The sequence below is a fragment of the Polyodon spathula genome, chromosome 5, assembly GCF_017654505.1.
Source record: "Polyodon spathula isolate WHYD16114869_AA chromosome 5, ASM1765450v1, whole genome shotgun sequence".
Taxonomy (NCBI): domain Eukaryota; kingdom Metazoa; phylum Chordata; class Actinopteri; order Acipenseriformes; family Polyodontidae; genus Polyodon; species Polyodon spathula.
Window position 1 is genome coordinate 14,162,306 of NC_054538.1, and position 72,089 is coordinate 14,234,394.

The 72,089-nt window shown below is 36.6% G+C and overlaps 2 protein-coding genes and 1 long non-coding RNA gene across 3 annotated transcripts; 2 read left to right on the top strand and 1 right to left on the bottom strand.

Annotated features, from left to right (window-relative positions):
- Positions 1-3,383: 3,383 nt before the first annotated feature.
- Positions 3,384-4,974, top strand: LOC121315594. Its single transcript, XR_005950285.1, has 3 exons — positions 3,384-3,549; positions 3,983-4,055; positions 4,919-4,974. It is a non-coding gene; the product is annotated as an uncharacterized LOC121315594 (long non-coding RNA).
- A 3,129-nt stretch (positions 4,975-8,103) lies between these two features.
- si:dkey-119f1.1 (uncharacterized protein LOC557127 homolog) lies at positions 8,104-34,276 on the bottom strand. The gene is made up of 27 exons (XM_041249822.1): positions 34,004-34,276; positions 30,403-30,546; positions 26,589-26,706; positions 26,327-26,432; positions 25,802-25,938; positions 25,211-25,272; positions 24,979-25,059; positions 24,625-24,726; positions 23,913-24,032; positions 22,876-22,974; positions 19,942-20,088; positions 19,608-19,696; positions 19,296-19,460; positions 19,027-19,205; positions 18,486-18,687; positions 17,894-18,008; positions 17,003-17,163; positions 16,560-16,695; positions 14,841-14,921; positions 14,410-14,580; positions 14,191-14,328; positions 12,886-13,031; positions 10,438-10,563; positions 9,825-9,930; positions 9,472-9,624; positions 9,033-9,130; positions 8,104-8,379 (listed from the first exon to the last, which is right to left on the bottom strand). The coding sequence occupies exons 2-27, from the start codon at positions 30,532-30,534 to the stop codon at positions 8,268-8,270; spliced, it is 3,282 nt and encodes a 1,093-aa protein (XP_041105756.1). The 5' UTR covers positions 30,535-30,546; positions 34,004-34,276; the 3' UTR covers positions 8,104-8,267.
- Positions 34,277-34,902: 626 nt separating this feature from the next.
- Positions 34,903-47,714, top strand: LOC121315596 (flap endonuclease GEN homolog 1). Its single transcript, XM_041249824.1, has 13 exons — positions 34,903-35,224; positions 35,556-35,748; positions 36,038-36,214; positions 36,658-36,768; positions 37,170-37,243; positions 37,576-37,667; positions 38,015-38,165; positions 38,257-38,293; positions 38,391-38,471; positions 38,557-38,687; positions 41,654-41,715; positions 42,737-42,886; positions 45,005-47,714. The coding sequence occupies exons 1-13, from the start codon at positions 35,064-35,066 to the stop codon at positions 46,561-46,563; spliced, it is 2,979 nt and encodes a 992-aa protein (XP_041105758.1). The 5' UTR covers positions 34,903-35,063; the 3' UTR covers positions 46,564-47,714.
- The last annotated feature ends 24,375 nt before the right edge of the window (positions 47,715-72,089 follow it).

Sequence of the window (72,089 nt, forward strand, 5' to 3'; positions counted from 1 at the left end):
TGTTAATTTTGTATTGTACGTGGTTATACAGTGTGGGTAAATCAATTTGTGCAAGAGAAGTGTGACGTGAAGCAACACAAATGGTTCCAATGGATTTTTCTTTTATCAATCTGCAGAGCTACTGTATCTTTTTTTAGGTATTTTCTTATGACATTTTTTTTAGCCAGTCCAGTCCTTGTCATCCAGCTGTTATCCAGACACGGTGGTGTTCACCACCACAAGTGTTTAGAAGTGCCTTATTTTACCATAAATCCTCCTGGCGTATTGTGGCTGTTTTTAATCGGAGACTCTCCACTCTGGAAAAATGTACATAAAGAAGGTGCACTATATATATATATATATATATATATATATATATATATATATATATATATATATATAGAGAGAGAGAGAGAGAGAGAGAGAGAGAGAGAGAGAGAGAGAGAGAGAGAGAGAGAGAGAGAGAGAGAGAGAGAAACGACATCAGTATGACACTGTAAACACCTCATGATTTAAATTAAAAAGCAAATATATATATATATATATATATATATATATATATATATATATATATATATATATATATATATATATATATGTTATGTTGAATATGTCAGAGGAAGGGCAGCAAAGTCCTCTTGGCACGCAGGGAAAAAAACAAAAGTTTTCAGAGAAGGAGCTGAGGGTCCTTACAGCTGAAGTCACAACATGGAACAGGGTTGTTTGGAAAAGCCTCAGCCAACATCAGTTATGCGGGTATCCATTGTCTGTATTGGCCTGCTCCTTTTCATCATGGCATCCAAAAATTTGCCTAGACATTCCAACTGCGCTCTGAAAAGAACCAGAGTCTGAGTAGTGCAGAGAACACTATTTCACATGTGCAGGGATAGCGGTCCCTAGATTGATGCTGGGGTCTAGCTCATCCCTCAATTCAGCTTTTAGGTCCAGGATGACCTGCAGAGTTAGATGATAACGCTGTAGAACCGCATCCTCCAGCATCCCAAACAAAGTGACCCTGGGATTGAATATGTAGGATCATTTTCATCTTGCCCTTCTCCTCTGAAAATGTTCCTGCCTCTCCTCAACAAGACCCTAGTGTCGCCACATTAGGAAGTGTACCACAGCAACCATCCTGAAGCCAATGACAGGTCTCTGCAGGTGTGTGCTTTTATACAGCTCTCAATTACTCACTTCTACAATGATTTACACCTTGTAAGAAGAGGTGTAGTTTTTGGAGGGTCAGCAATTGTCTAAGTGCACGGCAAAATCCTTACATCACATTATAATGTTTGCGCCTGCTTAGTATCCAGTTCCCGCCCAACTCTATGCTCTTTTCTTCATTTGAATGCATTTCAATATAATTTTAAGGGATTAATGATGGCAAAGTGAAAATTTGATCGCTGGTGCAGAACGCCAGGTGAACACCATTCTTTACACATGCCACATTTTTTGCGAGCATTAAAATCGGACTTTACAGCTGCTAAACATGATTTACAGCAGCAAAGTGGGGGTTTTAAACCCGTAAATCACTTTGCGTGTATCCTTACATCACCCCCTTTTATGTCATGCATGTTGTGTCTGTTCCTGGTTAAATTACTGAGCTATTGGTTCATTTACTTTATTTCTTACATTTGGTAGGTGGTTCTGTATTATTTTATATAATGATGTACCTGTCTCTCTTACATATTGTATTTTATTACATTTTAGCAAAATACACCATTTACAATGTCGCTATCCTTGCATGACGGATTTTTTAAGACTGAATATTTATTTTTTTTATTTGAGATTTCACTTTTATCTTTACCAATATATTTGCACACTTTTGTATGTTTCAATGTCCCTTAATGCATCTATGATGCCTTTATTCAGCACAGAGAATCTGTAATGAATGAATGATTTAATGAACTGGGATAGGTGTTCAGGGCCCTATGACTGTGATGGCACTCAGGGCCTGAGTGAATGATTTATTTGGCCAGAGGCCTCGTCCGTGGGTGCTCAATGGCTAACTGCATGAGGCCAGCTGGAAAAACATGAACAATTACATGCATCCCAGTGCTGCAGATAGGAAATGGCTATGGGCCACCTCCCTCCAAAAGACAAGGCTGCCAAACCAAGAATGGAAAAATAACAATAATGATTAACCCACCCCACAATGGGGCATTGCCACCTATCCCCCAGAATATTAAAAAAATAATAAAAATGAGCAGCTGAGACATGGCGACATGGGAGAATAACACACAGAGCCGTTATGCGCTTGCTGATGAGGTGTTCGTTAGGGGCGGATTCTCCTTGCAGAAAAGAAACCACGTTTACAATTTGGCACCCCTTCTAAAGCAAAATATCTGTGTTTTCAAAAATATTTTTTTCATCTTTTCTGAATTATGAGGTATATGTAAATGCTTCCAAACTATTTTTGAAATGTTGGGTAATAATTTAGAATATGTAATTATTAATGGTACTCTGTTAACCTTCGCTTCCCTTTTCTTATAATCAGGTAGTTCATTCTTATTGAAATTCTCTCAATAATTTGTTCTTTTTCTCCACTTTTCTTAAGATTTATTTTTAATTCCTTTCTGTTTTTTGTAATCATTTTAATCAGGATAGATTCTTTTTACCTTATACCCAGTCTTTTAGGAATTACTAGGATGTGCAGATGACATATGTAGGTACAGGTGATCAGTAGGTTTCAAGTAAAAATCTGTTTTAATAGATCCTTGATCAAGTTTAACCACAGTGTTTAAGAATTCAATTTAAAATTCATTTTCCCATATACATGCTTGCAAAATGCATACCTAATTTTGAGCCTATTGCTTGTCTTCATTCTATTTGTAACCAATTTGTTAACCTAATTCAAGACAACTTTGTTTCCATGGGGTTCTGTCCCAATTCATAGCTTCAAATTGAAGGGTTATTTTAGAAGCAGGAATGTCAAAGAAACGAGGTTCCCGAATGGTACATCCAGTAAAGGCGCCCCACACGGATGTGCCCTATAGAGATCGCAAATTCAAATCCAGGCTATGTCCTGCTGACCATGACCGGGAGTTCCTAGGGGGTGGCACACAATTGGCCCAGCGCCTCCTGGGGTGGGAAAGGAGGGCTAGATCAGCCAAGGTGTCCTCAGCTCACTATGCACCAGTGACCCCTGTGGTCTGGCTGGGCACCTGCAGGCTTGCCTGTAAACTGCCCAGAGCTGTGTTGTCCTCCAACACTATAGCTCTGGGTGGCTACATGAGTCTGTAGTGTGTAAAGATAGCAGGCAGCTGACAGCCCACACTTCGGAGGACAGCATTTGTCTGTCTTTGCCCCTCCCGAGTCAATGCAGGAGTGGTAGTGGTGAGCTGAGCCTAAAAATAATTGGACACTACTAAATTGGGGAGAAAAATAATAATTGGCAATGACTAAATTAAAAAAAAAAAAAGAATGCCAAAAATAATATATTCATAAGCGTTATGATTATTTTATGTCATATGCTGTTTGTTTCATTCTGCCCCGACAGTGGGTCATGTGCCATGCAGGCAGCAGCCTTGGCTACATCTGTGTCTATTGCCATTGTGGGAGGAACTATCACAGGTATGCAAATCCAGTGTTTTGAAAGTATTTTAAATAGTAAACTAGCCAAGTAGTTAGAAGAATTGCTGATTTAAAGCAAACTTTAAATGCTAACAAACAAGGAAACATCTAAAAAAAAAAAAAAAAAAAAAAAAAACCTGCTTGGTCTATTAGTGCAGTAGCCCTCACTTGTGATTTTTTTTCAATCTATTCCAGTCGTTAAATGAAATAAAATGTCTGTACCAACAGCAGAGTGAAGGGCAAAATATCAAAAGTAAAATGCTGCATGGACCTGCTGGGTTAACTGTTTTTTTGTTGTGACAGGTCAGCATATGTGAAGAAAATCTAACGATAAATGAAATCTGAGGAAGGATTGAAAAAGATTTGTTATAAAGTGTGTCCACCTTATACCAAGTTCACTTCAGGATAAAATGTTTTTGATCACTGTTCACAGGTTTCATTTTGTGTCTGCCATTCTGGGGACAGCCACCTGATCAAAACTGTTTTGATGATTCCATTACTGGGAGGTATGTTATATATATATATATATATATTATATATATATATATATAATATAATATATATATATATATATATATTATATGGCAATTAACATATATATGTAACATGTTCATGTTCTTTTGAAGTTATATTTAATTGACTCAATTTCTTAATTAAACTCATGGAAAAGCATTGATTGTGAAACTTATTATTTCTTATTATTTTATATCATAATTTGAATTAAACTGTGATTCTGTTTCATTGATAATGTAAAAAAAAAAAAAAAAAAAAAAAAAAGGCAAATCCATATTTTTTTATTCAAACAGAACACAAAAAGCAAGTTCAGTTAAATTGCTTTTCCCAGATTTACAATCTTAATGATGTGTTGCAAAAATGTTATAAGCTGTTTGGCAAATAAGTTTCCTCTGAATTACAATTTAATTAAATCAGTTTCGCTTCTCAATGTTTGCATTCAGTTTCAATTAAAAATAAGGAGCTACCTTATTTTTTTTTTTTACATTATCAATGAAACAGAATCAGTCTCAATCATGTTACGGTAGAAAAAAATAATAAAGTGAACTTGTTTCACAATCAAAACTTTTCCAAGAGTTTAATTGAATGGAGATGGCGCAAAAAAAAAAAAAAAAAAAAAGGGACATCACGCGATGAAAAATAAAAACCAAAAAAAGCCCTAAGTATATGCTAAGCTTATATATGTTTAGCTTAATCTTTTTTCACTATCCTGTTAAAATGTAATTTGCCTGTCTTGGACTTTATGTTAAATACTTTTATTTTATTACATCTAGGAAAGGTTTTCAGATGGTTTGTAACGTGGTTGTAGCATAATGGTGGCTGTGGTTACTAACCTGCTTGAGTTGGTCTTGTCTAGATACCAGAAGAGGAGCGAGAGAATGAGGAGGGTCTGGCTCATGGAGAACATTCCAATAATAAGGCAGAGGCATAGAGCAGAGATCTGAAGGTTGTGATGAATGGTATGGATATGGGGATAAAGAGTACAAAGTGATCAGGAAATACTAACACAAACTATCCTTAGAGTCCAACTAGAATATTTCATTTTTTATAGTATGGTTCAACATTGCTTTTTTTAAGTAAATTGCTTATTGGTATTTTTTTGCAGTGAACCTGGAGTTTTTTCATTTGCCTGTCTGCTAATTGTCCATTAGAATTTTAACTTGATATTTTGCTGTGTTTGTCTTAACATAAAATATTTTCTGAGCCGAAATAATGTTCCATGACAAAAATATTCTGTGACAAAAACCTTTTCACATTGTATATCTATTGAAAGATGATATGTTCAGGTTTCCACATTGACAAGTGGGGGGGAAAAAAAAAAGCTCCTACAGCGTGAGATGAACTAATTCTGGGGGAAAAAAAAAAAAAAAAAAAACTTCTGAAAATTGGCTTTTTAATAAAAGGTCTGCAGGAGCAGACAAGTTTTAAATTGGCTACTTTCAACTTTTTTTTTTTTAAATGTGACAATATAATTTGTCTTTTGGTCATGTATGATATAAGCCTCTGATAATAACTGATCAAACCTAAGGACAACATTGTTGATAGTCTTTTTATCTAAATCAAAATTACACTTTAGTAAATAAACAGCTTTAACTGACATTTAAGTAAAATATGTAGAGTAAGCATATTTTTAGTTAGCATATTGTTATAGCCATTTAAAGTATTAGAATATATATATATGTCAAAATTGATTTTTTAAAAATGTTTGTTAGAATGTTTAACATATAAAAGCTTTAATAAAGACTTGTGTTTTTAGTTCTACTGTATTTAATGTATATACATGTTAGAACCAATATATTAAGCATTTTTCATACAGCAAGATTAGACTATTACAATGTTTATATACTAGACTTCATATTAAGATATGTTATTTTTTTGGTATGGAAAATAAACAACTATGTACAAATGTTGTAATATAAATATGCAAAATTATTACATTGTATTTTGCTTGTATATACAGAGCCTATAGAAAGTCTACACCCCCTTTCAAATTTGTCACCTTATAGCTTGGAATTAAAATATATTAAACTTGTTTTGTTTTTTTCATTTATCTACACATCCTACCCCACAACTTCCAAGTGAAAAAAATATTATAGAAATTTGTAGAAAATTAATTAAAAATAAAAACTGAAATAGCGCCGCCCCCCCCCCCCCCCCCCCCTGTAATAGCAATCCTAAAAAGGAAAACCTGCTGCCCTTTGCAAGAAAACTGAAACAGGGACAGAAGTTCACCTTTCAGCATGACAACGACCCAAAGCACACAGCCAGAGCTACACTGGAGTGGCTAAGGAACAAAAAGGTAAATGTCCTTGAGTGGCCCAGTCACAGCCCCGACCTAAATCCAATCAAAAATTTGTGGCATGACTAAGATTGCTGTCCATCAGCGCTCCCCAAGGAACTTGACAGAGCTTGAACAATACAATTTTGTATAGAAGAATGGTCAAATATTGCCAAATCTAGGTGTGCAAAGTTGGTAGATACCTTTCCCCCATAAAGTATTAACTCAAGGGGGTGGAGACTTATCCAATTGTGATCTTTCAGTTTTGCATTTTTAATATATAATGTTTTTCTCAATAAAAACATTTTCCCCCTTAACAGTGTGGAGTATGGTGTGTAGATAAGTGGAAAAAATCCTAATTTAAATGCATGAAACTCTGAGGCACTGACACAACAAAATGTGAAAAAAAAGATCAAGGAGGTGTAGACTTTCTTAAAATCTGTATTTACAAATTTTAACACATAATCTGGTCTTTTATTGCAGTATGTTCTAACTTTTAACAAATGTTATGCTTTTTATGTTTTAAATGTAAACTCTTAAAACATGATAAAACGTTCATACATTTAAGCATTAATGTTACATTTCTTTGTGTTTGCGAGTTTTACTGCTTTCGATACAACAGAAAATGAATCCACATTTAACTATTTCTAACTACCACCATAAGAGTGATGGTATTTGTTTTGCATAGCAGACATATAGAACATACAGCATGACTCAGAAGTCAGTAAACAAAAGTTAAAAACAAAGATACTTTGTTGTTCAAAACACATTTTTATGGAACAGCTTAATCAAATTTGTATTTATTTTATTTATATTTGAGTTTTTTTTTTTTTTTTTTTTAACTCTAAATTAAATAGGAACAACTGTTACATAAACCCCACGTCTGATGTCGTTTACATATGACAGATGAAAAGAATCGCTTGTTTTCAGATTTTGTAAAAGACTGATTGAGAAAACAATTATGCAGCAGACGGGGGAAGGGGGGGGGGGGGGGGGGGGGGGGGGGGGATGTATGCAACAAACAATACTGGATACAAACAAAAAAAAAAAGCTCTTGAAGCGAACTAAAATGCACTCTATCCGCAGTTAATAAAAAGACTGAATCAAAAGTGAGTACTTAAATTTTTTTAAAAACCTTTTAACCAAATATTGCTGATGTATTATTTGAACTATTTAATTTTTTGACAATACTTCAGATGTTACTGGAAATGCATGGTCTGAACGATTCTTCCTGCAAACAGCCAGTTGTCCTCTTATTTTTATTAACAAAGTGTGTACAGTGCAGGGGAAACATCTTTCTTTATAGTTATGTTGTCTTGCTATAAATACCAGCAAGTATGTTTTAAACAAACTAGCTTTCATTTTCCAGCGGTTAGGGCTAGACAATACCCCTCTTGTTCCACATGCTAGATTTTTGGTTTTGGTCAAAAACCAGATAACATAAGGAAGTAAGGCACACTTTTCGTATGAAAGACACCCTCTAAGGGTTTTTAGTGGTATATTCATTTAATTTTGAGTGTAATACCTGGAGATTCAAGTAAAGTGATATTACGAAAATAGACATTTCATGATATTCATGAAAGGTTAAGTCTCCAAAATTGGTTCATATGACTAAATCCAATATTCTAACAAGTCAATTATTATTCTCTTTAAATTACTTCTACAAAAAAAACATCTATAAATCAAAAAATAGAACACATTTTGTATACTTCTAATAAACAAACACACACAAAAAAAAACAACGTGCTAGCAAATTGTAAATAAAAATTAACAAACCGTAAATCCAAAAATAAAACATTTAATACATTTATTATAACACATCAAAAAAAGTGTAAACAGTGCTAGCAGATTGTAAATATCCCCTGTATCATTTGCTGAAACACATACAATAAAACAGAGATCGCCAGATGCCAGATGCAGTTAATCTTTACTGATCTTCGTCCTCTTCTTGGTTTCTTGTTTGAAATGGCAACACGCTCTGCCCACGTTCTGGGTCATGCATTCGTAGAATTCGAATTAGACTGCTGACTGGCAATGAGCTGGATGACAATGAATTTGAAGATAATAATAATAATATAATAATAATAATAATAATAATAAAAAAGCCCAATACATATGGAAAAATCAAGTGACAGCACAAAGTAACCAAAGGAAATTTAACATTCAGCCAGCATTTGTGAACATGTGCCGAAGGCCAAGTGTAGTCATCCCAGCAGTTAACATGTAATGCTGCCTCATTGTTTCTACAAAACAATGTTGCAGCCTGAATATGAAAGTTCAGCCAATTGGAGCAAAGATAACCAAACAAAATAGCCTACTTTAGTTGGTGCATGTATTTCACCACATGCATAACAATACAGAAGAATAGACCAGTGCTCTTCATATTTAAATTGTTATCCATAGACACCAACACAATATAGCGTAGGTCTTCACTAAACGATGGCGGCTGCTACGACTATAGAGACACTGTCTGATCTACCCTATGTTACTTTTGTGTTTGACAGCTAGCAATGAAGATCAGCTTTTGAACTCAAGTCACTGAACAACCCTATTACAGTTTGCAGGTATCATAAAAAACGGTAAGGAAATAGGAAAAATAAAAATGTGAAGCTGCTCATTTCTTTCAATCACAGTCAATGGGACATACATGACAATACATTTGAAGGAGAAAAAAAAAAAAAAAGACCAATACCTCATGCTTTGTGGGGTGAGAAAAATGAATTGACGGTAGCGCTGGCTATCTGCAACTTTTAGCATCATGTCCATAGAAATTCTTCGGTTGACCATGTCCTAAAAACCAAATAGCATGCAAAAGTAAAAGTAGCAGGGTCTTTTGGTTGAAAACTGAAACAAACGTGGATGCAGCTGTTAAGTCATACATAGGTATTACATTAAAGTTCTTTCCATATAAAAAATAAATCAGGTCAATGAAAGCAAGTTCTACCATCAATATATTAGTTGTAGTAGTGATAAACATGTAAGACAAGGTATGATTTAAGTGTCACATTTGGTACAGACGATTCTATTAAAAGTTTCTGTTTTTATGCCATGCATCTTCTCCTACCAACAGCCAGTGGTAACCAGAAATGACATTCGAATATGGCTACCCTTGGTTAAATTGTTGAACATACCATATAGACATCAAATTCATCTAGGCAGCGGAAAGGAGCCTCAGCAATGGCCCACAGAGACAGGATGAAACAGATAGTGGAGAAGGAGCGTTCCCCTCCAGATAATGATCTCATATCATTTAAGGCAGCCTTGTCTCCCTCTCCAGGTTGGACCTGTATTAAACAACCAGTGTGACAGAATCATCCACAGTAATATTAAATTACATTTAGACATTTCTACACCAACTTACTATTTTTCAATGTATGTATGAATTTATTATTATTATATTATTATTATTATTACTGTTCAACTAAAAAATAAGTAAGCAAATAAAATCAATACATATCTTTCCTGAAGAAAGTACATAGCATACCGCAATTGCAAGTGTCTCATTTTTGTGATCAAACGTCATTTTGCCTGAGTAGCCACGCTGCAACAGCAAGGAGTCAAAGTAATACTTGCAACGTACAGAAAGATACCTGCCAAGACAAAAAAAATAAAAGTAATACCATTTTTATATATATTCCAACTCAAGAATGTTAATTAAAAAAAAATTAAAATACCTATTTCCCTTACCTACATAGTTTAAAGACTATACAGTGTACAAAACCAAATACTGACCACTTGAAAAAGTGCTAAATCTTTATTTAGTTGCCATTCTGTGCCTCACCTACTTCAGTAAACTACAAACCCAAGATCCAACTTGGCAGATAATTTTATCTCCAGAGTGTCTGACATCCTCCTCACACCAGACACTCAAGATGGAGCTTCTTCAGAATTAATATGTTGATATCTGCATTTTTAAAATTACATTTACCAGGTAATGACGGTTTAGAATTCTGCATGAGGCTTGCTGCTGTATAATGTGTGTTCTATTTCTGTAAGTGGATCACTAGTATATTTAAATATCTTAAACCTCAATCTTCACCTCTATACACATATAACTCGATAAATAATAGTAAACAATAAATAAATAAATCACCTACGTTCTCAGCTTCACATATGCTTTGTGCCTGTCATGCATGATCTTCCCAAGTAGAACAACAAACTTCTTCAAGTTCTTCACCTGCAAAGCAATTTCCTTGTATTGTTGTACTGCCTCGTGGTACTGCCTAATAATGGAAACACAGATTACAGTAGGCAATTAATACATTATAATTGGAGGTACATGGGTAAAGATGTGAAAATCTAGGTATATTATAATTAGGGGTTTGTCGATACTCATATTTTTTGAGTAATTGTCTTTAATAGCACACTTATTTATTAATATGTTGATTTCAAAACATGAAAAACTGCCCTTTCCTCACAAGTGAGTAACCAGAGTTCTCCCCAGGAATTCTGTACAGCTGGGCGGCAGAACATTATAGCCGGGAGCACTTTTAACTGAAAAATAAACTTTCTTTTCCTTAAATGTATAATATGACAAAGAATTTGAATAATGTGTTGTCTTTCACTGACTATATCTGCTTGCGCTTTTTTTATGTTCTACATGTTCTTTTTCATTACTGTTTTTTTTTATTATGGTAAATTACCATGCTTATTTAAGCACTCGACAATTTTATTGGGGAAAGATAACGCAGGTTTATTGCAGTTCACACACACACACATAGACAAAAAAAAAAAACTTTTCACTTAATGCATGTCTATATATATATTTTTTTTGTTCCACATTTACACAATACTCACACACGTTTGGTCACCATCATAACTACTGCATGAAACCGGAGTGTAATAATCTAGCACCTCTGCACTTAAGCATTTGGAATTGTGCATCAGCTGACAAGTGTTCCGCTGATATCCCACCACGCATTTCTTCTTAAAGGCGTACAGCCTCTATACATGAACCCCCAATATCTCTCAGAAACACATGGGTACATATTTTTACGATATCACAACAAATGAAATACGCTTTTTTTTTGGTGCGTATGTATAGCTATTGTGTACTATATAATCACCTTAGTTTACAATAATATAACAAAAAATGTACTTAATAAAGTAGCTGGTGCAAATATAGTAGGCTATTAAGCAGTGGACTGCGCCCATTGCCGGCTTATTTTGAAAACCCTGCATTCATTGTCAATATTTTTGCTCTGAAAATAATCGGTTATTTTTTTTTTTTAGCAGTCTAACTTATTAGCCTCTCAAAGTGCTTAACACAGAAACCCGCCCCTTCAATTCTCTGCTAAGTTAAAGGTTGTGTCAAGATGTAACACAGCTGTGGTTCCAACGTGCAAGTGATCTAGTCTGCTAGAAGCGCAATCACTCCTTATTGTCAAAGGCACAGTAGCACCTGCAAGAGGGGCGGATCAGGTTTTTTCAGCCGGGCGGCGACAGCCACTTTAAAAAGGTCTGTGGTGAACCCTGGTACCAATCAATGGCAATCAGCTTCTACTGATTGTAAGCAAATCCTTCTCTCATCTGGGGTGCTGACATTGTTACTGCTGTACTGCCCTACAGAGGCTTTAAACCAGGGGTCTCAAATCCTGGTCCTGAAGGGCCGGTGTCCCTCCTGGTTTTCGTTCCAACAGTACTCTAAATTACTTAAAATGGTCTGATTAAGTAATTTAGGGCACAGTTGTAATAAAAACCAGGAGGGACACCAGTCCCCCAGGACCAGGATTGGAGACCCCTGCTTTAAACTGACAATGGAAGAATGTTGCAAAACTAGCAAATGCAACTGATTTGTCACTTAACAGTGACCATTCCTTTAATGTAACTCAAGCTACTGCTGTGAAAACTGGGATAAGTATTTCTTTGGTCAAAGTTCACTCAGAAATAACACCTTACGCAGGACTACACTACCACAATTCACTGCAGAGATTATACTTTTCTAAGGAAACTAAGGATAAAAAGAAAGTTTGGTCATGAGCAAATACGCGAAACCAACGGACCACATTGGTGTGCGTTGAATAATTACATTATTTTTATTTCACTTAATGAATACCCAACAACTTCAAATTTCTTAAAGGCAATTACTCTGACAATAAGAGTATCGGCACATTCCTATTTGTAATGCTTATACTTGGTATTCAATGGAAAATAAACTCAGATACATGATGTTCAAACATCAGTTTAATCTTTTATAAAGTTATTACGGAAAATGTGGCTGTGAATACATTCTAAATGGTTAAAATTGCAATTAATAAAAAGTGTTTAATTCTTTGATGTAGTCGTTGGTAGGATCAGATGTTTAATTCTAATTGCCAGATGAATTTAATGTAAACATTTGTAATACATGCTAGATGAGCAATGTACGTAGCTATCAGGACAGCTACAGTGAAGTTTCTATCTGAATTGCTCAAAATACACAGCAGTTGTTTATCTACTAAACAAAAAAGGTTTACCACTCCCCCCAAAAAACTAAAAAATCAGGACAGACAAACATTTCCACCTGTTAAATATATTATTCAGTGTTTGTAGAGACAGTATCCCACCTTACAATTTCTGCTCTGTCTCCTTGCTGGTCCTGTTCTGTATTAATTTTATCCCTCAAGCGATTCATCTCAGTGTTCAAACTCTTGACACTCCTGCGCACCTCTAACCGCTCTTGGCAGATCTCTTTGGCTTGCTTAAAAGATGCCTTTTAAATGTTAAAAAAATATATTGCTTTAACAAGTTAGGTATAAATACATTGTAAGAAATATGGTATACTTCCAGATTCCAACAGATTTATAGCATATTATCACTCATCATGGTAAACCGTTATACCTTCCAATTTCTAGAGCTGAATTTAGAATGGTACACATGAAGGTCATTAACATCATCATTAACAAATGCTGCTCCTTTCTGACAAAAGCCTTTGGGAATGTACAGCAAGAAAATATTCTAGTTGACAAATATACAATATATATATATATATATATATATATATATATATATATATATATATATATATATATATATATATATACACACACACACACACACACACACACACAGAATAACCGTCATTATTGGCAGTAATATAGATAGCGGCAGGTTATATGGGCCTGTGCTCCATCAATTCTCTGGAAAGCGGGCACATCAGATTAGTTTAACATAAAAATTGCGTTATTTCTCCTTTGTCAACACTTCTGAGCCCTAGTCATTCATGCAAACCTTTCATGTCTCACAGACCACAGATTCTCACACAAAGTGACAAAACCAAAAGGATCAGATTGTGTCATGGTCCACTTTCTTGTGTCACACACCAGCAATATTTACTGTAGACACAAAAATAAGATATTGCAAGTATACAAAACTTATACAACAGGTAAGTCTTTTATCCAACAGATATTGGATTTACTGAAAATGCTACATTTTGTTGTTTAAAGAGATCATTTTCAATTTTTTTTTCCTAACCCCAAGTATAGGAGAATCTGCCCCTTGACTACCAGCACCAATGTTACAAATCCGGTGCCTACAGTGACATACAAATAAAAAGAGAACGTGCTGGTGCATCATTCATGGGAAATAACTTCTGCCAGTGTCAATTAAAAAAATGAAAGACAGGTCTCAAACACGACTGTAATGATTTGGGATATTTTTTTTTTTTTTTATGCTGGAAGTATTGAACTATTTATATTCAAGCATACACAACACGTCATACAAAATGTGAAATAATAATAACTTTGCTAATGTGAACCTAGCCTCAAAATCAGACAGACATCCTGCCAACAAGAATTTTGTAATGGATTGTTGATCTAGTATTTAGTAAATTACTCAATGACCCAAAACCTTATCTGGAGCGGCATTTATACCTGCAATTCATTTTCTTTAGCTTCAAGTTCTGCTTTCAGTCTTTTTATACTGTCTAGATGCAACTTTCGTTTCTCTTCATAGTGTTGTTTGTGGTGCTTGCTCTTTTCAAATTCACAGTCAGCTTTACTCAGTTCTTCCTGTTGAAAAAAATGTAATTTATGTTAACCAAAAACATTTTTAAACTGTGCAGCTGAAAAAAAGGTCATTTATAAACCTACCTTTAATGGATCTGCTTCTTCTGATATTATATTAATTTGCTCCTTGAACTCTTTATATTTGTGTTCAGCTTCTTCAAAGACTTTTCTATGTTCATCCATCTTTTTTCTAGCGTTTTCAGCATCCTGCTTTGCAGCATCTATCTTTATGCATATATCTTGAGACTCCTCTTCCTGTTTACAAGAAAGAGAAAGTTATTCTATGACATAATTTACCAATGGGGGCTAGGAATTTAGATGAATGTATAGGTAAAGCACGGACACAAAATGACATATTTAATACCAGTGTGTCTTACACCCCAAAACCTAGGACAGATAGCAGTCACAAGAAAACAGTCCTATTCATTCAAGTACTGTTCATTTTCCTTTTCTAGTTTCCATGCATTTAGATTTTACAAAATTGTTGGAATATGTTGGATTTCTATTTGACTTACAAGTGTAGAGATGTCCACAGACTGGGGCTCCTCTATATTTTGTAGATCAACTATTTCTAATTCAATCCTTCTCATTTTGTCCTGTAAAAAAAGCAGAAAAAATATATATACATCTTTCAATTCATTTACTTGTAACAAGCTATTCAGAACAAGTTATAATGCTTAAGGACCACCAGGCCAAGTTACAGAAAAAAAATAAATAAATACTGCATTACTCATAAATATTTAATAGCAAGTAGCTTCAAAAGTCATTTTCATTTCTTTATGTTTCTTACTATTTCATGTTTTGTGCAATCATTCTGTGTGGTTCTGGTCTGTTTCTCCAATTACCAGTGTTCTCTAAATCTGCCTTTCAGCAAGAGACTGAACAGCCTTCCTCATTCCATTCAAATCATGTGACCGTGACCTTTCAACCTCGGACAGTCCCACTGAATTACAGACCTGAAAGGTCACATTGTCACATGATTAAAACAGAATGAGAAAGGCCGTTCAGCATTTAAAAATCTCCAAACAGCCAGACAGAGATGGATTTAGTGAAAACTGATAACTCGCTACTGAAATTAACAAAATTATTGAAAACACTATAAAAAATAGTAAGGATCACGTCATTTGAATTTCTCTTAAAAATTGAAGCTCCTTACCATTTAAACATCATAGATTCTCATTAACCAAAAAAAAATACCATGGTACAATTCCTTTTGTTCTTTGTTTACTATTCTTTCTTCAGTTCATTCGAGCCACAAAGTGTGCGTCACCCAGCATTTCACCTGGAGCTGCACTTGAACTGCCCGGGAGCTGCAGTTTGGTCACCTCTGACAAAGACTATTAATTTCTTACCCGACTTGAGAAAACATGGCCCACATAAAAGAAATACTGGTTATATAGGTATCTGCAACAAATCATTTGCACTGTAGTCTGTGCAAGGCGAGTAGCCTCAAATGTCACTATGAAACAAATCTTCATCTGCATATCTGTCTGGATCAGACAAGGAGAAACAAGCTGGCCTCTTTTTAAAAGCACACCTCAGCAGTCAGAAGATGTTTCTTTCAGCATTCAGTAAAGAAGCTTTTTATATATATATATATATATATATATATATATATATATATATATATATATATATATATATATATATATATATATATTATGGACTGATGCCGAAATCGGGCAGTTCGTGAAGTGCTCAACTGTGGTGGGCAGATGCCGAAACAGCATCACATTTTATATCAGTTACTCTAACATCTAGATCTAACCTTGTGCATTGATATTTTGTTGAGTACTATTGCTTTAAACTAGCGTTGTCAGAAAGTATTTAAGTTATTTAAATAAACATGGCAATGCGTGGCTCGATGGTGGTGCACTTTTGCACTTAAAGGTAACAAAGGTAATTCACTCTCTATTAGTAGTATACTGCATCTGTTAAAAGTCTTTCTTTGCTATCAGCCAGGGTGGCTGTGGGCAGATGCCGAAATGAAATAAAATTCAATGCTAATTCAGCATCTGCCCACCACCTCGCGAACTGCCAGATTTCGGCATATACCATTTTGTGTGTGTGTGTGTGTGTGTGTGTGTGTGTGTGTGTGTGTGTAGATTATTTTATATATATATATATATTATATATATTATATATAATATATATATATATATATATATATATTATATTATAATTGCACTATATTTTATACAGAAAAAGGGGGGAATAAATGAATAAATAATCACCTTTGTTTGTTTTCTGTTGTCATGTTTTCTCCGAAGAAGTGCTTCATTCTGTTTTATGTCATCCTCTAAAGCATGTAACTGGTCCTGAACCATTTTAACCTGTGCCAACCGATTTTCAATTTCATCCTCGAGATGACTGGGAAAAGATTCAACATTTCATGCTCAGGCTTACTGCAGTTTTAATGTGCGAGTTAATGAATAAATTCACCTTTTCCTCCAGAACGAGATGGCACAAACAATAGTTAGTTGGATGAACACCAATAACTTGTTACAAACACCGGTTAGCACTAATCTTGGACTTCATTACTTATGTTAACATTAGGTTAGTTTGCATATGTTACATGGCCTGTAAAATCACATTTGTATGCAATCAGTTTTCAATGAAACTTAAGGTTTGGTGTAGATGGTAAAACAACTGATTCCATTTTAAGTCATTTACATACCTGATTTCTGCTTCTACATCTCCACTTAAATATTGTGCTCGTCTATAGTCAGCAGAGTAATAGCGATTGCTATACACTTGGTCACCGTCTCGTGTAAAGGCTTCACGACAATTTCGAGGAGGATTCCCACACTGCATTACTCGACGAGCCACACTGTTATCCTGAAACACATCAGGAATACAGTTAGTTTACCAGCATCATCTACATGTTCAAAACCTGGTCTGCATGAAGACTAGTTCTAAATAGGAAGAACATTCACAACCGTAAAATGGCAAACAAAGTCTGAGATAAAGCAAAACGAATGTCAGGTAGGTAAGAGTTTCAGATGCCTTTGTAATTCAATTCCATGAAAGCAAGTATAACGGAACAGTTTACCCAGGTTTCAAGTTTATGTTGGCTACTTAACAACATGTTTTGGTATTACTTTGTAAATTAATGCCACATATACTCTGGTAGTAAACACTACCTATAAATCTGACAATGTAACTTAGTCTGTATGTTAACCAAAAAGTTTGTTGAACATACTACAATGTCTTTTTAAGCTTGTAGGCTGTGATGTTATGTTGCATTCTGGGTAAACTAGGTTGCATGTTATTTGTTTTATTTGTTTTATCAAAAGGAACAAAAATAATAATAATCTTGCACCACTTAATGAAAGTTAGCTCAAAAAGTTCAAAGAACTATGGAGTACAGTTCACGGACCAGGAGCAAGGGCTGCAAGAGAGACGATGCCTGGCTGGTTTAGAGAAAAAAGGCTGGGTAGAGAGCTTTGCTTGCTCAGAGGGGGATAGGGAGAGAAGGACAGAGAGCCCGAGAAACAGGAGAGAAGTTTACGAGCTCTAGCTCCTACCCCCTGAACACACTCCAACGTTACAATAAAATAAATCTTACTTTAATTAGCAGAATTGTCTCAATGCCTCTCATGTCAATCAGACAGTTTGCTACCACTGGATCATCTATTTCCAAGGCTTGAAGTACAGAGGGGAATTCAGGATGATTGACAGCTCTGAAATGACATACATGTATTTTAAAATTAAATGGAAGGGCGCAGTTACTGTACATTGTTTGTCTTTATGTACTTACTGCATCTACATATGGGGACTACTGTTTCCCCTCCCGATTGAGGTAAAAAGGACTCCCAAACCTATAGTTTTTTGGACAATACTGTACAGTACTATATTTAAATGAGGTGTCACTCCTCCACAGTATCCCACAAAACACCCTGCAAAACAACAGTTTGATCTGTAAATCAAATACATTAGAGTGGACCAGAGCAACATACAATGTTGAAGTAAACTGAAGTCTCTTTCGAGTACTAGGCATTTTCATTGATTTAAATGTTGAAATAATCTTATTTTATGCAGCTCTCTATTGAGAACAGAAATGCAGCACAACAGCAGTGTTTGGTTGAATGCAGATGATGCCACCAATATGGCATCCAAAATTCCAGGCTGGACTGTAGAGACAGTGGTGTCAGACTTACCTGTCTCTTATATTGTACAATTCATGAGTAAACTCACTGACGATAATCTGGGGTCTTTTGCCATGTTTGTAATAACGAGACATCACACTTTGCAGGGTTTTCTCATCCTTGTAATTATCACAACAGAAGGCCTGCATATTCCCTTTCAAGCAGCTCTCAACAGCCAGAGCAAGTTCAGGGTCCTTAAGTCGTATACAGTATCCTGGAAAACACATTGCAAAAATAAAATGTTATGTATTGATGCACAAGGCCAGGATTTAAAGACATTAAAGAGGTTTCTACCATGAAAAAAAAAAAAAAAAAAAAACAGAATTTCACTGTGACCTACATTCACAGCATGCCACAAATGGTAATGCATAGTTTCATTAAAGGTTTATTCCCTTCTTGCAGGGAATTAAACTACCATAATACTACTATTAATAATAATGCATTATCTGAATTATGTTGAAAGTACATTTCTGCATACAACACATGATACAGCAAAGATAGAGCTTCTTGTAATCACTACACGATGTACCCTTTAACATATATCAGTCTTTACCTAGAGGGCCAACAGGTTTCTTCACAAAACGCCCTTGCCTGTATGCTTCATTAATATCTGAAAGAATGGCAGGCATGTGTTCTCCAAATCGTTTTACTCTGTCTGTTCTGCTGGCCTTCAGGGACGACAGCTGCCTTTTTCTGGATTCAGTTGTGTTACGAACATCTTGCTCTTCACGTCTGAAAAGCAACAAGTACAAAGTTATTAGGTTCCATCTAAGGTGATCTGAAGAACACTACAGATTTCCTGATCATATATGTATTGCCCACCTGAGCTTGTAGAGTTCTTCCTTGTATTTACCGATGGCCTGCTGGAACTGGTCCATCTGCTGACTTACAGTAGCGTCCTGGTCTTTTAATTCCTTTAGCCCTTCTTGAAGGCTTTTAATCCTTTCAAATCTCACCACTCTGTCTGCTTCAGAAGACTGATTTATACTGTGAAAGGGAAATTGTTTAATATTATGAAAACTGTACAGAATACTTTGCAATAACTCAAACACACTTTGAATTTCTAACCCCCCCTTCCCAATTGCTAAGTAGAAATGTCTAGCTGCGCTATTTTGTCACTGTGACATCTCCTACCTGTGTCTGAGTTCCTCAATGCGTTTTGTTAGCTGCTCATTGTCTTTCTCCAAGAGTTTCAGATTAGTTCTGCAGCGATGATAAGAAGCCTAAATACAATTTAAAAAAAAAAATATACAGGTTTTCAAATAGTGACAATAAATGCATATTTTCAATACAAAATTTTATTAATATGCATTTCTTGTCCAATATATAAAATGCTGTCTTTACAGAGGTTTCACAGATTCATAAAACTACCAAATAATTGCAATTACTAATGAATGCAACAGGATGGCTAACTGATGATAACTGTTGGAAATGGTCACTCTTGTTTAGTTTATCTTTTCACACCAACCTCAGCCTCTTTACTGGCTTTGTTCTTTGCCTGTGCATCTTCCTTCAAAGCAGTACACTGGGGTTGCCGAGTCTGTACCTTTTCAGTTATACCCTCCAACTGATCATAGATCTCTTTATACCTTTTTTCTGCATCAACAACTTTTCCCTAAAGAAACAAAAAACATATTAAAATTCAACATCACATGTTTCTTTTTGATCTTTAGGGGGTAATAACATTGCTTACCATAATTGATTAGCATAACATTCTCCCACGTTCCTTGCTGCTTGGCAATTAATCTTCTTGTTTGAGACCTTTTTTCAGTCTGACTCAGGTAAAGACATTTTAACGCAATGCAACAATGTTTACAACATAGAGGCAACATGCCATGATAGCAGTGCTGTTGTTCATGAAAACATGCACTTAACCCTGTCCTTTATTATGATTTTGCAACAAACTTTTAAATGCTGTGCCACTGGGTGTCATTTTATAGTTATTTGGGAGGGGCTAAGCTAATATTTTGGATGCCATGCATCATGAGAACCCTACCATTAATGAAACATCCATTGCAGTCAAAAGTGTATTTACAACGATTGATATTACAGAAACGTTCGAATTTTACTTGCCTAAACTGTGGCCATCCTTTATTTACAGCCGATATAGCTGGAACAATCTCGTCATCTCTGGTTTTGCTTTTTTTTTTTTTTTTTTTTTTTTTTTTTTATATCTCAGAGGATGGTTAAATGTAATTATTTGTTAAATATTTCCATTAGTACTTCCTCATAGCACAAACAATGTGTTTATGTACTGTGCTAAAGTTGTGCGATAAGCATTTTATTAAATCATACCAAACTGGCAATGGCCTACCACCACAGGCGTTCCAAGGTGGGAATCCATATTTCCAAAAACTAGAAAAGTATAGTATGTGAGGAAAAGGGAAAACAAAGTTTGGAAAACAACCAAAAACATTCATTACACTATTAAAACCTGTGTAAAATGTAATTTGTTTATTTTATGGAACATCAGGCCACTAACACTGCAACAACATTATTGCAAGATGAAAATGTAGGTCATGTACTGATTCATCTAGTACCCTTAATAATCCCAAAAATGTTCAGAAAGGATCACATACATAATTAGAGACGAAAACAAATGAATGGAGCAATATTAGTGAATGGTCAATGTCTCTGGTTGTTGTTGAGAGGTGGTCTGAGCTCCAGTTGAGCTGACAGGCTGTGACTGGCTGACACTGCAGTTGCGGGTACAGGTCTGGTTGCTTTAGTCAATGCAGAGTACTAATTGGCTGTTTTTTGTGGATAATAAAATGCACTTGAACCAACTGTGTCTGTTTAGTATTCGCTGTTTAACAGATGTAAATTGAGATTTCAATCCAGCATATCAAAATGAAAAAGCTGGTACTTGCACAGACTGATTTTAAATTAGATTCACAGGTGATGCGGTGATGTTCCAACAGGCATCTTACTGTCTAATAGCTGGAAGCGTATTGACTGATGATACTGAATCGTTGACACTTAACAAGCCCACGGTAGTCATTTCGGCGTTTTTTGGTTTTAAAATGTAATTTTCTCCAGTAGTGTAACACATATGGGGCTGTGAGTTCATGTACCTTTCTGTCCGTATGTATTAAATATTCTCACAAAGCATGAAACGCGGGAGTGCAGAAATAAAGGAGCTATATTACATTATACATAAAAGATCCGGGAGCAGTCATACTGACGGCCACACAGAAAACTAAGTGAATTACTGACAGGCTATTGTTTTCAATCAGCCTTTTCACGGCTGGCGCCTGCTTGCCAGCTTCGCTGCTTTGGTCAGTCAATTAGCATCGGGACTAGTGGAAATAAATACTAGGGACCGTGGAATTTTACAACACAACAAAATATGGAGTTGACGTTTTGGATCAGATGGCACGGTATTCCGACGGTGGTCTGTTCAGGTGTTTTACAATGTATTGGACCTAGTAGCCATCATCTCCTGGGAACTTTACAAAGAATGCATGGAGAATTTACCAAGGAGAGAATATATTTTACAGTTAGCACAGGAACTTCACAAGAAGCATTTGGAACAGAGGGAGACTGCCCAGCGTGTACCCACAGCTGAAGCTGGCAACCCCGTTGAGAGCCACAAGAGACTCCAATGCCAGTGCAATAAAAATAAAACTTCGGACAGCTGTGCCCTGTGCAGAAAGGTGGCGTGGAGAAGCGCATTATCTGTATTGATTATGAATAGCCTTAGACTCAAGATAAAGGAATACCCTTTTGTCGAAAAAAGAAAAATAAATTTGACTTTTTTAATAACTTCTTGTGCTGTGCGCTTCTGTAAAATGTTTTTTTTCTAAGTTTATTTATCTACGTTGTTCAGTTGCTTTTGCTCATCTGATAATAAACCGATTGCTGTTGAAAAGTAAAAACGTATTGCTATCGTTTCAGTTTTATAAATATGTATGTTGTAAAAACCGATGTCTGATCAGCTGTTTATTTATTTACATTTTCTTGTTGTGATTTGTAAAATAATATATATAAATAATATGCTTTGATTTTTCAGATGTTTATGTAACATACTCAATAAAAAATAAACAAATTACATCCAACTGTTTCTCCTTTTGTTATACTATTTACAGTGTTTTGAATACAGCCATCAGAAAGACTGCTGCAGGGCTTCTAGGAATGAGTATATCTCCGGTCCTTCTAGTGTTAATCTACCGCCCTTACAATGGAGCATATGAACCTAGCTTTCTCCAGTATTTAGTTATCTTTTTTAAATGTAGATAAATGTCACTGTAATGTTACAAAACTTGTAATATAAAAAACAAATACATCTTATTATACAGCTGTTTGGTTCTACCGTTGTAAACCTACAAGATGTATTACTTATTTAAAAAAAGAAAAAGACTTAAGATACTTTGAAAATATGTGTAGAAAAACAAGATGTTACCTTCCACTCCTCCACTTTCTGGTCAAACTTAACCGTGCTGTTTTCTTCAGCTTTAATTCTATCCCTACTAGGCTGCACCTGCTTTTCAATCTCAGAGACCTGTTAGAAAAACAACAAAACATGATGCTATTATCATAACCCTGGTTCACTGAAAAAGAAATGTAACCATTACCAAATAGTTATTTACCTCCTAAAGACCTGAATCCTGAATACTGGATACCAAAGCTGCCCCTTTGAGCCTGTGACACAGTCACGACCCCAGCCCCCGTGGGATCAAAAGGACTGCGCTCACAGATCTAAGCGCCATTTTTCCTTCAAGTGTGTTACAATCATGGCCTCAGCGACCTTGAAGGTTAATGGTTACATTTCTATTTCGGGGAACCGGGGTTATGATAATAAGCTAACGTTCCCTTTCAAGTACGAAATGTAACCATTACTGAATGGGTGAGTGTACCAAAGCCAAAGATTGCAGAACGACCGGAATGCTACAAGACCAAGCCGAAGGCTGCCCTGTGTTTTACCATTAAAATACTGACGAAGAATTTCACTGTGCCTGTGTTGTAGGGGTCGACTGTGAGGCTGTCCTTAACACTAGTTCCAAAACCAGGGTTTTGAGGATCCACAACATTCAGTCTGTAAAACCTAGTGAAGGTATGGGGAGAACACCACTGCATTGCATATGCCCTTGACAGATGCACTCTGGGAAAGCAAGGACGCTGCCATGGCATTCTGTAGGGTGTCAATAACCCTGTCGGAAAGTCCCAGATGGCAATAATAATAATAATAATAATAATAATAATAATAATAATAATAATAATAATAATAATAATAATAATAATAGAATCAGTAATAAAACAAACTTGAATATTTTTGGCCAACATTGATAGCATAAAATAATCTTATTTATTAATACTATTACAAAAAATAAAAAAAATAAAAGATACATTTATCAGTTATACCTCACATGAAAAGCTGAGCAGGAAAACAAAAAAAACACACAAAAACAAGGATAAATAATTAAGGCAGACACTTCTTACCACTGCCCAGGCCATTTGATGCTTCAGTTCTTCTAGCTTGCTCTGCATCTCATCTAGAGATGCCAGGCTATTGTACCGGTCCTCTTTCTCAGAACACTGGCGTTTCAGGTCTTCTAAACTCTGTGACGAAAACCAGAATCATACATGACGATATACTTAAGTACAGCTATGGCCGCAAGTTTTGCATCACCCAATAGAATGAACTAATTTTGCTTCATAAAGTTGAACGAAAACTACCAAATAATGTTACATTAACACATTGAATTACATACCGGATGTAAAAACTGACAAATTGAAAAAAGTGATATTTCGAAATGAAACTAGTATTATGGCTTCCAGTAGACTTTTGCGATATTATTGGGTTTTTTTTTTTTATGTTTTTTTTTTTTTTTTTTTTTAATTACATGACGCTAAATCAAACAATTATGTTCATACATACATATTTTTTTTTCAAATTTATTTTTAATTAATTATCTCAATCTTAAAATTCGAGGATGCTAAACTTTTGGCCATAACTTTAGGTAAGTATCTTTTATGATAGTGACAAGTTTAAAACTGCCAGTCGAAACAACATTGTACCCACGAGAGGGACTGCAACTCATTAATTACCGGTAATTCAAATTAAGTCACACATTGTAGCCAACAATATAATTAAAAAAAAAAAAAAAAAATCTAATCTAGTATGTTATAGATATGTTTCTCTGCAAATTACCTCGTCATGTTTCTCAACCTTCTGAAGTGTAACTGTCTTTGTCTCCATAATATAGGTGTAATCTTCTTTCATTTGTTCCAGCTGAGTGGCTTTCATGAAAAACTAAAATGGATTTAAAAAAACATTTGAAAAATACATTCGACACAAGCAATGCACAGCATGTATTATGTGGAAGCAACTTACATTAAAAAAAAAAATTGTAGCAGCTTAAAAATATATTTAATTGTACACAAATTCTAACTACAAAAATATTTGATTTAATCAACAGTTTTCGTTGACCCAGATTAGCATTAATCTTGGACTATGTAAAGTAGTGTTAAACCATTAACAAGTTTAAAATGTGAGACAACATACTTTGTATTTGTCACCTTCTCCTTTTGACTGTAGAAAATGTTTGCTCATTTCTTGGGTTAATATGGACACTGGATTATCCACCTGTAAACAATTAAACACATTACATGAAGCTTAACATGTATCCTAATAACTTGTGAGGTGTGGACTGCATATTTTAAAGTTTTCATATTGTAAAATTAAGCAGTTTTCGATGTGAAAGTAATAACAATTTCAAAAGTAATTTAAAAAATACCTGAATGTTGAAATGGTCCAGTATTGAAATAAGTTCCTCCTTTTTTATAGACACCACATGACCTTTTAAACAAATTGTTTGGGGGTTTAAACAGGGGAAAAAAATACAAAAAATAAAAATAAAAATCAACTTCTCTTTAGTACTGTACTTGTTTGTGCGACAGGTTTCTAGCAAAAGGTCAACGTGAAATCAACATTCTTTTAAATTATAATTTATCTAACCACTGCATTCAGTAATAACTAATTAATTAATTAATTAACTAAGTAACTCATTAACTAAGTAACTAATTCTGAAAATAATCAATCAGCTGTAGAACCAAACACATTCACAGCATAAGCTTGCAAAATCTATAATAGAATATCATATCCCTGTACGCTTGTTATAATACCCTTGTAAAACATGTCTCCATCTTTTAGGATCTGTGATTTAATTTTATTTTCAATTAACGCTCATAAAAGAAAACTTAAATGGAAAAGGTTGCTGTGGGTTATTGACTGCTTTACTTGATTAAATCCAGATTTTAGAATTATAATATGAAGTATTTAAAAAATTATGATGATGCCAGAAATGTTTTGAAGGATAACAAAATACCTAATTTGCTCTTTAATTTGTACGATCTTACTCCATCACTGGAAATTCTTTGGTCCACAATAATGGCCTCCCCATACACATCTGGCTTAAATGCATCTGGTCCTCTGTTACGCAAAGTTATTGAGACATCTGCAGAGCTAAATGGTAATGACAAATCATTTAATAAGTTACATGTCTTAACACACACACACACATTCACACACCAAGGATTAGATTAGCTATTAAACAGTGTCTTGTCTAGTTAAAACAAATAATCTACAATAATAAAGAACTTTGAATTGGCTTTCCTATATGTTTTTTTTTTTTTTTTTTAATTTTGTTTTGTTTTTTGGAATGGATCAATTTATTTACACCAAAAACAGCACTGCTGCTTTTTTTCAGGGTTGCTCTATATTACTAAAATGAAAATGAAATATTTTTTGATAAGGTATTCTGTAAACAAATATGCAGTTTGTGGCCAAAATCGTGCATGCAGTGGGTTGATGTCCGAACATTTCTGAAGACTACATTACTCACTGTACTTACCTTTGACCCTCCTTCACAAATCCTTTCAGAGAAGACCCTCTGTTAGTGGCAAGCGCTTTCCCACCAAGTCCAACTATTAGTGCAGTCAATACAGCACTCTTACCACCTAGCATTTAAACATACAAATGTGTGTTCATTAGTTATAGACTGTGAATAGTCAGCAGCACTGACCTGTGCATTTATTTATTGACCTCAGCCCTAAAGAAATGTATTACCACCAATCAAACCATACATGCTGTATGCACCAGAAGAAGAAACTTACTTCCATTGTTTCCAACAACAAAGTTGACATTTGACCCAAATTTGAATGGACCCAGCAAAGAATGACACATGAAGTTTTTCAAGGAAATGCTTTCAATGATGCCAACTTCTCCTGAACTCTACAGAAAAAATGAAACATGTGCATTAAATATTAGTAAATGTAATTCATATTTAATTTAAAATACCTAACAATTACCAGCCACTAAAGTTTCAACGGACAAATAATACCAGGTATGGTTTTCAACATACCAGGCCCATGCAAAGTTCACAGAAATCTCAGTCGTAAGCATAGCCAGTAGACCACTTTTTACATGCTTGTCTTTTCTGAATCACAAGTTTAAATAGTGAACCTAAATAATGAAAAATGACAAGACATTCCTGATCATTTTAGGGCTGTGTTCAAAGGTTCGTTAGCTAGAGAGGAATTCAAAAGGTAGTTCTAAACCTTCGAAGGTTCATCAGACAGCAATCATGCACTGTTTTTATTTTCAGTTTTCTTTTCTGTCTTAACAGAAACTGTTTGACAATGTGGGTATACTATAAATCAGACATTAAATGTCACTCACATGCACAATTTGATCTTTTGATTTGTACAATGTATATTACTTAAACAAATGTTGTTGTATTAAAATCCACTACCAAATGGTTATATGTGGAAGCTCTTGAGCCATTGCCATGCAATGGAGCAGGCTATATTATGCCAAAGCACTGGGGGGATACCTATAGCGGTTAGGGGTGTGCTTTTGGTACATTTTTATTAATGTTTAAATGCTATGCAGGTGTCAGCATTTAAACCATATCTACACACATACACACACTTTATATTACATTCTGATGTATACCGACAGCCCTGGTTAGTATTTTCCAAGCAAAGAAACCCTAAATACATTAAAAAAAAAAAAAAAAACACATATACACCAAAGTATATATTGAAATTAGGGCTGTGACTCGATTCAAATTTTTGATCAGTTAATTAATGGGCATTAGCACATTTTTAATAAAGGCTATCCTGCATGTAATACTAAAAAAAATCAACAGAATCTAAAAAAATAAGCTCAATGGGAATTTGGTCTTTTTAAAAGCATTTGTTTTGTTATTTTTATCTTTGTAAATGTCTGTCTTTGTATTTGTACTGCGCTACTGAGATGTGAATAAACCAAACTAAACTCTTTTTTTTTTTTTTTACATTATATTCAAAAAACAAAACTAATTTAAAAAAAAAAAAAAACACAATTTACATATTTACAGAAACTATCAAATGCAGATTCCAAACCAGCATTGTTATATTTTAAATATTCCCTTCTGTTGACAAATTACATATATAAAGGGCTTTCTTAATTAAAAAATTACAGCCTATACATAATACATGTATAATTATGCGTTCTCTGAATTAACATTGGAAAACAAACAAAAAAGAACTTATTTTTAAAATCGTGTTATACGCATTCACAGTCACCATCTAGAGCGTTTGGTTTATTATGGATGTTTGCTTTTTACTGCATTCAGTAACTCCATTCACGTTAATTCTGAATGTTTTCATTTCAAATAATTACATACCACGGTTTTCTCGTCTGTCCGTTTCCTCAAAATAATTCCGAATGTGGCTTTGCCTCATTCCTTTGTTTAGAGATACAATTTTATTAATATATAACTAAAGTTAAAAAATACATTTTTCTTAACCCTGTGTGGACTGAACCATACCATGCCCACTACAGCATGAAAACACAGTGCCACCAATGAAGTGCCAGATCGACCGAGAATAAAACCCGCCCCAGTGTCAATCTTTCTGTTGCACCAATTAGAATAACTGCTTGGAGGCAATTGCCAAACTCCATCCTTTTTTTATAATATCCGCCCTTACCGTGGCACCACAGCAGACAGATACGCGACGGACCACTGTATATGATAATAAATTACTAACATCAATATATTTTACAATATATATATATATATATATATATATATATATATATATATATATATATATATATATATATATATATATATACACACACATACAGTACCTTGCAAAAGTATTCAGACCCCTGACCAATTCTCTCATATTATTAAATTACAAATGGTACACTGAAATTTCGTTCTGTTCGATATTTTTTAAAAAAACACTGAAACTCAAAATCAATTATTGTAAGGTGGCATTGGTTTTATGTTGGGAAATAATTTTAAGAAAAATAAAAAACTGAAATATCTTGCTTGCATAAGTATTCAACCCCCACACATTAATATTTGGTAGCGCCACCTTTCGCTGCAATAACAGCTTTAAGTCTTTTGGGGTAAGTATGTACCAGCTTTGCACACAGTGTCGGAGTGACTGGACGACGCTTGTGGACCGCAATTTTCAAATAGTGCCACAGATTCTCAATGGGATTGAGATCAGGACTCCATGCATTCTTTGCTCCATCCATTCTTCTTTAAATTGTAACAAGATGCCCAGTCCCTGCTGATGAGAAGCATCCCCACAGCATGATGCTGCCACCACCATACTTCACTGAAGGGATGGTGTGTCTTGAGGCATGGGCAGTGTTAGGTTTGTGCCAAACATAGCACTTTGAGTTTTGGCCAAAAAGCTTTATCTTGGTCTCATCTAACCACAAAACCTTTTCCAACATCACAGCTGGGTCACTCTCATGCTTTCTGGTAAACTCCAGACATGCTTTCAGATGGTACTTTTTGAGTAACGGCTTCTTTCTTGCCACCCTTCCATATAGGCCAGGGTTATGCAGAGCTCTTGATATGGTTGACTGGTGCACCTTTTCTTGGCAGTGCCTGGGTGGTGTGATGCAGCTTCCACTTCCTGATTATTGATCCAACTGTGCTCACTGGGATATCCAAACACTTGGATATTATTTTGTACCCTTTCCCTAATCTATGCATTTGTATTACTTTATCTCTAACTTCTGTAGAATGCTCTTTGGCCTTCATTTTCCTTCAGATTCACAGCCTTACCAATGATCCTTTAACAGTGGGGTTTTTATTCAGAAAATGTGACAGCAACTTTACTGGTTCACAGGTGGAGGCCAATAGTAAAGTAACTGTGTCCTCGTTAGGGCAATTTCTTTCATTGGTGGAAACTGGGAGCTTCCACAACACAGGGGTTGAATACTTATGCAAGCAAGATATTTCCGTTTTTTATTTTTCTTAAAAATATTTCCCAACATAAAACCAATGTCACCTTACAATATTTGCGTCTGAGTTTCAGTGTTTAAAATTAAAATATCAAACACAACGAAATTTCAATGTACCATTTGTAATTTAATAATATGAGAGAATTGGTCAGGGGTCTGAATACTTTTGCAAGCCACTGTATATATGTATATATGTGTGTATATATATATATATATATATATATATATATATATATATATATATATATATACACACACACACACACACACACACACACACACACACACACACACACACACCCACACATATGATTTGGTTAAATTGGTCACATGACCGGTTATAAATCTAGAATATTCAAGGTTTAACCACTTCTTTAGAGTATGTATGTTTAAACGTTTAAAATTCCCACCCTGAATAGCGGTTGTATTGCTTCAGTAAAACATGTGGCAGGGCACACACATCCCCTGCCACAGCCTAACAGGTTGCATCACAAAGCTTCAGAAGCATTGCATGACAAATACAAAGTGAAATCTGATAACCTTCAAACAAATTGTGCAGTTTGTCCTGACATGACTGCTTCAAAACACAGCAAATTATTATAGCTGGAACAGAAACCCTACACAATTAATGGATGTGTACAAATACATCATTTAAAAAAAAAAGCTTTTTACCAAGGGTGAATTCTGAGGTGTTTCAGACCTAAACTGACTGATATTACTCTCTTCATCTGTGTCCTCAGCTTCTTCAGTTCTGGTCCTTTTTTGTGGTCTAGCACTAGGAGTATGATCCTTTCTTTTAGACATAGTTCAGGTATTCTGAAAGAGAAAAATACATTGGTTCAAGTTAAACGGCTAGTTTTTCACCTACCTGTCCTCTTGTAACAGGTGTTCTTTTTCGGAATATGACAGGGTCCTTCCGTACTTTAAACGATGGGATATTTGGGGAAGTACAGTATGTAATAGTGTTTTCTACTGTAGCCCTGAAGTGCAAAACACAAACACAAAATCGAAAAACACAAATACAAAAACAGAAATACAATTTAAAAAACACAAGCACCACAGAGATAACAAGGACATAAACAAACACCCAGCGCTCAAACAATATCACAGACATTTGCAGAACTTTTTGAGATGTTATAGTAATTAAACAATGACTTGGGTTGCATTATTGAGGAGTTTGGTGATAACATGAGTGATCGGAGATGATTTATCAGTATGCAAGACTACGAAGAGATATGTGATAAATACAGTGAACAAGGGGTGGGACGAGGTTGGAGATGCAGTAATGAGTGTCCTGTTGATATGCAGTGCCTTTTAAACAAAATACTTTTAAAAGCGAGTGTAAAATAAACTTCCTGTGAAAATAAATTGGACTGGTCGCGCCTGATAGGTGCTGAAAAAATGGACCCCAAAGGGATAACTTTATAGTACAGCACATCCAACAGCACACAGTATTTACCCAGAGTTTTTGTTTTGTGTTTTCTGCTTTAGTTGCTTTGCATTTTCAGTTTTTTGCATTTTTGCGTTTTTTGCATTTTTTTTTTTGTTTGTCTGCATTCATGTTTTGAAATTTGCATTTGTTTTTCAATTGTATTTCTGTTTTTTTTTTGCATTTGCATTTGTGTTTTTGGATTTGTATTGTGTTTTGCACTTCAGGGCCACTGTAGTTTTCAATGCCAGAGCGGAAAACTAGTGACAATAGGTCAATTGCAACAAACTAAAAGGAGCATACTAACTGGAGATTGCCCCGTGGTTAGTACGAATGACGGTACTAAACTAGTCAAGTCCACAGCTGTGTCTTAAAAATTTTCTCAACTGCAATGAACCCAAAGTAACTGCTGCTGCCCTCTAGAACAGTGGTTCCCAACACTAGTCCTGGGGATCCCCTGTTTCTGCTGGGTTTTATTCCAACTGAGCTCTCACTTACTCAACTGAACTGTTAATTGAACTCATAATTTACTTAATTAGGCCTTTTTGTTGTTTTCAGATCTTAAAATGACGCAGATTTCAAATTAGCTATAACATTTTACAAGTAACTTGAACTCTGCAACTGTTTAAGAGCTGAAAACAATTACAAAGTTCTAATTAAGCAAATTATCAGTTCAATTAAGGCTCTAGTTAGTAACTGAGAGCTTAGTTGGAATGAAAACCAGCAGACACAGGGTTAGGAACCACTACTCGACAGGATACTAAAACACGTTACTAAAGCCCCTTTCACACTGGCATGCTCTACCTGGGTCAGGACCCAGTGTCATGCGGGTCGGCTATGCAGTTTCACACTGGTTTAGATAAAGCAGGGTTGACCTGGGTGACAGACTCAAGTACACCATGTGCGTATCAATGCCCCAGAAGCAGCTTGATATGGACACTTCCATCCACACTTCTTTGGATTGAACCATTGGCCCAAATGTTGATTAAAGCAAATGTTTCTTAATCCCTGCTGCAATCTGTTTTATGGTGGGTCTCAATCACCAAAAACACATCTAAACAGAATAAATAGAAATGTTCTTTCGGAAGTGAAACCTTCATGCAGATGTGGCTGTTTGTTATTGCGGCGGCTTACGAACGCTTGTCGTGCATTTTGTCTCACTGAACCCGTGTCAAAGAGTGTCAACCCACATCTTGAGGTGGGTCGCTGCGACCCGGGTTAACCCGGGTACGACTCAAGTAAGTAGTTTCACACTACGCAGGATTATGACCTGGGTAGCCAGAACGTGGGTAGCAGTGCCAGTGTTAAAGGGGCTTAAGTTAGTCCAGCAAATTCTATACACTACATACTTGTGGTATCATACTAACACATATGAAAAAACTCAAAATGTATTGCCAGCTTATTTAACTGTGAATTTGATAGTATTGGTTTTTAATATGTGTTTACTAACTAAATTTTGAACCCCCACCCCCCTTGGGCACAAAAAAAAAAAAAAAAAAAAAAACTGTCAAAACATTTGCAACAAAACCAGTTTTATCCTTATTCAATTTCTTCAACTTAACGTATACTATATATATATATATATATATATATATATATATATATATATATATATATATATATATATATTAGCTCAAAGAGCCAGCTGCCCAACGTTTCGATATGTTGTACATATCTTTCTCAAGGGAGCCTGTGTTTGAATCAAAACATTGGAGGTATTTACAGGTGTTTGACGGCATGACAACTACTTGTTATTGTTTATATTCAAATCCCTGATTTATTCTTACATGATGTAATGGTGTTCTATATGTGACATCACTTTTACTTAAGAACATAAGAACAGAAGAAAGTTTACAAACGAGAGGAGGCCATTCGGCCCAACTTGCTCGTTTGGTTGTTGCTTGTTGGCCCACGATGCAACATTATCTAGAATATATCTGATAATATATATATATATATATATATCTTATATATATATATATATTATATATATAATATATTATATATATATATTGGCAACGAGCAAAGAACCATAACGCTCTTAAAAATATAATTATCTGGAACCAATCACTCAGATTTGGAGCCCTCCACCAGCTTCAGTTCCTGTTTACACGACAACAAAGCGCTTAATCCCATAGTCCGTACGAAAGCTGGGGATCAGCTAGTACCCAGATTTGTTACACATCTTTTTTCGTTGCATGAATTGGTACTAAATTAGTACACAGCTTAGGATGATCCTTTTAGTATCGCTTAGCTAGTCCGCAGCTCCCTAATAAATCTATAATTTAGATGCAATTGACCAATTGTGTTCAGATCATGGCATGAGAATGTGCATAGCAGTGATCGTGATATATGACAACAACGATGACATTCACAGCTAATACACCAAAACAAAATGTATTCAAGGGATTTAGTTTAAAATAGGCCGCTTCTGAAGAGTGAAACTGAAGCTGTCTGCTGAAGTTTCACCGCAAACATAATCAAAACATAACTCGGCAACCTATCACCAATACGCAACTCCAGGCGTGCTTCTTTCAAGCTGCCTCTCTCCACAAAACAAAAATACACCACGGACAAGACACTAGTCTTATTTTGGCTTACATGTGTCATGTTATGCACACGCTATCAATAAGTAGTAAAACTTTGACATTACCTGGTGTTGGATAACAGATGAGGATCTAAAATCTAAAAGAAACACAGTGCATTTCTTACAGTGCTGTACTACAAAGAGCCTCGGCCGTGTATGGGTGCTGTTTACTATTGCGACTGTGAAGTCCTGCTACAGGTGTGCCGTTGCTTGTTTGTAAAATTGAAAACAATAAAATTAAGGAAAGAACCACAAACCTTGTCTGGCACGAATCTTGAAAACGGCGGCAATTGTCCACAACTTAAAATACATGCAGTTATCCGATTCAAGAATGTTGTTATTACACCCACATATTATTCTGTCAAACTGAGTAAAATAACTGCAAATAACATATTATCTGTTCATCTTAGTTTTGTTTTACATAAGACGGACACAGAAACTGATCATGCAGGATTCCGCGCGTACAACAGAAAGCACGCAACTGCGCAGCCTCATCCTTTTTTGGCACAGTCAAGGGTTGTATGGTGATTGTGGCTTTACGATATTGCGGGTAACGAAAATCTCTCTCTCTCTCTGTGTGTGTGTATATATATATATATATATATATATATATATATATATATATATATATATATATATATATATACACACACACAAAATTCATTAACTGTTATGTAATCATTGAATAAAAATGATAATCATCTAGTAATTTAGAGAATTTGGTAAAATATATTTATTTATATACATATACATATACAAACGTCACATACATCCTCTAGAAGTTAATAGAGCAATTCCACAAACGACATAGCCGAACCGGAAGTAATACTGTTACTCGAGCGGTCATGAAGCAATATACGATTACAATGAATAATTAGTTTTTATAATAAATAACATTTGTTTTAAAAGCTACGTTTTACGTGAAAGCGTAGTTCGCTAGTGTATGCTAGACATAAATCACATAGTTTTCGGTTTTGTAATCGTCATTGAAATTCCAGAACCCTACCTCTTTAAATTCAGAAAATTGCTCATGTGCACTATAGGCGATATATATATATATATATATTTACACGGTCTATCAATTTCCCCTTGACACCGGAACCGGAATGTTTTTTTTTTTTTTTTTTTTTTTTTTTTTTTTTTTTGGTAGCGCGGTTTGAAAATGTGTTTTTAGGCGGTCTGGCATCTAATGCCGAATTATTATTATTATTATTGGCGTACTTGTAATTTATCTGTAGAATTGCAATTCATGATATATTAATCCAGTTGTACAGGTCGTATTATTATGTATGTATAGCCTCACTCTAGTCTGTAGTAATGGGGGTGAATGAGCTATGGTCAATTCTCGAGCCTGTAAGAGAGTCTGTCCCACTACGAAGTCTCAGTGGAAAAACTCTGGCCGTGGATTTAAGCCTGTGGGTATGTGAGGCACAAGCCGTGAAAGGAATGATGGGAAAAGTGACAAAACCTCACCTCAGGTAAATAAACTTTCTGAGCGCCTTCCTTGTAAAGGGGCAATGTAAAACTGATCAGTGTTTAGATTTGCTCTGATCCACCACAGTGCTACACAGAATGTAGCATTTTGTGTGCACGTTACTGGACCCTCACCTCAGCTAATACACTTTTGCACTACTATGTTATTGCATCCTAGTTCATATTGTATTATTCCCCTTGCAGTAAACTATACTGTGTTTAAATGTTAAAGTCGCATTGTAACCCTGTACTGTCCTGTAACACATGTAAGTCGGACCTTGGATAAAGGTGTCTGCCAAATAAATAAACAATAATTATCAGCTGTTACTTTTACAGGAATTTGTTTTTCCGAGTCTCATCTCTTACACTCATGGGAATAAAATTGATCTTTGTAATGGAAGGTGAGGCTCCAAAATTGAAAGCTGGTACAATGAGTAAAAGGAATGAGATGAAATATGGGACATCAGGCAAGCCCTCTACTAGACCTGGGAAAACTGGAAGATCTCATTTCAAATTCGTTCTAAAAGAGGTTAGTACATGCAGTACTTTCTCTTTGTTGGTCGTGCAGTTTTCTGGGGAACCTGCCGTGCAACGACTAAAAAGGGAACCCCATTAAAGGTCACATTTACATGTATAGGCTTGTCAAAAAGAACAGAAGAGTGTAGAACAACAACCAGTATTACAATCCTCAAGCCAATAAGGTTGTGGCACCAACTGATCAGTAGTACTTGAATAGCTTTTTCTCTAGTGTTTACTACAGAGGGGATAAAATGCATTAAAGTAAATAAGGGTTGATAGTGTTTATTCTCATTCTCTAGTGCTCTGAAGTGCTGGATTGTCTTGGTGTCCCTTGGGTCACTGCTGCTGGAGAAGCAGAAGCAATGTGTGCCTATCTGAATGCTCATGGCTATGTGGATGGGTGCATCACCAATGATGGTGATGTTTTCCTTTATGGAGGTCAAACAGTGTATAGAAATTTCACTATAAATATGAAGGTAACATTCTGAAACTTTTTATATAGCTGGGCTAACTTTTACTTTGGCAAACCATAAAAAGCTTATATCTTGTGATAAGAATGGGCGTACTGCATTATTTCAATGTAAATATTATGCAGACTAAACCAAAATTCTTTGCTTCAGTAGCATTCTGAATGTGCCTCGGGGACCAAATCCATCCATGATATTTGTATGGTTGAGAAAAATCAGTTCAATAGCTTTTAAAAGCTAAGATTACTGAATAGTTAGTTGACCTTGTTTAAAAAAAAAAAAAAAAGAGCAGCCTTCTCTTCTATCTTTCTTGTTTTAATGTCTGATTTTCAATATTTGCATATTGTCCATAAAGGGTACTTGATTCCAGTATTGTGGTTACAGTGTTTGTAAGCTAAATGTACCAGAGTATACATATCATCAATACTTTTTTTTTTTAATATTTATGTCAGGATCCACAGTTAGACTGCTATAGGGTTTCAAGAATCAAATCTGAACTTGGTTTGGAGAGAGAAACACTGGTAGGCTTAGCAATTCTGCTTGGCTGTGATTATCTACCAAAGGTGAGTGGAAACCCTTACTGTATTTATACCACAAAAAAAAAAAAAAAATGAAAACCTATAAATTTACTGTAAAAGTAATTTGTGTTACTGCTGGCTTTTAATGTTAATGCCACTAATCCCTCTTGGACATGTGAATATGTTTACTGGAAAAGATGATTTCTTTCTACTGGTTTTGTAAGTTGTTAAACATTGTATTTGAAAATTAAATTTGGGTTGTGGTGGTGTACTACTGTACTGCAAAACTGATCAGTCTAAAGATATGCAGTAATCGAGTAAAGAAATGTTTAGGACAAAAGGGTGAAATATCAGTGAAGATTAAAATGGCAAAATACTAAATTAGACATAGCCGAAAAAATATCAATTTAACTTGAGTGAACAGTTGTTCGTTTATATATAATAAGGGCATCCCAGGAGTTGGAAAAGAACAATCTATGAAGCTGATAGAGACATTGAAAGGAGAAACTCTGTTGCAGAGGTAAGAACTTCAGATATTATTGGATAAAGATTATCATCACGCAAATAAGTGTCTCGCTGTGGCGCAATCTGCTTGCTACTCTCGAAGTCTTGCACTATAAAGGAAACATGGGAAAGTGGTCAGCTACACACATCCTACGTTTGATGTTTCAGCAGTGGCTTATTATTAACAAGTAGATTTAATAGAGTGCTCCCCCTTTTATATATAAGGCATCCCTTTTATACTGTGGAAAGGTGAAGCACTGTACAACAGTCATTACTATATCCCTCTACACAGACTGACTCGCTGCCCTTTTACAGTTACAAGAATCCACATTATACATTCTGTTCTAGGTTTAAACAATGGAAGGATGAATTTCAAGATTTCAAAACCTCAGAAAAAGCAGCTGAAAAGGTTACCCACTGTCAAGTCTGTCATCACCCAGGTAATAAATTATTTTCTTTACTTTCTCAGACTTAACAATTACATGTTTACAGGATAATCCATAGTGTCCTGGGTCTCTCTCATACAGAGATTGTCAGTGGTGTGGTATTTTTTTGATGTTGTGACATGAGCCAAATTCAAACCTAGGGGCTCTGAGGTAAAGGCAGGAGAAGCAAGTGCATTTGCCTGTTGCTCTATCTATCCTTATACTTTGTTATTTTTTATTATTATTTTTTAGCTTTATTGAACTATCAGATCCTGAAATAAGAATACAAATGAAAATAGGCAGTTTTTACAGTTCGTTTCCCAAGACCCCACAATTGCAAATCATGTGTTTTATTTTGATAGGTTCTGCTAAGGACCATGGGAGCAATGGCTGTAAACTGTGCAACAGCAAACAATTCTGTGAGCCTCAAGACTATGATTATTGTTGTCCTTGTGCTTGGCACCTGGCAGAAAGAGAAAGACAGACCAACGCAGTTGAGATTACTGTTAAAAGGTACGCTTTGATTCTTTTTGGAATAGCTGCATTACTAAATAATGCAGCTCATTCAGAACACCTAAAGAAAATGTGTATTATTTTTTTGCAGGAAAGCTAGGATATGTGAAGGATTCCCATTTAATGAGGTAAAAAAAGGAAAAAAAAAAGTTAAACATTATTCCCATACAGTTTTGTCTTTCGTTGAATTTTGCTCACCACTTGAAATGGTCTGTTACATTTCAGGTTATCAGGGAATTTCTCATCTCAAAGGACAAGCCTATTAAAAGCGTTAGATGGAGAAAACCCAATCTTTTTTTAATGCAGGTAACATCATTAAAATACAACTACTGAATGAAACTTCTGTATTACAAGCATTGGGATTTGTGACTGTTCTTGTTATATATTGCAGAACTTGGCTTGGAATAAAATGGAGTGGCCAAAACCCTATACTTGTGAGAGAGTGTTAATACTGATGACATACATGGAAATGATGAACAAGAAGTCGGTGAAAGAAAGTACCGCACAGATAAAACCAGTAAGGTACATACATAACACTATGTAACACAATTTTTGTTCCTGGGTAGTAAGTGTTATTTCCTAATTGCTTATGCCTCAAAAGTATAGAAAATGGCTATTATTCCCCACAAACTTTGCTTTTGTGACCACGACAGTGATATTTTGAAATTTACCTATTTCCACTGAGAAAATGGGCGAATTTATGTCTTTTCGTTCACATAAAGTCAGAAAAAAACAACATATGAATCCAAATTAACATGTATTTATACTAAAGTAATACAAAAATGACTACAAAAGATTTAGAAGTGAGTAGTTTTTCGAGATTTACGATTATACTGTAAATCACTTTCACGAATCAGCCCCCAAATGTAGTCTCCCATCATGTTCTCGTTATACTGTCCTTGGTAGCGGCGTTCAAAGTCCAGTATATCCTGGTGGAAGCGCTCGCCTTGCTCCTCCGAGTACGCTCCCATGTTCTCCTTGAATTTATCAAGATGAGCATCAAGGATATGGACTTTGAGGGACATCCTACAGCCCATTGTGCCGTAGTTCTTCACCAGAGTCTCAACCAGCTCCACATAGTTTTCGGCCTTGTGATTGCCCAGGAAGCCCCGAACTGCGACAAAGCTGTTCCAAGCCGCTTTCTCCTTACTAGTGAGCTTCTTGGGGAATTCATTGCACTCCAGGATCTTCTTTATATGTGGTCCGACGAAGACACCGGCTTTGACCTTTGCCTCAGACAGCTTAGGGAAGAAGTCTTGAAGGTACTTGAAGGCTGCCGACTCCTTATCTAGAGCTCTGACAAATTGTTTCATAAGGCCCAATTTGATGTGCAGTGGTGGCATCAGCACCTTCCAGGGGTCCACCAGTGGCTCCCACTTGACGTTGTTCCTCCCCACAGAGAACTCGGTCCGCTGTGGCCAGTCCCGCCTGTGGTAGTGCGCCTTGGTGTCCCTGCTGTCCCAAAGGCAAAGATAGCAGGGAAACTTGGTAAAACCGCCTTGGAGACCCATCAGGAATGCCACCATTTTGAAGTCTCCTATGACCTCCCAGCCATACTCATCATACTTCAAGGCGTCCAGCAAGGTCTTGATGCTGTTGTAATCCTCTTTGAGGTGCACCGAGTGAGCCAGGGGAAGAGACGGGTACTTGTTACCATTATGGAGCAGCACAGCTTTGAGGCTCCTGGATGAGCTGTCAATGAAGAGGCGCCACTCATTCTGGTTACAGGCGATTCCGATTGCCTCGAACAGACTGGTCACATTGTGGCAGAAGCAGAGCCCATCTTGATGGGTGAAGAAGCTGGAAAAAGGTTGGTGACGCTTCCTCTGATCTGCGACTTGCACACTTTCATCCAACAAGTTCCACTGCTTGAGCCTAGATGTCAAAAGCTCGGCATTGGACTTGGTGAGACCAAGATCTCTAATCAAGTCGTTGAGGTCTTTTTGGTTGGGGTAGTATGGGTTTCTCTCCTCAGCTCCACCTCTGAAATTGTCATCTGGATCTACAACGTCTTCCTCGCTCTCTGACTTGCTGCTCTCTTCTAAAGACAGCTGCTCTCTTTCCGGAGGAGTGGGTACGGGGAGCTCATGGCAGTGTGGCACCGGGGCGATGGATGAAGAAAGGTCCGGATACGTGATAGCAGGCGCATTCTTGCCAGTCCGACGTTTGGAAGGGTCCACCATGCAGAAATAGCAGTTGCTTGAGTGGTCAGTGGGTTCCCGCCAAATTCTTGGGATGGCGAACTTCATGGCTCTCTTTTCCCCTCTGTACCATCCTACAAAAATACATTTATTTCACCCATGACTAATGTGTAAGAGATTCTCGCAACATTTTTCATGATATATTTTTTCAATAACATTGAAAATTGTAAAACATTTTAAAATTAAAAACTTTTACAATTTTAAAAATTAACAAATTTTATATCATAAAATTCCGAGCAACAATTGTCCATCTTAACTTCCAGAGTTTTTTTGCAGTGCTCACAGGTGAAATGAGGTGCCCAGGGTTTGTCTTGATCCCCGACAGGCATGCCGAAATATGCCTTGTAGGCCTCACACATCTTAGCAGATGCTTCCACAGAGTACTTTTTCGTTCTTGTCCGCAGACATAGCAAAATGCGTCTGCCGGATGCTTGCAGCCTCTTGATGCCATCTCAGAAAAATGCAGATATGTATCCACTTAGGCAGCTGGAACTAAACTGAACTGGTGGGCTTAAGGCCCCTGTATTTATACTACTGTTTATATTACTGGAAAGTTCTAGAAGTTACTCCAAGTTTACTCAGCACCGAGTCTATCTAGAATGTTCTGGAAAATAGGTAAATTTCAAAATATCACTGTCCTGGTCACAAAAGCAAAGTTTATAGGGAATAATAGCCATGTTCTATACTTTTGAGGCATAAGCAATTAGGAAATAACACGTACTACCCAGGAACCAAAAAAAAAAAAATTGTTACACGGTGTAATTACTTGTTTATCAAAGTGTTGGGTTGCCGCATGCAAAATCTTAACACCACATTTCTTTTTATTCTTGGCTAAAATCAGAGTGCCACACAGTCTGGTAGTAAAACTCATTAGCGAGTGTGTGAACCACATTCCATAACAAGACAGGCTTTAGTGCGGTTGCTGGTTGAGGTAGCATACATTCTGGAAAACTGTACAAGTTACTGTATTTGCTGTACCTCTATCATTTGTCGCTAGATGGCAACTACCAAGGTACATGTAAGGTTGACATGGCATACTGCTGCATGTATATTATGGAATGCAGATCATGGTCCACAACCTATGTAGTATGTAATGTTGTATCCTACACTTCAATTGTTGTAGCACATTTTAGTTTAAAAGTTTAACACCTAGGTCCCAAATTTCACTAACCCTTTAATAGTGACAGTACTAACGATTGGGCAGCAGAGAATTCAAGTTGGCTTTTTTAGTTTTAAACAGCCTGTGTTCAGTATTTTTTTTCTTATATTTTTATTTATATTGCACAGAATATTCAAGTCAAGAGTAAGAAATGGTGTTCCTTGCTTTGAAGTCATATGGCATAAACCAGGTAAGTGCTTATTAAATCTTACACAGTGGCCTTAGTCCCATTCATGAGGATATAGCAGTGCTCAAAGAAACGTCTATTCAGACATAAGGCAAGATTTATAGTTATGGGTTGAATTTACTGTTCACTATTTTGAAAAAAAAAGAAAAGAAAGAAAATACAAATATTGAAAAGTAGGTCGTTTTTGAATATTTGTGTGTGTGTGTGTGTGTGTGTGTGTGTGTGTGTGTGTGTGTTTGTGTGTGTATATATATATATATAAAATAAATAATATTTATTTTACTTAATCTGCAATTGCTTTGTGGTCCAGTGGTTACCAAGAGGTTCCCAGTTCAATCCCAGCTCAGCCACTGACTCGCTGTGTTATAAGAACACACACACCACTAACGTGTAAAGGTACAGTTTATTGTAGTAACAAACAGAGTAGCTAGCGCTGATCTCAGTAGGAGGTACACCGGGCGCTGGATTGCATCAGCACAAGACATGCGCAGCATTTTAAATACAAACAATTTCCATATATAGTTAATAAGCAGTTTAGCTCATTTCTACACGCGTGACTCTTAAAAATATGTTAGTAAACGCATAAGCAGATAATACACGTGGGAGGAAGGAAAGGGTGTGGTGTGGCATCAGCTGTTTTTGTACTTGCACAACAAGTTTTTGCTGGTGTTATGGGATTGTGTCAGATTTTGTATCTGCTTATCTTAGCCCTTGACAGTAAGCCCAGATCAGACATTGTCAAAACTGTACTCACTTTCTCGACACTGAAGAATAAATACAAATACGCCAATTAATACAATTAATATAAACCCTTTATTGTGTAGTATACGCTTTAATATAATCTTATTATGTGTGTGGACCCTTAGCTAGTTGCTTAAGCTCTGTCCTTCGGATAAGATAGTAAAACCAGGTCCTATTGTAAATGTCTCTGCAGCAGCAGCAGCAGTTGTGATGCATAGTTCACCCCCTAGTCTCTCAGTTGTTTTATTAAATGACCAATTAATAATAATTGTTTGTATTGCAGAGCACTATACTTTTAAGGATGATCACCCTGCAGACGCTCAGAATACGGTGAACACAATCGAGGAAGAGAGTCTGTTTCAAGCTGCCTATCCAGAGATTGTTGATCTCTATCTGAAGGAAAAAGCTGAGTCAGAGGAGAACAAGCACAAAAGTAAGTTCTCTCTGCAATTTTATACCATTAGAACACTGTATTATAACTTGAGCTTCTGATTTTCAGTGTTTTATCCTGACTTTTCTACTACTTTTAAAATTAAATTGGTACCTGTTAAGCCATTCATGTATCTCAGTCACAACAGAGAAACTCCTTAATGTTAAATTTGATTTACTTTAGAGTAAATGGGCTTTTAAATCATAAGTCTTTTTCACAAAGTTTGTCAAGCATAACATTTTGTTTTATTAGAAAACCATTCAGTATCACCAGCCAATCAGCTTCCATCTATAGAAGGCATTAATACACATTATACATTTTAATAAAGATTAGTCTCTTATTATGCTGCAATGTCGTTTGTACATTCTGGTTGTAAATGAAAAAATAAGGCTGGCCGATTTAAGCCCATTTAGTTGTTTTACAGAAAAAAAAGTAAATTAAATCAATTTTACTATTAACACGTTTCTCAGTTGTGGTTGAGTTACACAAATGGCTTAAGAGGTATCAATTGAATTCTTAAAGGACAGTATAAATTTCGGGGTAAAACACTGAAAATCAGAAGCCCTACTTATAACGTACTTTGTGATTTGCGAATGTCAAAGAATTACATTTCATATTCAAACTACACTGAACAAAAATATAAACACAACATGCAACAATTTCAAAAATTGTACTGAGTTACAGTTCATATAAGGATATCACTCAATTGAAATAAATTCATTAGGCCATAATCTATAGATTTCACATGACTGGGAATACAGATATGCATCTGTTGGTCACAGATACCTGAAAAAAAAAAAAAAAAAAGATAGGGGCGTGGATCAGAAAACCTGTCAGTATCTGGTGTGACCACCATTTGTTTCATGCAGCATAACACATCTCCTTCACACGTCGATCCAGAGCATCCCAGACATGCTCAATGGGTGACATATCTGATGAGTATGCAGGCCATGGAAGAACTAGGGCATTTTCAGCTTCCAGGAATTGTGTATTGATCCGTGCGACATGGGCCGTGCATTATCATGCTGAAACATGAGGTGATGGCAGCGGATGAATGGCACGACAATGGGCCTCAGGATCTCGTCACGGTATCTCTGTGCATTCAAATTGCCATCGATAAAATGCAATTGTGTTCGTTGTCCGTAGCTTATGCCTGCCCGTACCGTAACCCCACCGCCACCATGGGGCACTCTGTTCACAACGTTGACATCAGCAAACCGCTCACCCACATGACGCCATACACGCTGTCTGCCATCTACCCAGTACAGTTGAAACCGGGATTCATCTGTGAAGAGCACACTTCTCCAGCGTGCTAGTGGCCATCGAAGGCAAGCATTTATTTGCCCACTGCAGTCGGTTACGACGCCGAACTGCAGTCAGGTCAAGACCCTGGTGAGGACAACAAGCACGCAGATGAGCTTCCCTGAGTCGGTTTCTGACAGTTCGTGCAGAAATTCTTCGGTTGTGCAAACCCACAGTTTCATCAGCTGTCCAGGTGGCTGGTCTCAGACGATCCCGCAGGTGAAGAAGCCGGATGTGGTGGTCCTGGGCTGGCGTAGTTACACGTGGTCTGCGGTTGTGAGGCCGGTTGGACGTACTGCCAAATTCTGTAAAACGACGTTGGAGGCGGCTTATGGTAGAGAAATGAACATTCAATTCTCTGGCAACAGCTCTGGTGGACATTCCTGTAGTCAGCATGCCAATTGCACGCTCCCTCAAAGCTTGAGACATTTGTGGCATTATGTTGTGTGACAAAACTGCACATTTTAGAGTGGCCTTTTATTGTCCACAGCACAAGGTGCACCTGTGTAATGATCATGCTGTTTAATCAGTTTGATATGCCACACCGGTCAGGTGGATGGATTATCTTGGCAAAGGAGAAATGCTCACTAACAGGGATGTAAACAAATTTGTGCACAAAATTTGAGAGAAATAAGCTTTTTGTGCGTATGGAAAATTTCTGGGATCTTTTATTTCAGCCCATGAAACATGGGACCAACACTTTACATGTTGCGTTTATATTTTTGTTCAGTGTAATAGTTAATGACAGATGTGTTGCTGTTTTAGGTACGGTATTTGTTTTCTTTACTTTGAAAGTCTAACGCTCATATCTGTTTACAGATAAGAAAAGAAAGCCCAAAGCACAGAAATCTGCCAGTACTGATGATGTTGCTGACCTGTTAGCTCAGATGACCATACAGCCTTCCATAAAAGAAGCCTCTGAACTAGGTACCAATGCTGAAGGAGAACGGCATCTTAATGATTCTGAAGAACAGGAATGTGATCTAAGGACATTTCATTGTCTGTCTGTGCCTCATAATTCCAGCATACCCATTGCCTTAAAGGAAACATTGTGCAATAACCCGACAATAATTAATGAACCAAAAAAAACTAAAAATAAAGAAGATGCACATTCTCTATCGTCTAACAAACAACATAGTTTGACCGCATCCTCTCTGTCTGCTGTGATTGAGGAGTTGCAGCTGAGTAGCATTGACTGGGGAACAACATCTTTTGGCGCCTCACCATCAGCACCAGTGTATAAAACACTGTCTGCAACATCTAGGCAAGATGATAGCCTAACACATTTACAAAGTTCTAAAGACAATGAGTGCACAACATCTTTAGTCCACAGCACTGAAAAACGAGAGGAATTGGCATTCTGCAGTGGAACAATGGAACATAATTCTCTGTGCATAGATTTGAAAGAACATTCATCAAATTCTGCTGCCAACCTCCCTTATTCACAGTTTTCCTTAAGAGATAGAATTCTGTTAAAGAACTTTAATCAATCCAGTACATCACATCATCAGAATAATGATGTTGCTTCTGTCAGCTTGAAGCCACTAAAATATTTGACCCCAGTGGAACAGAAAAATGAATACCCTGCAGTTGAAAAATCACCATTTAGCAAACCATCAGTGGTTGAAAGTCAGAATGCTAAAGGCCTAAAGAGTGTAAAAGAAAAACTAACAGATCAGAAATCCTGTTATAAACAGGTTGAAAAGCTTGCCTCTGTAAAAACAAGCACACATCTCGAAAAACATGAAGGAGGTGAGAAAAAGCAACATCAAAAAGTCTTTCAAAGTAAGTCTGTAGAAAACCAACGCCATGTTAAATCTTCCAACCAATCCAAAATCAGTTCCCTGCCACTGAGTCACAAGAGTGATGTTCCTGTCAACCACACATTGGTGGTAGCTAAAACCATTAAGAAAAGTGTCGTTAAAAAGAGTGTCTGCCATAATTTGTGTTCTTCTAGCGAAGACAGTGACGCAGAAAACACAAGGAGTATAGTGCAAAAACACCAGGCCCGATCCAAAACTAAACAAAGGTGTGTGTCCTCTTCAGATGAGAAAATAAAGACAACCAAGCTGGCAAGTAAACCATGCGGCAAAAAAGCTTTTTCACACATTGAGGCCCCACCGTCACCCAAAAGGTATTTAGGGCAAAGTGCCAACAGCCAGATCCAAAAAAATGAAAAGCTACCAACTACAAATGCTAAACCGTCGGTGGAAATTGAAAAGGAGAAGGAAAGATTTAACCACTGTGGTATAGGGAGCTGTTCCCAGAGCCCTGTGCACAGTTCTGAAGCTCGAGACAGTGCAGAAGATGATTCTATCATTTTACTAGACAGTCCTTTACCTCTGTCTGAAAGGATAAAACTTAGATTTCAGAATTAATCAATTTTTGTGTTGCTTTTATATAAATGTTTCATGGATTCCCTCAAATGTAAGGCTAAAGTATGCTGGCTAAGCACAAGAATATCTTTGTCTCAATTTAAAAACAATGTGCATGAATGATTCTCCTACCTGCTTGTACCTTTAATTTTCTTTGGATGTCCACTTCTTTCAAAGGTTTCAGTTGAATTTGTTCAGTGAATATTGTGTATTTTGGTTTTCCATTTTGCCGTGATCCTGTATTGTAGCCACTTCCTTTGTTCTAGTCTGCTACGAGTGATTTTCTCAAACCTGAATCCAACTTTTTAACTTGACTGTCATCTGCTTTGTTGGCAAAATGTTTGTTTTTCTTCAATAGATGTTGGAAATAATTACCACTTTTCTCGCTTAATTACTGTGTAAAGGTTTTCATCAATGTATTTAAGTAGTTAGATTACATTTTTACTGAATTAATGTAAAGGTGCTAATACTTTTGTTACAAATATTTTACATTACTTTTGTAAAAAAAAAAACATACTTTTTACAACTAAAAAATTCAAGAAATACAATATCTTTGGTGCCAATACTTCTGTCTGCAACTGTAAATGTTAATGGTTTGTAAGCTGAAGATGTATGGCCATTTTAATGACACTGTTTAGTACCTAAGGGTAATGACTGACTAATATTTTACTAAATCTTTGAAGAGTATGTCATATGTGAGGGTCACCAACTTATTATTTTTTTTAAATTACAGGATCATGTTCTACAATTTGATGTGCATTTTCTATGTTTTTGCTGGCACTGACGCTGGAAGTAACTTCCAAAAAAGTGTTTCTTTAGTCTTCCTCACATTTCCCACTTTTGTTACAAATATTTGTTCTAGTGAATTAAAAAAAAACATGTGTTTTGTACTTCTGTAAATTCTGACTTGTTCCACTTTATTTTGTTTTACATTATAAAGGTTGAGTTTGGATTAAAAAAACATCCTGCTAAAAATGTTTGTTCCATGCCTATACGTACTATTGTAATTTCCTCAGCATCCTCGGGTAATACATTTCTGTTGACCCCCAAACTCTCAAATAATGTTGTTGTAACAATCACAATTTGTCCATCTTTGTAGCTTAGAATATACAGTGCTTTTTTTTCTACACCTTTCAGTCGACACTTTATTGTATATTATGCTAACAATATATAGATGTTATGTAGTTCGGGGGGGGGGGGGGGGGGGGGGGGAATAGAAAAAAGTTCCTCCTTGCAAAAGCAATCCTTATAAAGTACATGTGGGTGACACGTTATTTTTCCTTTTCTGGGATCATGTTGTTGAGGTGTTTGTATCCAGGAGTAAAATGTCAGTGTTACTCTATGAGTAGCGCTGAGGTTAAAACAAGCGCTGTGATCAGTCTGCCGGAGTTCCTTTTGTAACGTGATGTAACGCACACCTCCACAGACATGAAAGAACTATCAAACCTGGTTAGGGAAAATACTAACCCATGCATCATGCCTATGCCTCTATGCCTCTATTCATATATTTACTTTTCTTTTAAACTTAAATCTGAAAAAGGTCTGAGACACCTAATGTTTTTGGAAAATTATGGCGCACTTTTCTAATATTTGTTCTATTTAGTTTACATAAAAAACTATTTAATTGTTTATTTTTCTACAAAAAACATGTGAAACATTAGAAGCTGTTCACCAGTAAAATCACAATCATTGCCAATAAACTGCACATTACAGGGAAAAACACTGACAACTTTTGCCCTCTAACTGGAACTTGTAATGATAATGCACATTCTTAAATTGAAGTTAACAGTGAGATCCATTATATACAGTCGCAGACAAAAGTATTGACACCCTACAGCTCATTCAAGAAAACATGTTAAATAGAAGAATATAGTGAACATTAGCCACTAATATGAAAAAGACCAAAATACACAATTTCTGGTTAACACATTTTTTATTAAAAAAAAAAAAAAAAAAAAAAAGCACAATTAATTTCAAATATTTGTTCATGACAAAAGTATTGGCACCCCTGCTTTAGTATTTCGAGTGTCCTTTTTGCTTTTATTATGGTTTATAGACGTGTATGATAATTCTCAACCAGTATGTCACATCATGACACGATTTGGATATTTCCTTCACCTCAGATGGACTGGATACATAATGCGTGTCTACATCTTTTGTTTCAGATAAATCCAAAGTATTTATATTGGTTGAGATCTGGTGAGTAAGAGGGCCATCCCAGGACATTTATCTTCGGTTTCTTCAATAATTCCAGAGTTGACATAGCCATATGCTTTGAGTTGTTGGAAAATGAACAGTCTGCCAATCTTGCCTATGAACAGATGGTTGCAATGTACTTTGTAGAATCGATCTTCAATAACTGCAATGTCTCCAGTCCATGAACTGCTAAATCACCCCTGTATCATTGGTGTGCCATCTCCACGTTTAACAGATGCCAGTTTTTTTTTTTTTTTTTCATTGAAAGCTTCCCCTTTTTCTTTCCAAACATATTATGGTCCATTTTTGGGGAAAGTTCCATTTTACTCTCATCGGACCAGATAATTGAAGAATGGTTTGTTTTATAAATTTTCTTTAAAAGTGGTTTGCAGTGAGGTCTACATCTACAACTTTTCTGTGTCCTTTGTACAGTTCTTTCATGCAGTATTATGCCCTGATGCTTTAAATCCTTGGCTTTTAATCTTGGATTGTTTTAGCTGCTCTGATGATTCTCCTACCTGCAGCTGTTGCTATCATTTTAACATTCTTGGCTACGAGATGTGAACGTAAATTGTAATTCTTAGAGTTTCTGCATTGCATCATGTTTAAAAGCTTTTCTTAGATGTCAAAACTCTGACAAGAATGCCAAACAACGAGTTTATAATAGCCTCGACACAATTTTTTCAACAACGTTTCCAATATTACCTTATGCTGCTGTCCTGTCTGTATCTAGGGGGAATAACCTTAACATTCTCTATCCTCAGGCGCTCATTTAAACACACACACACACACACGTATATATATATATATATATATATATATATATATATATATATATATACACACAGTGGCTTGCAAAAGTATTCAGACCCCTGACCAATTCTCTCATATTACCGAATTACAAATGGTATATTGAAATTTTGTTCTGTTTGATATTTTATTTTTAAACACTTAAACTCAGAATCAGTTATTGTAAGGTGACATTGGTTTTATGTTGGGAGATATTTTTAAGAAAAATAAAAAACTGAAATATCTTGCTTGCATAAGTATTCAACCCCTGTGCTGTGGAAGCTCCCAGTTTGCACCGATGAAAGAAAGTGCCCTAATGAGGACACAATTACCTTACTATTGGCATCCACCTGTGAACCATTAAAGTTGCTGTCACATTTTCTGGATAAAAACCCCACTGTTGTATGATCATTGGTAAGGCTGTGAACCTGAAGGAAAATGATGACCAAAGAGCATTCTACAGAAGTTAAAGATAAAGTAATACAAATGCATAGATTAGGGAAAGGGTAAAAATAATATCCAGATGTTTGGATATCCCAGTGAGCACAGTTGGATCAATAATCAGGAAGTGGAAGCTGCATCACACCACCCAGGCACTGCCAAGAAAAGGCCGTCCCTCAAAACTCAGCGCTCACTCAAGAAGGAGACTTGTGAGAGAAGCCACAGAGAGGCCAACAATCACTTTGAAGGAGCTACAGAGTTCAGTGGCTGGGAGTGGAGTAATGGTGCACCAGTCAACCATATCAAGAGCTCTGCATAACACTGGCAGTAGGGGAGGGTGGCAAGAAAGAAGCCATTACTCAAAAAGTACCATCTGTTGGAGGCTCCTAATAAAGGGGTCTGATCCTGGATCCAGGCTCTGATCTGAGTGGAGCTCAGTGCTCTTCAAAATACTAAAGTCATGGCTTTGTAATTCCTAGCCATTTGCCACACTCATCATGACAACATTGTGCTAACAATTTATTGTTTTGAATTGTTGCCACTGGAATGTTTTTGGATATTTCAATTAATTAGACATAAAAGGGATGCATGTTTTGCTTGTTTTGACATATGTTATTATTTCAGATAGAATAATATTCATGTATGCCCCAGCTACAGAACCCCCCCCCCCATCACCACCACACGCACACGCACACGCACACACACACACACACACACACACACACACACACACACACGCACACGCACACGCACACACACACACACACACACACACACACACTTTTGAAACCAAAGTTACGCCACCGATTGATCTATATATTAAACTCTGGATAATATCTATAGTAATGGGGCAAACATTTCTTAATTTATTCAATTAGGTAGTTTATATTATTTAAAGCGGTTAACAGTATGTATTTTCAGAGTGGGTCAAATTATCAAGATAAATGATTGGAACTACAGTATTATATATTTTTTCAAACTATACATTGCATCAAATAGGACCTAACTACGTACGGATGTGTTACTTCAAGATTTATTTCTTGTGATGTTTAAGCATTGGCCACACCTAAGATTAGCAAGAAAAAGAAAAAAAAAAGTGGTAGAGGCTTTCTCTTAATGATACTTTGGCACTAAGGCTGTCTTTTATCTCAGGGAAAGTGCAAAGCACAGCGTCATTCCTTATGCTTCTTAGTGCAATGCCCCACTGGTAAGCACTTTACATTTAATGTGTATTCTGAGACAGCTTCCTTTCTTTTTGGAAAATTCCATATCGTGGATAAATCTATTACTGAATTTGTAATAGAATATGTTTTTATTATCAACCCAATTTAGTAGAACTAACTGGATATGTTGTGTATAATTGCTCTTAATTGAAATTATTCTCATTTATCCTACTTACTGCCTGCTCTTACTGGACTTGTGTAAGCAAATCTTTACTGTAAGTGTTAACTGCTCTTAGTCCAACTCGCTCTTATGCGCAATTTACTGTATACTTTATTTTGAATTTAATCTTTTTGGCTACTGATTTTTTTGTAGTTTAACTGCTCTTATCTGTAATGTGATATTTTACAATGTGATATTTTATAATGTGATTGTAGTAATGTGAAGGTGTATGTATATAATGCAGTTCAAGTTATGCCACTAGAGGTCAGTAGCGCCCTACATACTTACCCTCTACCTAGGATACCGTGGGGTCGAGGAAGTCCTTAGAAAACACTAATGTGTAGGTTTCAGCAGAGATTGTTCTAATAAAGACACTGTGATTAAAGTTATACTCTTGCATCTTGGATCTCGGGTTATTACATATGGCGACGAGGAAATCGGGCGACTTGTCTTAGGTCGTTGAAAACGGAGACAACGAAGGAGAAGAGACAAGTGTAGCTGCATAGCTTCGGCCAAACCTGCTAACGTTAACGGGAGCGCTCACAGACAACGGAACATGGCTGCCACGGTAGGAACAACCGCGCCGTTTGATAGTCAAATACAGACATGGGAGGAATATTGCGAAGTGCTGTCGCATTTTTTTGAAGCAAATGAGATTGACAACGGCAATAAAAAGAGGGCGATTCTTTTAAGTTCGGTAGGAAGCCAAACATATAGTCTGATGAGAAACTTGTTAAGCCCAGATAAGCCAGGGGACAAATCGTTTGACGATTTAGTTAAACTATTGAAAACGCACTACAACCCAAAGCCCAGCGAAATAGTTCAACGCTTTAAATTTAACTCGAGAAACAAACAGGCAAATGAGAGTGTGACTGAATATGTGGCAGTGCTAAGAGAACTGGCTCAACATTGCAACTATGGAGACAGGCTAAAGGAAATGTTACGGGACAGGCTAGTCTGTTGTATAGACGATGATCGTATTCAGCGCAGGCTGTTAGCAGAAACCGAGTTAACATTTGAAAAAGCATTGAAACTTGCTCAGGCATTGGAGACAGAGAACAAAGACGTTCAGGATTTACAATGGCAAAGCAAAGGAAGCAATGGTGCTAACTGGAAACATGCTAGCCAGGCTACAGTGCAAAAGCTAAAAACGTGGAGGGACCCACGAACTGGCGGAACTATGAGGGCATGTTATAGATGCGGTGGTAAGCACATGGCAAATGACTCGTTTTCTTAAGGAAATGTGTCACAGATGCGGAAAAAAGGGGCACATCAGGAAAGCGTGCAGGGCAAACTCACCTGTGGAGAAAACCAAACCTAGAGGGGAGGAAAACAAAAGCAAGGAAAAGTGGAAAAAAAACATGGGGCTCATCACATTAGCGAAAATCCTGAAACAGATGCAAGTGACGGTGAAGACGTGTTCATTATGAATAACGTAACAGAGACAAGTATTCCCAAGGTAGCGCCTATCACATTACAGTTAAAAGTGAACAAGTCGGATGTGCAATTTGAGGTTGACACGGGTCCAGTGTTACAATTATGAATGAAACAGAGTACTCCAAACTAAGGAATGGGGCAAAAGTACCTGAGCTAAAGACATGTTCCCTGCATTTCAGAACCTATACAGGCGAAAGAGTGAAAACATTGGGTACTGCAAACTTAACTGTACAGTACAGAGAGACTGTTAAACAGTTGCCAGTAGTAGTAGTGTCTGGCAAAGGACCAAACCTACTGGGCCACGGTTGGATTAAGGAGTTGGAATTAAACTGGGGCACTGTAAACCAGATAGGTAGAGACAAAACAACACTCCAGGATGTGTTGAAGAAACATGAGAATGTATTCAAAAAGGAATTGGGGACATTGCGAGGCCCACCGGCTAAAATATATGTTGACAAAGAGGCAACACCAAGGTTCTTTAAGCCAAGACCTGTGCCTTATGCTATGAAACCGAAGGTGGAGGCTGAGCTGGACCGCCTCTTGAGAGACAAAATAATTGAACCAGTGAAATTCTCTGAGTGGGCAGCTCCCATAGTCCCAGTGCTAAAGCCTGATAACTCTGTGAGGATTTGCGGAGATTACAAACTCACTGTGTCCAAACTGGAACAGTATCCCATTCCCAGAATTGAAGATCTTTTTGCAAAGCTCTCAGGAGGGGCAAAATTCAACAAATTGGACATGAGTCATGCCTATCAACAGGTAATTTTGGATGAGGAATCAAAAAAGTATGTAACTATAAATACACACAAAGGGTTATTTACTGTAAACCGTCTTCCATTCGGGGTTTCATCCAGTCCAGCTATCTTTCAGAGAATTATGGAGGGTTTGCTGCAGGGAATTCCCCATGTAGCCATTTACCTGGACGACATCATGGTGACGGGCAAGAATGATCAGGAGCACCTGCAGATGCTAAGCGAGGTAATTCGGAGAGTGGAGGAGGCAGGCCTACGGCTAAAGAGAAGTATACCTTTCTGGGAAGTGAGGCTGAGTTTCTGGGTCACAAAGTGGATGCTACAGGACTACATCCACTTAAGAACAAGGTACAAGCTATCCAAAATGCACCTGCACCTACCAACATAACAGAGCTTAAGGCTTACTTAGGACTGTTGAACTATTACAACAGGTTTTTACCTAACCTGTCAACACTGTTGGCTCCACTGCACAAATTGTTGAGAAAAGACACAAAATGGCAATGGAAAAAAGAGCAGGAGGCTGCTTTTGAGAAATCTAAAAAGCTCATGCAATCCACAGATATACTTGTGCAGAGCTGATTCTGTCCTGTGACGCCTCCTCCTACGGGATAGGCACAGTACTTTCACACCTCATGCCAGATGGGTGGGAGAGACCCATAGGTTTTATGTCAAGAACACTCACATCAGCTGAACGAAACTATTCTCAGCTTGATAAAGAGGGACTGACTGTGATTTTCGGGGTGCAACGGTTTCACAAGTATCTCTATGGTAGAAAGTTCACCATATGCACAGATCATAAACCGCTTCTTTCACTCTTCAACGAAACGAAGGCTGTTCCACAGATGGTGTCACCAAGGATCCAGAGGTGGGCTGCGACACTGCGGGCGTATGAGTACGTGATAGTCTACAAGGCGGGTAAGGACCACGGCAACGCAGACGCCTTTAGTCGTGTGCCACTGCCGGACACTTCCCAATCCACAGGTCTGGAAGACAGGGTGCTGATGATGGAAGACATAGCGATGGTGACCGCAGAGGAGGTGAGAGTGTGGACAGGGAAAGATTCCATACTGTCTAGAGTGAGAGAGTACATTTTAAGGGGGTGGCCACAGCAGGGGGAAGGAACAGATTTTACACCTTATTCTGCTAGGAAGACAGAATTGAGTGTGCAAGATGGTTGTGTCTTGTGGGGGGCACGTGTCATCATCCCACAGCGAGGACGACAGGCTGTGTTGGAACAGCTGCATCAGTGCCATCCAGGGGTTTCGCGCATGAAGGCTCTGGCCAGAAGTTATTTCTGGTGGCCCAAACTAGATGAGGAGATAGAGACACGGGTAAAGGCATGTAGCAAGTGTCAGGAACACCGGAAAGCACCAGCCACAGCCTCGCTACATCCCTGGGAGTGGTCAGACAGACCCTGGAAGAGATTACACATAGATTATGCAGGACCATTTATGGGGCAGATGTTTTTGATACTCATAGATGCTCATTCCAAATGGATGGATGTTTACCCAGTAACTTCAGCAACATCAGCTGTTACAATTGACTGTTTGCGAAAAAGTTTTAGCAATCAGGGATTACCAGAAATGGTAGTTTCTGATAACGGCACCTGTTTTGTCAGCTCAGAGTTCAAGGAATTCATGAACAAAAATGGCATTGTCCATGTTACATCAGCCCCGTTTCATGCGTCTTCCAACGGTCTCACAGAACGAGCCGTTCAAATATTCAAGACGATGATGAAGAAAGCGGGGGAAGGAAGCATGTCAACTAAAGATTCAAGGGTACTATTCAGCTATAGGTTAACACCTCAAACTACCACAGGACTCTCCCCAGCAGAGATGTTACTAGGGAGGAAACTTCGATCTACGCTTGATTTAGTGCATCCCGATTTAAAGAGAAAAGTGGAATTTAAGCAGAATAAACAAAAGGAACACCACGACAGGCACACAAAGGGGAGGAGTTTTGGAGACGGAGACTCTGTGATGACAAGAAACTTCAGTTACGGTCCCAAGTGGATACCAGGAATCATTGTAACAGTGACTGGTCCTGTATCTTTCAAGGTAATGCTGGGAGATGGCAGAATAGTACGCAGACACATAGATCAGATCCTGTCTAGACAACAGGACAACACCATTGGGTCAGAGGATATTGTGCAGGACACACCTGCAGGGGTTCTACAACCACCAGCTAGAGTAACCATGCCAGAGGAACTTGTTCCAAACAATGCAGACACTGTCTCAGAGCAGCTTGCTTTGAAACCAAAGGAACAAACTGGGAGTTCCCCAAAGGTGGGCAGGGACAATCAAAGCATGGCACAAGCTGTGTGTCATTCCCAAAGAACTGTCATAAAGCCTGGTTAACTGAAGGACTTTGACTTGTAATTTTTTTTAAAAAAAAGTTTGAAATGAAATGTTTATGTACAGTTAAGGATGGACTATTGTGTGTAGTTGTTGTTACAGCAATAGTTCAGATGCATCTAGTGTATTAGTGTTACATTTTGTTTATAACTGTGTTTAAACTGTTTCCAAATTTTAGAGAAGCTGAAATCTTAAGGGGGGGAGAATGTAGTAATGTGAAGGTGTATGTATATAATGCAGTTCAAGTTATGCCACTAGAGGTCAGTAGCGCTCTACATACTTACCCTCTACCTAGGATACCGTGGGGTCTAGGAAGTCCTTAGAAAACACTAATGTGCAGGTTGCAACAGAGATTGTTCTAATAAAGACACTGTAATTAAAGTTATACTCTTGCATCTTGGATCTCGGGTTATTACAGTGATACTTACATCTGCTAATAAACAAATACAGAATAACCAAAATAATAATTCATATAAATACACAAATAAATCTACCCTCTATAGTGTTCGCAATAAAGACATTTTAAATACAGGATTAATCTTATTGCTTCTGTTTAACTTAGTTATTTAATTTTGAACATGAAATTAGATATAAAAACACGAACACGTAATAGTAAATAAACAAAAATAAGTCAGAGTATCTTAATGTTGACTATAAACAGAGTTAGAAACTAACAATATTGTGCTACTAGGCCAAAGGACTAGTACCTTTTGAAGCTTGCTAGTCCTGATGTAAACTTATGTGAAATGCCTAAGTTGGAATCAACAACAGTTGGGGTCCCAAAAAATAGTGTAGCACCTTGCCAATAGGGCAAGGGCAATATAAACTAAATCCTGGGAACGGTTTGTAACCCAGGCAAAAAGCTATCTATATGTACTATACATACACGATCACAGACTATTTTAGAAATTAGGCAAGTTATCACAATAACTTTTTAATGAATGCCCAAGACACAGGTTTTATAAAAATATCGGTCAACCCTGGTTTTAGTTTAGCCACAGCTGTACCAGAAAGGGTGGGTGGCTGGAGATGCAGCCCTGCTTAACCCACTAAAAAAATTAAAAAGTGCAAAGAAACCAAATCACATAACACAGAATAGTGAACAAAACCTAAATATAACTCTAATACAATACAAATCAATTAAATACACATAAAATAAACAAATCAGAACAACTAAATAACTAAATCACACCAATAATAATGAAAAACACCAAATAATGAATAGTGTGCTGTGAATTTGGCAGGGGTGTAAGAGTTTACGATGTTTAATTTAAGTTTAAGATAAACAAGAAATAACTAAGTAGGCAAAAAAAAAAAAAAAGTTAAAAACACAATTCCAATAAAACACGGCAGCGATTACACCATTCAATAACCTGACAGAGAAGGAATCGCAATAGGACAGCGCAGCGAGCGGACTTCAAATCAACCAACCAGAGACAGGTCGGTCTCCCAGCAGTGAATGGGTTAACCTAAATAGCAACATAGAAACGGTGTGTTAACAAAACAACTCTTAGTTTGCAAAGCATTTCTCTATCAACAAAACAATGCAAAAGGATTGTCTCACTACAACCAATCCCGTTTCTATACGACCAGCAAACAAACAGAACCAATATTCTCACTTTCTTTCCATAGACTTCGATACACGCCGCAGTCCTTGCTGTTCCTCTTTCTATTTTTTTCTTCTTCTTTTTTTGATTAGTAGTGCAAAAAAAAAAACGCTTCAGCAAGTACAATACAATCTGCCAGAGATGACGGACGATGAGTCTATTAATGAGACGAGAGCAAAGCAAATAGAAAAGAAAAACGAGGTAAACGCAGTGTTTTCAAGAAAGCTGGGAGACTTTGTATAGATGGATTTTATATTTTTAAACATTGCAATAACAATTCTGCTTGTGAAGCATTCACACTATATATTGACAGCACAGGTGATTTATCTCCACTATGCAGGACTAAGTTCCTACATTGGTTCTTGAGCCCCGGAGCGCTTACAGAATCACCGCCTGCTCACCTATCAGTGATTAAAGCCTGGTTTTCAAGCGAACTGATTATCGCTCACCAGTACTGTATCGGTATAAGAAATGTGTTTTCAAAAAGTAATTTCAGCTTCCAATCGCTTAAAATATGCTGACGATAATGTAAAAAACACCAAGCTACAGACCAGTCCCAAGCTTTAAACGTGTTTACTGTTTATAGATAAGAACTCAGCTTTATTATGAATATATTGTGTTATTATGTTTTAAGCAACATCCTACAATAATGTTCATTATGGAATTTTTTTGTTTATTAGTTTTTAAATGTTTAGTAAAACGTGGCCTACAGTACAACCGGTCCCCTTTGCTAATTACATATTCAGTCAGGGTCGTAACCCAGTATAAATCTACACATTTTTGTAAAATGACTTTGCGCTTAAAGTGATATTTGATATTGTATCCGATAAACTATAGTTCAAGACTTCAACTGGAACTAAATTTACTTTTCTGGAATGTTGAACCAGTCGAGCGGATGGTTTGGTTGTTTATTTACAGAGAAGTTTAAATGCACGATAATGTTCCTTTCGACTGTGCAGAGACACCCACGGAGAGAATTCCAGATTTATATCAGATTGGCTACATTGCTTTTGTTGACACAGACTTTGACATGATTGGGGAACACAACATTTGGACAAGTTCTGTGTGCAGCCAACCATGCTTTTTATTGTATTGTTTGCAGCCCTTTCTAGCTCTCTTTAAAAATCACACAGCCAGTTTAATCTTGAATTTTAAAAGTATCTTAAACCAAGCGAATACAAATAGTCAGTCTTTTGAACGTGAGCACGATATTTTACTGTTCTTCAGTTTATATATAATCTATTTTGGTTAGTATTATTTGATTTCTTCATCAGTCTGGTCACACCAAGTTGATAATTGTAGTAATATCGATTTAAGTGATTACTTCCAAACAAGACAATGAAATTATTTGTCTTGCTTCTTCACATTACCTGTTTATTTAAGACTCTTTCACACAATGGTGGTGATAATAATAATAATAATAATAATAATAATAATAATAATAATAATAATAATAATAATAATAATAATAATAATAATAATAAAAAGCTGTCGGTTGCATTTTGACACTTTCTTACTTTGAACTCACCTCAGCTGTGAACTCATAAACTGTCACTTCCTTTGCTTACCTTATGAAGCAACTTCACAATCGTGGTCTTACCTTTGCTTTTGGAACAGCTTGCTTGTGTCAGATATAACTGTAAGCTTACACACTGGAAAGTGGAGCATCTGCACGAAGGTCTGGACGGCGGATGGTTTAAGCATCACTCGAAACTACTCGCTACCTGGGACTGGAAGGAAGACTAAAGAAAAGGCCTTCGAAACGGGACAAGAATTGTCTCCTCAAAGTATGTCTACAGCATCCTCTTTTGATTCTGTCTGTTCTTCCCCAGAGATGATGAATATCGCAGGAAACCCTTTGTCCAGTCTTTTGCATTCTGCTTTTCAAAACTATAACAACGACGTAGCGGACGCTGCTGCTGCGAAACAAAAACAAACAAACAAACCGAGGATGTCGACCAAAAGTCGGGTGAAAGCCAGCGAGAGAGAGAAAATGAGAATTAGGAATCTGGCGGATGCCTTGCTTCACCTTTGGCATTATTTGCCTCCTGACTACAGTCAAAGAGGACAACCCCTCACCAAAATCCAAACCCTTAAATACACCATCCAATATATAAAGCAACTTTCCAACCTGCTGAGAAAAAACGACAAGGGTTTGCGTAAGGACTTTGTTATGGCTCATAATACAAAATTGGCTGTTGTGGACTGTGATAACTCAAAAACGTTGGCGCTGCTTTTTATAGTTTGTTTGCAAACATCTGTCCTTTAAAAGTGGGCTTGGATTACTTTTTTTCTATCTACTGAGTTCGTTCTAGTTTTGTGTTTCGGAAGAAAAGCTCGGAACAAGGGTTCCACACATCCGTGTTGCTTTAAATCAGGGTTGTTTTCCAGTAACTTCAGGTTTTATATATATTAATTTTGTTTTATTTCCACTTGCCTTTGAAAATTCCATGTGGATATTGTAGGGTTAGGGGTGTAGAAAACTCACTAACAGACAGGTGCTGCTGGAACTGCATCGAGTGTACAACACACACAACTCTGCTTTAATATATACTGTATATTGTATAAGTAACCATTGTTACACTTATGCATATAGTTTAGATTAGTCCGTCACTGTACTTAAAAAAACAAAAAAAAATCTACATATTAGAAACTAGAACTTAAAAATGTCCAGCACCTTATTCGTTCGCAATTTGCCTATACAATGCAGTGATCGGCTGGTCGAGATTTTCAGTGAAATCGGACCACTGAAACGTAGATTTGTGGTAAAAGAGAAAGGTAAGGGAGAGCATACTGTATTTTTTAAAATTAATTTATTTTTTACATTTTATTTTAAATGTACAACCAGTGAACATAATGTTGCAAACAAACGAAGAAAAGGTTAAAGTTTCACAAATAACCAATAATAATAATACCGCTACAGATTAAATGTTACATTTTGGATAATATTGTATTAACATGCAAACAATCTCTTGAGAACGTGTGGCTTGTGGTTTCTGCATTTAACACTGATCAAAGTTACTTTACACTAAAATGCATTTACTTGCTGTGTTTTAAAACAGCCTTTGTATTGTAGTTTAGCCTTCTGTTCACTTTAATGTGTAGGAAAGCAGACCTTGTCGGTCGTGGAGTTAGTTTATATGCAATGCATTACAGGAGTGTAAACAAAAACTGACTTCGTAGGTGTTTGTTGTTGTTATTAGGCGGTGGATAGCACTGTGCTAACTTCATATTTTCTCCCAATACCAGTGCTTCAAAATAACATCTCACCGAGTGCTGTTTTTTCATTCAGGCAGTGAAACATGCGTGGATTTGGGTATGTTACATTTTCCATGCTTGAGGACACCCAGAAGGCGCTGAAAGTGGTCAAAGATTACAATGGACAAAGAATTACATTGACAGTTGCCAAGAAGAAACAACATGACCAAAAGAACTGCGGTATGTTGGTGTTTGAATACAAGCTTATATATAATGCTTTAAACTCAAGTTATTTAAACAATGTTTTTAAAGTTGATTAGTTAAATAAAACTTGTTGTTATTAAATTATACTGAAAGTCCAAAAAACTATAAGACTAGTTTAATAATTAAAAACTGACTTAATTCAGTTTTCAGATTGCTCATCAGTTAAAAATTTGTGAGTAAGACTTGGGGATTTAATTTAGATTCGTTGGCTGGTGTTATAAGGTTTTCCTTACTGTTAACACATACTGTACTTTTTTGTTTTTGTAGAACCCCAGAAATCTGATCCAAAAGAGCAGAAACCCAAAACAATGAAGAAATCTAAAAGGAAAGCTAGATTAATAGTCAGGAATTTGAGTTTCAAGGTAAGAGGAAAACACAATTCTGGATGCTTCCAAATTCATTAGATTTCTTGAAAGGAGAAATGTTTAACACTGGACTCGCTGAGGTTTCGGACTGCATACAACCGCTGCACCCGCAAATTGTGCGGCTTCATTTTAAAACGGCTTCGGTATGAAAATGAAAAACAAACAATCGGATACAATTTAATATTTATGAACATCATACATAACATTTTTCAGAGCAGAAACACCATGCTTACATTGAAAATTAAACTTTTTTTTTTTCAAAAAGAGCACATATACATAAACAGGAAAAACTAATAAAATAGACTTATGCAATAAACTCTGTATGTCTGTTCAGAGTTCTATTACAGCATTCTAAGTACAATCTAAGAAGAATACACGCTTTTCAACAGTACCAGTGCATTTGCCACAGACTACCGTTTCACAACGGGCGCAGACATCAAAAGTTCTATTTTTGTTGCATTTAGTAACCTGGCATTGTCTTTTATTCCCTGTGCCAGTGGGCGAAGTGCAGGCTGAACATTGAGGGGCATTTGCCAGCTGGCTTTTATGTCTCTTATCAAAATGTTTCTGCCACAGCTCTATGGCTAGCTGCAAAACAAAGTCCCTCTGAGTGATTGTGTTCCTGGGCCCTCCTTGTACAAAAGTCAGGTTCAAAACATTATAAAAAAACAGCCACAGGCCACCTGCGAGTACCACCTTTGATAGAATACAGCTATACCATTTGATCCAGTATGTCAACACGATACATCTTTGCGCTGTAAAATGCAACAGTCTGTGGGTACACACTCAGGGTGGCACAGTCATTCTGCCTCAGGAGTGTAGTGGAGTGCAGGGGGTCTCGCATGGCTTGAGCTGTTGGTGGTAACCCTGTTCAGGGGTCAGGCAGACAAGAAAAAAGTAGCATAGCTGTATCACACTGTATTGTGATTTTATTACAAAACCTAGACTAAATTGTCGGCTAAGCTGTATTGATTTCAAACTGTGGGTCTGGTGGTTGAAGAAGCAAGTGCTTATAACTTGTGCATTTTTACTATTCTGCAGCTGAACCACCATATAGGTATTTAATTAAAATATTTAGTAACACAAACGGACATGCACAAAATATTCACAAACACAGAGATATTTAAATTTCAATTGCAAAGCCATTCAAAAAGCGCCTGTCGCGGTGCTAGTTTTAATCCATGATGTTTTTGTTATCTCCCCTGCAGTGTTCTGAAGATGATCTGAAGCAGGAGTTTTCTAAATATGGAGCTGTCCTCCCATTGAAAGAAGGTAATGGGGGGGACTGCATGGCAAAGATGATTTAACTTCAGCTTTGTGATTTAAAAAAAAAAAAAAAAAATTGTGTGTGTTTTTCTACTGCCAAACAATCCTTAAACTGGTTCTTAACAAACAAATTATGCTACCCACTTTCCATCCATCCATCCATCCATCCAGGGCTCGCAAAATTTTGGTAATGGTACTTGCCCTTCGGCAGTCCATTGTAAACATTTGATTGTCCAAAAAAAAAAAAAAATGTCAAGTTGCCCATAATTGACCTGTGGACTGTGATTTGTACAAAGTACACTGTACTCAATATAGATACAGTATCTCAGGGTTCATACACTTTTTCAACATCAAAATTCCAGACTTTTTCCGGACTTCCATTTGTTTTTCCCAGGCTTGTGTTTTAGTTAGTTTCTACTGGTTTTTTGATGGTTACCCGCATAGGCGGGCAGCCGCAGAGCATTACAGCTTTTTAATCCAGAGCAGAAGTTGCTCCTGTTTTTCTAAAAGTATGTGTCAGAATCTGGAGGTGCATATCTACCAAGAGACAATTCAGGTATGCAAAAGAGAAGTAAGATACAATCTAAGAAATGTCCAATATTTGAGAACTACGTTGCATTATTTACAAAAAGAATATACACAGTTGTATACTTGTGCCAAAATAGGATAGTAAAATGGTACCAATAGTATACTAAAACTAGACAATTTTGGCATAAGTATACTTGCAGTATATTACTTCTGATCCAAACTTCTTTATACCCTCTGTTAAATGTTGAACACTATGGGAGGTGAAAAATAACAAATTAAATAACAAATGTGCACACATTATATATTAAAATGTGCAAGTGTCGTGTATTAAGCATATAAGTCAAATACGGTACACCCTCGCTATAACAACCCTGTTTGGGCCCAAAGCCTTTTGCTCGCTGTAGTAAAAGAACAATCCAAACGAACAATATAAGCTGCTGGAGTAAGTTAAGGAAATCACCTTGGATAAAGGCATTATTAATAGGCAATTATTAATAATATTAGTACTATTTTATTCTTTGATTTTCTTTATTACAGTGTTTATCACTACTAGCAATAATAATAATAATAATAATAATAATAATAATAATAATAATAATAATAATAATAATAATAGTGAGATTGTGAATAAAAGTAGAATTACAAGTACAGTACCCAATTTGTGGCATGCTGCACCCAGTATTCTGGCTATATCCTATTCATTGAAGAACACAGTACAGCACATCAAAAGCACATCAAAGATTCAGTTTTGTTTCAATTGCAAATGTTAATTGAAATCTTGGTTCTTTACTAAAAAAAAACAAAAAAAAAAAAAAACATTGTTGCTTTGCCGTCCCGGTTGCATAGAGCTGCACGAGCCAACATAAGCAGCATTATTTTTTTTTTTTTTAAATCCGTATTTAACTGTACAATGGCGGCCATTTAGGGAGGATGTAAATAGTATATTTACACTGGGCTGACGGTTTGGACCCGAGACTGTTGCTGCACTCGGTATTGTAAATTACAAGCAGGTACCGTACATTTAAAATAAAATTGCCAGTACATTTTATTAATCGCATTAAAAAAAATGAAAACAAAAAAGCGATGTCAACGTTACGTGCTAAATCTGTGTCAGTGATAACTTGTATTTTTTTTTTTCTTTTCTTTTTTGTTTTTTGTTTTTTTCTCCTGGTTTGGGAAATAACGTTAACGACTTAATAAAGGTAACAACCAGATAATATAATGTGAATCTTGGTGAGTCGAGTACTGTAGCTTGTAATTCAAGTCTGTAACTTTGTTTTTTTAAAAAAAAATCATAGCCTTCAAAGTTTATACTTTGGCTGTCGTAGTGTCCACTTTATCCGTAGTTTCAGTGGAACAGACATGGTCATGTGACACCAGTGCGCTGACTAGATAGGATTGCTTGAGTTGTCAGTAGGGATGGGCGGATCGATCCAAAGTATCGATACTTCCGATCCTGACGTTTTATTTTTCTGAATCGATCCTCACATAAAAATTTTGATACCAGGTGTTTTCTTTAGCCAGTGATTTTTTTTGTATTTTATTATTATTTTTTTTTTATGAAACTAAATGTGTATCAGATATTGAAAAGTGAAAATAAAATAAAATGAAATGTAGCACATTGTTGTTTAGGATAGGATCTACGTCTCCCTCTGCTCCTCATATAGCCTATACACAGGCACACCGAAACACACGCAGTCACTCAGTCACAGTCAGTCACGTAAACGAGGGTGAATACGGTTACCGGTGGTGCTCTGCTTTCATGGCCGAAAGAAAACGAAGCATCGTTTGGAGTCATTTCAATCCAATAAACAGCAATGAAGCAAAACATATGTCAAAAGTGTGTAAGATATTGTGGCAATACCACAAACCTTCTAAAACACATAAAAATCAGTCACACACGAGGGCATGACGAGTTGCAGCGGAGGCGATTAGAGGAGGGGGACAGAACAGACAAATACCGCCACGTCTAGTGACACAGTGAGGCGGAGTTCTCTGACAGACGCCTTTCAGAGAGGCAGGCATTGTCTAGGTATCTAAGTGATAATATTAGGTTATTTTAATCATTTGAACAGAAATCAGTTAATACTTTTTATTTCTTGAGGAGCATAATATTACAGTGGGTGCATGTACATATACACTAATACTCCGATACCCCGACTAAGGTTAATATGTAAAAAGTAATGTAAACACCTTCATCTGATATCTTTAATCGGGATTTTAATAGCAGTAACACACCAAGATTTCTGCCCAACACTTTGATTAATCTGGGCATGTTATCAGTTTTGTCAGATTTCTATCTGTTTTTTAAATGCGTTCAGGTCTGACTACGTAGTCGGCGCCAGGTCCTTTATAAAGAGAAACCCCACTATTTCACCGATCCCATGTAAACAAGGTTTTTTGTGTAATCGCGGTACTGTTGTGCATGTAAACATTTCAGTCGAATTATTGCCATAACCTGATTTTTTTTATTTTTTTATTTTTTCCAGTCGGTGTTTTGATATGCATGTAAACGCACTCAATAGGCTGCTAGATTGGACACATTTTCAAACAATATCTGAATGCATTGTATCACTTTTGTGGAAAAACTGATATGCATTGCTCAGGATTTCTAAAACATAGATTATATCTTATAAAATGTAAGTAAAGATCTCAGGTTGCTAATACCTTCAGGAATGATCTGGTGAATATAACTCTTATGCCAGCCATCATTTTATCACAAAGGTGTCACTTTTATCAAATGGTGGATAATGCATTTTGGAATGAACCTCTTCATACATTAATTAAATTACACACTTTAAATGTTAAGTAATTGCCTGTAGCTATTTAGTCTATCTATTTTAGGCTGAATGAGCGTTACTCCCATATACTGCCCATACTGTATAAAGACATAACTGCATGTAGTGTAGTTTGTAGGACAAAAGTATTTTTATTTTTCATAGATGACTCCCAAAGAGCTGCAGAGGTTACAAGAAGCCTGGGAGAGATGATTGTGAGGGACCTCCAGCCAATCAACTGTTGAGGATAGAGGTTTTAATGCATTTGTCAAGACCCTTGATCCGCGCTATAAAATCCCAAGCCGCAAACGCTTGATGGAGGGTACAATTGCTGACATGTATAAAGACTGTCAAGGCAAAGTAAGGGCAAATTGTCAATGTGCACACAGTGTGGTTCTCACAGCAGACATGTGGACTTCAAGGTCCACAGAGGCATATTTGACTGTGTCCTGTCATTTCATTGACAACTGGCAAATGCATGAGTTTGTTTTAGAAACCTGTAGTTTCTATGGACAGCATAGGACTGACAACATTACTTTAGAGCTAAAAAGAAAAACAGATGAATGGGGCATAACTCCGAAGGTGGTAGCAGTTGTTAAAGACAATGGTGCAGTGCACAAGGCTGGGTGGAAGCACTACCTGTTTCGCCCACACCTTAAACATGGTGGTAAAAGATGGAATTAAAGCTGTTCCTGAAGTTGTTCAGCTCCTGGAAAAATGCAGTAGCATTGTATCTTTTTTCCACCACAGCACGAAAGCCACAGAGAAGCTCAAACAAATACAAAAGCAACTGAAGGTGGCAGAGCATAAACTGATTCAGTCAGTCGAAACAAGGTGGAATTCTGTATTCTACATGTTAGAGAGACTCCATGAGCAGAGGGAAGCAGTTACCACAGCCCTCTGTCTACTTGGAAAGAACACCCTATGCTTAAGCAATGAAGAGCTATCCATGATCCACCTTACCATTGAGGCCCTGAGACCCTTCGAAGAGGCAACGCGGGAAGTTTCAGCCAAAAAACATGTTTCTGTCTCAAAAGTGATTCCCCTTGTGTCACTACTTCTCAGATCAGCTGCAGCCACTGAGCGTCAAGGTAGCTCCCTTGCCACAGAACTGGCACTGCAATGTTAACGCAGATTCCGTGGGATTTAAACCTTTCACAGTCTCGCTGCCAGCACGTTCTTGGACATAAGGTTTAAAAACCTTGCATTTTGTGACAGAGACAATGTGGAAACTATGAAAAAGCGAATGCTCACTGAAATGCAGGAAGTCCATCAGCCCACTTCAGTCACCACCGCCAGGCTCTACCTCGGCACCTGTGCCAAGCTCTGCCTGTGCACCTATTTGCCTCACCAGTGACTCCTGCATCTACCCCAAGCTCTGACCCAGCTACAGCAAAAGGAGGGATATGGGCGGATTTTGACATTCAAGTTCTGTCTGCCCAACAGCACCGCTCAACAGGTACTGATGCACTCATTGAAATGTGCCGTTACTTAGAGGAAAAGTTAATTTCCCGGAACCAGGACCCATTACATTGGTGGAAAGAGCATGAGCAAACATTCCCATCCCTAAGCAGACTTGGAGCAAAATACCTGGGATTCATTGCTTCATCCGTACCCTCAGAAAGATTTTTTTCAAATGCAGGAGAGCCAAAGAAGAAACAGACTGAACGGGGAAAATGTCAACATGCTGTTGTTTCTAAACCTATAAATGGGGAAAGAATCAAGGTAGAGGTTGACAATTACTTTATGTAGCCTACATTTCAAGTGTTGACCTCAAGTGCATCTTGCCTGGTGCTGTAAGAAGTTTGTGTTAAAAATTAAAAGCTAAATTAAAAGATAAAGCTAAATTTATGTATTGCTAGAAATCAGAGCAGCATTTATTCTTCTTTTCTTCTCGAGAGATTTTTATTTTTTGTTGTTGATTTCACTTCAGGGTATCTGATTAGCCCAAATTTTCAGTTGAAGTGATGTGAAGAATAACACCTGAAAAGGGTAATAATATAATTGAACATTTGTTGAACTTTATTGAACATGTGTTTTGTAATTGCTGTTATTAAACAGAAAACAAAAAGAGAAGTCTGATCATTGGTAGTTTTATTAAATACTAATGCAATGGCTTTCAAATATAATTTTTGATGTCTGCATTTACCAATTTTCACTGTAGAAATCACAAACATTTCCCCTTTTTATGTACACAAGAAGACTTAAAAGTATCGGTATTGGGATACTAGCCTTGGTATTACTTGGTATCAGATTGAAAAGAAAATCCGTGGTATCGCCCATCCCTACCAGACAACTTCCAATTGTCAATCTCGCACTTTGCCGTTAACACTGCAACCTTTCTAGCCAATGGGAGCACACACTAATATTTTAACCAATGAAAATGCAGCCTCTCTCAAAACAGCTTCAACCAATAATATTGCAGTTTATTAGAAGGGCGTTGCAAAAGGCAGTGCATACAAAGGTACCACAAAATGTTCCTGTCATGGCAACCAAGGAAGACCCCAACTCTGGTCGCTTTCTTTTTTTTTTTTTAAGTAACAAAAACGCTTATTCACTGCCAAACATGAACTACTTTAGATGTTTAATGGCTGCAGTATAGGACACTGTAGGATTAGGGTTTTGGTGTTGGAAGAGGATTATTCATTGTTTTATTAACAATAACATGATAACCAATCAGAGTACAGTTTCTTAACAGGAACATTCGGTGGTACCTTTGTAAGGACAGCTTTCAAAAGATATTCTATTTAACAAGGCACTCGAGCCCGCTGATTTTTCATGGAGACTTCCGTCTCACTGCGCACAAAGCATTGTGGTATAATTTGAATTTTTGTACCTACTTTGTCCAAGTAGCGGTTGTTTACCGTACTATTTTTGTGTCTTGATAATATTTGATGTTGTAATGTTATGTATTTCTAAAGTAACCTGTGTTACCGGACTGTTACATTATTTAATGAATATGCTTCTTTAGAGCGATTTTTCTGCGAATGCCGGACAGTGCTCAGCAGGGCTGCCAGATTTCCGCTGGATTTATAGCCAAAAGTCACTTCAAAAATAGCCCAATTATTTGTTTTAACTGAAGACAAGCTTATTATTAACACGCAGGCCTATGCATTACAAAGAAGAAAAAACAATCAGAAGCTTTCGTAAGAATAGATACCCGGTATAAATTTGATTTAAAAAAAAAAAAAAAACCTTCAAGATCCTAATTCTGTGGACTAATTAAAGTAGGCTAAAAGCGCGGAACTGACAACACTGGAGCTCAGAAAATTGCATTTTTCATAATTCTGTATTGTCATAATTTGCTAATATTGCCATTTTCTTTATAAGACATTGGGCAAATTAAGTCTACATATGGCTTTTATTAAGACTGCTTTCCAATATTCATTTACAGCGAATACATTATAATGTTACAATAGTATGTAATAAATGTAAATCCTGACCCAAAATGTCAGGTTTAATTCCATACATTTCATGTAAATGTATAAAAATGTAGTATTCCAGTAAGCATTAATTTGTAAACAAAATGTGATTTATTAGAGCACTGAAGGACACTGTCTAGATAGAAAAATAAAGACATTGAGGAGTACGTTGACAACCTTAGCTACTGTTGATATATATCCTTGAGGGCTCTGTGTATATCTTGATTTTTGCTTTTGCAACTAAATAAATAAATTAATTAGACATTGCAAGATTTGGAGAATAATTTAATAGTTTAAAAATATAATTTTATTGAAGCTAAATAAATTAAACCCTGAAAAACACTGTGCGTATCTGCCTGTTTACATTGATTACAGCGCTCTCAGTGGCAGACCTATAATCATCCAAGATGGTGGACGGAAATCTTACTCAGTCAGCTGTTGGCTGTTCTAGTGCTATATGTGTCTAGAGTCGAGTATCTTGTTAAATAATATCTTTTGAAAAGTCATTTCTAATAAACTGCAATATTATTGGCTGAAGAGGTTTTGAGTGAGGCTGAATTATCATTGGTTAAAATATAAGTGTGCGCTCCCATTGGCTAGAAAGGTTGTAATGTTTTTGGCACAATGCGAGATTGACATTTGATTGTTTGTCTATTGGGAAGTTTCTTCTGGTTGACTGGAAGTTTGCAGGTCAAGCGCAGAGCAAATGCATCACACTAAAGTCTGTACAGCCTTTCGTATTAATGAATTGACAAATTAGTAAATTTTGCAAGGTTGGCAGCTCTGTTCACACTGCATCTCCAACAAAGTTACCCAAAGTTGGAGCTTATTGAGGTATGTGAAACCAGTCTAATTAAATGTTTGATTAGTTTTATACAGTTCTGCATTTGTAAGGCACAAACAACAGGAGTCGGTGCCCAGGATCATTTGACAGTTTTTGCCTGTAAACCTCACAACACTCAACTATACTGGACTATATGGCATCAATTGAATCAGTACTTGCATCATTTTGTACTTGCATTTAACTGCTCCACACTTTGCTGTATTCTACTACTGCTCTCAATCATGATTATATTATTTTCTGTATCTTGTACTTGATTTTACTCTTAAGGTAACCGTACTCATGTTTTTTTTTTTTTTTTTTTTTTTTTTTTTTTTTTAATAGTTACTGTTATTTGTTATTTGTACTTACAACTTGCTCTTAATGGAATTTACTGTTATAACCAATATTTTTAAGCGTAACTGCTCTAAGTCGAAATCACTCTCAAATGTAATTACTTACTGTGTGTTTTGTTTTTTTCGCTCATTTGAATTTGCTCTTATTTAGTATTGATTTTATAACTGCTCTTATCTATGTGATATTTTGTGTTGTGATATTTTGTAATGTTATACTTGAATAACTGTAAGTAGTCCTGGATAAGAGTGTCTACATAATCATTTACCACCACAGCAAAGCAGGTTGTTTATGGATCCATAAATGCAAGGGGAGAATTTATATAAAATAACAATTTACTCACAAATGTGCTATTCTTAACATCACATTGCAACAGGATAATGACCAAGCACATGCTGCTAATGAAATGCAAGATTTCTTACAGCAGAGAAATGTTAATGCAATGGCTTAAACCCCCTTTGAGTACAGAAGACTTCAATGTCACATGAAGCAATCTCAAAACAGAACACAACTGGCAGCACCTTACAAGAGGAGTCAAGGTTTCTGTCAAAGGGTCATTAGTCGTAGGAGGCACTTGCACGCTGCAGTATGTGAAGCACATGTCAGATATTCTGTGCTCATTAAATTAATACATTTGTATTAGTAGACTCAATTATACTAAGAACATGTTTTATTTGTTCATATGTAATATTTATGATTTGTAGTACTGTTTCATTTATAATATTCTTTGTGTAATAAAATACAGGCTATATTGAAGTGGTCTGTTACTTTTACTGGTCAGTAGCATTCTCTTATCACACTTCATCTGCATATACCCTTGTCAAGTTAAAACAATTAAAATAAAATAACCTTAGACCAGTTCTTTAAAAAGAGAAAAAAAAGTATACCTTAAAGATTCAATACAGTAGTGTCCATTAGAATTGACATTCTACTATATATTCATTTCAGTATGATTCCTTTGAAAAGCATTATATCAATGTTTATTTTAATATAATGCTTTCACACTCGGGTGAAAGTTCCTGGTCCATAGCACTGACTTTCCATCAATAACCAAACTACATTGCTGGATTGAGTTGAATATGTTCCTGAAGAGTAAACAGTTTAAGTATTGATCAACTGAAATAATCTTTTGAGAAGAGTAGCAAAATATATCTACCAGCTAAAAATAAAATTTATAGGAACTCCTCATGTCCAATACATTTATACAACAAGTTCACAAACATGTCCATTTGTTTATTTGCATCACCATAAGGTCTTTGTGAACATTACGTTTCAACATACCGAGACTAATGTATTAAAATATTCCCTAATGTGTGGCCTATACTGTAGAGCATGCCTAATGTTGTGATATATATGGCATGTTTATTTTTGAAAACAATACTGTAAGATAGTGTTAAGTCACACATTAACTTTTAAAGTATTCCTCCAAAGAAAAAGAAGTGACAACATTTGATTTAGAAGTTAGACAACTGCAAGCTCTGGTATCGCTCAGTGTGCAAAACAGAAATCAGGTGTTTTTGGTATACTTAAACTACATTTTTTTCAATACAGGCTTTCAGTAAACAACCTTCTTTAA

Excerpts from the sequence above, each read along its gene's own strand:
- si:dkey-119f1.1 (XM_041249822.1), bottom strand. The coding sequence starts at position 30,534 with ATGTCTAAAAGAAAGGATCATACTCCTAGTGCTAGACCACAAAAAAGG. Across the intron at positions 19,206-19,295 it reads GAAGAACTCTACAAGCTCAG|ACGTGAAGAGCAAGATGTTC; the intron begins GTGGGCAATACA and ends GTTGCTTTTCAG. Across the intron at positions 14,922-16,559 it reads ACAACAGAAAACAAACAAAG|GACAAAATGAGAAGGATTGA; the intron begins GTGATTATTTAT and ends CTTTTTTTACAG.
- LOC121315596 (XM_041249824.1), top strand. The coding sequence starts at position 35,064 with ATGGGGGTGAATGAGCTATGGTCAATTCTCGAGCCTGTAAGAGAGTCT. Across the intron at positions 38,166-38,256 it reads GTTGAGATTACTGTTAAAAG|GAAAGCTAGGATATGTGAAG; the intron begins GTACGCTTTGAT and ends ATTTTTTTGCAG. Across the intron at positions 38,294-38,390 it reads AAGGATTCCCATTTAATGAG|GTTATCAGGGAATTTCTCAT; the intron begins GTAAAAAAAGGA and ends GTTACATTTCAG.